This window comes from Protopterus annectens, chromosome 9.part0 (genome assembly GCF_019279795.1).
Source record: "Protopterus annectens isolate FY-2018-M chromosome 9.part0, PAN1.0, whole genome shotgun sequence".
In the NCBI taxonomy this organism is placed as follows: Eukaryota; Metazoa; Chordata; order Ceratodontiformes; family Protopteridae; genus Protopterus; species Protopterus annectens.
The window spans coordinates 293,639,344-293,711,432 of record NC_056743.1 but is presented as its reverse complement, the minus strand read 5'-3'; positions in this window follow the sequence as shown (position 1 = coordinate 293,711,432).

The window sequence follows — 72,089 nt, the reverse complement described above, 5'->3', positions numbered from 1 at the left end:
AGTAAAATACTCCAAAAGTTATTAACCATATATCTAAATTGGGAATTATTAGCTCCAGATATGGCTACGTAATTTAACTAATAACTAGATCCTTGGGCATGTGTGATATAATTAATAAGGCAGTGCAATTCCCAAGATCAGCAGTGTACTTGTCATGTAAACTATTCCTGTGTTGATACCCCCAGCCTTAAACTTTAACAAATCTGAGGCACGTGCTTGATATTCAACAAGTTCAAAACACATGCATTTATTTCTCAAAAAAATTAGATTTTAGGAATATTTTAAGTCATACAGGCTAGATGGCAGTTGTTGGTCACCAACAAATGTTTTTTTTTATTGAAAACTTTACAAAACATAGACCTGCAAGTGGCATGAAGAATTTTGATAATTATGATATCCAGGCAATAGATTGCCTTTTAACTATAAGGACAAACTCGAGATCTCATTTGTTCTGATTTAAAGTACTAATTACTGTAAATTGGGAATATTGGATTTCCAAACCAGCCAACAATCCTTTAGATATTTATATCACATTTTTATGGCTCAGATGAATAGAAAGACTCTCATCGTTAACCATATGAGCCTCCAGAAAACCCATAAAAAGATCAGCATACATGAATGCAAATTAAGTACCCTTGGCTGGTAACATGGACTGAACTGTGACCATTCAGAACTTTGACTTCTTCACATATTGGTTCAGGTTGTTTAAATCCAAAAACAGTCTCAGATCCCATGTCTTTTTTGGCACTAAAAAGAACCTCAAGTAAGTTCTGAATCTGCTTTGGTCCAGTGGGACCTCCTGGAAGACTCTTGTCTAGCAGCTACTATTTTTTTTTCAGCTGCAGTTTCTCTCGGACTGTGTGGAACTTTGGGAGCCTTGTTTCTCCTGGGAGTGGTGTCTGGAAAAATGGTATAAAGTAGCCTCTGGATATTATGTTTAGCACCCAAGAATCTTTTGTTATAGTAGCCAAGGTGTCTGTGTGCAAGAACAAATGCTCCCTGTCTGCCTTCAGAGGTGGGAAGTCAGGCAGCACTTTGGGATCACTGAAAAGGTCTATCCAGAAAAGAATATTGGAAGCCCTGATTTTTCAGACTTCTCCTACTACCTGGATGGCATCTTCCATTCGAACTCCCTTCTCTGCCTCTGAGGGAGTTATTTCAGTGTGAATCCTGTAAAGTATCCTGGGATTTGCAGAACCACATTTTCTTGCCTCCTCAAAAGCGAATCCCTGTGGCAGACATGGACTTTCCTTCCTGTTCAGTGCAGAAAATGTTTCTTTCACAGATGGACCAAACAAGGAAGCTATACCAAAGGGAGTACTGATGAAAGAAGACTTGAAGGGCTCCACAAAGTCACATAGCCACATCCAGGCATGTCTCCTTATTGCATTGCCTGAATCAGTGGCCTGTGAGGTACCTTCTGCAGCATGCCAAATTAGCCTAATGAACACATTTGATATACATAAAAGAGTAGCCACCTGTTAGGATGAGGTCTTTTAACCCTCTGGAGACATGGACTCTGACAGAGACTTTGAGAGTTCCTTAGTCAATCCTTCTGTAATCTAGTAAAGTGTACCAAATAGTTCAGTGACTACAATGCAAAGGTTGCTGATGCAAGTACACACTTTCCAAACATGTCCAATGCCCTAGACTCTCAGTGGGGGGGGGGGGTGGACAGAGGAGCTCTGTTCCACAAGCTCCTTTTTGGTGGCTGATGCCACAATCATCACATCGACAGGGATACCTTTTCTCCAATGTGGTCCATCTTTTGGAAGGACAAAAATTCTGTCAGGTCAAACAGGGATAGCTTCAACAGAGTCTGGTTCCTTCCATGCCCAGTGAGAGACTAGGTCAATAAGCTCATCATCCAGAAGAGTGATCCAAGATGTAGATAAGACAGAACCAAATGCTTCCAAGAATACTCAGTCCTCTGGGCAAGGGTTATCTGAGGACCAACCGCCTTTTTGCTTAACAGTTTTCAAAATGTTTCCAAAGGAGATATCATTTGGTGGTGATCTGGGGGACCCTTCCCCTATAAAATCAGCATCTTTGGTGAGGGATTCCATAGGAGAATCTGTGTGCCTACTTTTACATGTTCTCTTCAGTGAACCTCTTCAGTGGTATGTTCTAGAGAGGTGTCTGAAGAGACAGACAGTTCCTCTATTGCAACCTTCTGGACACTACTTTGTACTGGCTGTTCCTGTGGAGTAGGTCTGATGGGCTCAGAGCTTGGTACCAAAGTGGGATGGGGTGTAGGATTGGAGCAAGATGAGAACTCAGGCCTACTGAATGAGAGAAAACCCTCTCCACAACCTTAAAGTCCGACATACCCGGGGAAGCCATGGATGGCTGCACAAAAGCTAAGATCTCTGAAGCAGGCAAGCAACAACTTTGACTGGATCCATGTCTTGAGGAGGGAGCCAGACCTGAGATATCTAACACTGAGGCTCCAAGGGGCAAGGAAGGCTCTGACAACATTGGAGTTTATCCCGGCCTCATGGATCTGACACCGATGCTTCAGCTCCAGGATTCATCCTGATCTGAGAGAACAGGAGAAGAATTGGTCAGGCATATGGTCAGGGTTGAAGAAGTGACTCTCTTCAGCTTTGACACTAGTACTCTTGGAACTATCAGATCCTGGGGTTCCAAAACTGAAGGACAAATCAGAGGATGAGATACAATAGTATGTGAGGTAGAAGGAAGGCTCATAGAGTCAATGGGAGGTGGAGCCAAAGTAACCCCCATCTGGGTCTGAGCTCTGAAAAACTTCCCCATCATCCTATCCACTTCTGCTTTAGAGATACTCCTGGAGGACTTGATGGATGACGTACTGGACTGAGGTCTGGAATGCTTCCTCGGGGTCTGCATAAGAGGGGAGTGGAACTGAGGAGATATCAGATCTATAACAAACGTGGGTGAATGAATTCTGAGTCTGAGATACACCCGAGGTTGGATCCAATGATTTTGGATCCATGTGTTGCACTGGAGGAGTAGAAGTGATGATTACCAGATCTGAAGTCTTAGGATCTGTAGTTTTTCTTTGATCCAAAGCCCTCTATATTTTCTGTGGAGGATGAGAAAGTCTTTGGTGGAGATCTTTTTCTTTGCTCCAAAGGAGCCTTTGAAAATTTTCTTGGGGGTTGAACCCCTGAGGAAGACAAAGAAGGTGAAAGTAACACCTTAAGAACTACCTCGTTACACCTGTCCGCTGCAGACCTGGAGTTAAATCCTGAACAGATGGTACAGTTTATAATCAGGTCGGCTGCTCCTAAACAATAAATGCACACCCTGTGAGCATTAGAATTTGGAATTTTGTGCCCACAGGAAGCACATTTCTTAAAATCTGTTGGGTTTTGAGCCATAATGGACACTGTATGAAACAAAGAAAAGAAAGAATTGGAAAAAAAAAGTTTTTTTTTTTTTTTAAAGTAAGTTATGGGTAGGCAAAAAACTACCAACAATGGTAGAAAATACTCAGAGGAAGAATACCCTGTTAAAAAGGGTAGGAAAAAAGAGTATCAACAATGGTACTTATGAGATATGTTTATTTTAAGTAAAAACAGAGCTGATGGAGAAATCTCAAAAAATATAGGGAGAGAAAATGTTATTATAAAACAAAGAGGAGAAATACAGTTACTGCTAAAACGCTACCTAAAAACACCTATCAGATGCTGTGAGAGTAGATACAAGTCTGTGTGACATGGCGGCAAATGAGATCTCAGGTACTGGGGATGGAGTAGGACATTATGGGTAAAGGGAGGAGCTCAAGAGTTGGATACGATGTCTGTAGAATGCGGCTGAGGCAGATCTGAAAATTGGATCTGTAACCCATACGCTGAGGAAGGTTGAAAAGGACATCATCAGATTTATGATTATCATTCATAATGCAAATAGGCAGCAGGTCACATATAATGTCACGGTGTGTTGCAAGTGATGCAGATAGACATGGATGATGACTTCTTTTTACGACTCCCAGACCATGGCAGACATAGAATATAACACTGTGCATACAGAAATGCTGAATGTGATGGAAGGCATTTTGGACACTAAGAGAAAATTCAACTGACCTAATGCATTTGGTGGGGCACTGTATTATGCATAAAAAACCTGCAGCTAAATGTTTAACTTTGCCAAGTTACATAGTGGAAGAAAACACTGCATTAGGTAAACATCTCAGCATGGATCATCACAGATGTAGAAATATTAGAAAAGGCACACGATGGACATTTGGGAAATGAGAAGGGTGTAGCAGTATCACTTGTGAAGCAGAAACAAGGTACAATACATTGTGTCACTGGCAGACAGGTGCATCTGTCCCACAACTATGGGCCAAGATACAAACAATGTAATGCAAGCATTATGACACCCAAGTTATGCAAGCGAGTACATGAACTGGGCACAATGTGTAGACAGCCATATCTAGACATACTGGGGTTGTGGCAAGTAGCATTATCTGCTCGGGTGGGAGAAGTCAGATGTGTAATAGCAACAGTATGGCATAGGCTTGGGTCATATGAGGTACATACCTTTCAAACTCCTAAAGCAAGAAATCTGGACAAAGCCTAAAATAATTGGGGGGGGGGGGCAAAGGCCAAAAATAGGGTCAGACTTTAAACATTGTTTTTATAAACTTAAAAAGTTGTAATATGATTTGTGTTTGCATGCATTTTCTGAAGGATATGCAGTCTGAAACTGAATTGTCTGACATTATTTAGTGACTTTAATCTACAGTGGTTTTCCAGAAAGCCACAAATTTGAGGAAAAGATCAAAAATATGAAGCAAAAACCTGGACACTCTGTAAAAATCTGGACAGTTGACAGGTACGGTGGTCACAAACTCAGGAATCAGGTTGTGGGGAGCCATGGATTACATCCTCCACTGGCAGTTTGGAGATGTAGTGTACCAGATGCCAGTGAAGTGCCTCACAGTGTTCTGTGATCTCTGTGGTTGATGGGGTCCATAGTAGGGTTTATTTAGAATAATTCAGGAGCATGTGCTTACACCCTGACAGTTTGTCCCATATCCAGAGCCAGCAGGTGTATGGCATCCATGACTCCGGTGATGGCCACAAATAGGCATGTCTCTCAGTCTGGCCAAAGGTAATATTGAAGAAGGTGTATAACTAGGAGAGCAAGAACAAGTGGCTCATGAGGTATCCCAGGTCTGTAGCCTGATGTGAACATGAATGTGAGAGAGAGAGACAGACCACACCCAGTAATTTTGAGCTTTGTGACCACAGCACACAGTGTTACTGTCTCAGGAATGGTTTGTGTCAACTGGGTATGCTTAGAATGTGACAGGTCACTTTATATCCTGACCTTCCCATGACCATACACAACACAGCCTGCAGAGGCAGACAGATGTGCAGTTACATGACTTATTTAGGAGATGAGAATAGCAGGGTTTGTGTCTGAACAAGAAAATCTTCCTTTTCCTTAGTATTCATAGGGCCCATTGCAGAAGACAGACACCTGGCTTGAGCTTGCCAGGATGGTGTACAATGCCACTGGCATCACTCATTCTGGTAAACAGTGCAGAAATCATGACAGTGACTTGCAACTTTGCCACCCTGGTCTAAGTGTCAGACGGAGACGCTGGGTAGAGAGAAAAAAGTTGTGCACTTACTATAACGTTCCATCTCTGTTGCACATTCTCATTCTTCCTCAGCTCATGGGTTCAGATCCAATCCTTGAATCTGACTCAGCTGTTGCTAAAGCTTGTGATCAACTCTAAGTTACCCCAGATCTTGTTTTCTGATTTATACCAGAAAGGAAATATTTACTATGCATAAACAAAGGAGGTGTAAAAATACATGCACTCAATACAGGAAAATATTATATCTGGGAGCTCAATATAGAGGACAGTGATGCCCCTTAAAGAACCCCATTCTTCCAGAAGTTTGCAAATAGAAATGATGGGGGTTAGTGGGCAGGAAGCTGAAGAAGAATGAAAATGGACAACACAGCTGGAACGTTATGGTAAGTACATAACTTCTTTATCTGATGATGTTAATTTTCATTCTCTCCTCATCTGATGGGACAGAGTCTCCAGCTACCTAAAATCCCAGGTAGACTCTAAGGAAGAATATTCCTGAGCAAAGTTGTACCAAATGATGCTCTACCTCTGGAGACCAGATCCAATTTGCAATGAGTAACAAAGGTATGGGGAGTAGCCCAAGCAGCTGCTGCACATATGTTGTCCACGGATGTTCTGAAAAGGAAAACAGAAGTTGCCATAGATCTAGCTGAATGAGCTTGAACCAGTTGTGGTAAGGTAATATACACTTTTTTTTATAAATAAATGAGATACAATCAGTTAACCATGTGGCTAAAGTTATTTTGTCAACTGGATTAACCAATTTCAAATCTGCAAAGGAGACAAACAACTGGTCTGTTTTCCTTATGTCTTTTGTTCTATGCAGGTAAAACATAATTGTCTGTGAACATACAATAAATATAACATGTATTTGCCTTTGTTAGCAAAACTGGGGAAGAATACTGGCAAATTAATGGACTGATTGATATTAGATTCAAACACCACCTTGGGAAGAAAGGTTGCATTGGGTCGTAAAGTAACTATCTTTGTGAAAAATGATGTATGGGGGTTTTGAAGATAATGCTTGAATTTCTGAAATTTGTCTAGCAGTTGTAATGGCTACTAGAAAAACATTTTCCAAGTAAGATATTTAAGGACATATTTAGCTGCTTGTTCAAAGGGGAAATGAATGAGTACCTGCAGTACCAGACTGAGGTCCCATGGGGGAGTAGAGTACTTAATTGGAGGTCTTAAAAGTAAGGGGCCTCGTATGAAAGCTTTGCACAAATTATGAGAGGCTACTGATGAACCCTCAAATCCAATGTGAAAGTTTGATATTGCTGCTAACTGAATTTTAATACTTGAGGAACTACCTCCTTCTTTAAAAAGTAGGGCCAAAAACTCAAAGATGTTTTGAGTCAGAGCTGAGAAAGGTTCAACATGATTTTGATATGCCCAGTACAAAAATCTTTTCCATTTCCTGGAATAGAGTTTATGTACTGAAGGTTTCCTGGATTCGCTCCCATGCATTCACCACAATCGGGCAATGAGCACCCTTCAGCACTTATTGTTTCCATAGCAGGTATGGGTTTTATAGGATCAGACTGCTAGCCCAATGCCCAACCCTCCACAGAGGGTGCACCACACACTCACATGCAGACTCTCACACCTAGGGCCAATTTAGAGTGTCCAGTCCACATACTGCATGTCTTTGGAATGTGGGAGGAAACCGGAACACCCACAGGAAACCCACGTGAGCACAGGGAGGACATGCAGATTCCACACAGAAGGCACCCCAGCTGAGAATCAAACAGAAGAACCTCTTGCTATGAGGCAACAGCATTAAATGCTACACCATCCTTCAACTGTCCATTGAAGGTTTATGGGAAGATAAAAGTATAAGAGAGCATAGATTGTCTGACTATTAATAGAAGTGCAGAAGCCAGGCTCTCGGCCTGATGTTTAGTATGTCTGGATGGCTTGTGCCTGTCAGGTGAGACAGGAGGTCTAAAGTCGGATCCAGCATCCAAGGCTTGTGAAGTAAGTGAGGCCAAAGGAAGCGGAACCAAATCTCTCAATGCTAGTAAGGTGTAATGAGGATGACTTTGCTCTTCAGCACAGCAGCTTTCTGTAGGAATTTCAGAATTAATGGGATTGGTGGATAGCCATAAAGTAGACTGGGGACCAATAGTGAAGTAGAGCATCACTCAGTGATTCCCCCTGTGGGGGGATTAGGGGAAAGTAACTGCTGCATTTGTTGTTTAGGGGAGAAGCAAAATGATCACAGCAAGCTGGCCTCATCAATAAAAAATCATTTCAGGCATATTTTTGTTGAGAGACCACTTGTGAGGTACAAGAATGCATCTACTCCGCTTGTTTGCTCTCACACTGGACTTCCCAAGAATGTTCATTGCTATGAGAAAGCAGTTGGATGAGATTGCCCATTGCTACACTCTGAGCTCTTATCGACACAAGGGGTAAGATCTGGTCCCTCCTTGTTGGTTCATGTACCAAACTACTGACATTGTCCATTTGAATTGCAATTGTCCCCAAAGGGAGAGCATCTTGAAGGGCCTGCATCACTAAAATCACCATTCTCCTCTCTAGGACATTGAAATGCAAGTTGGCCTCCTCAAAGAACCAAGTGCCTTGACTGTTTTCCCCAGAAAATCCCCCCCCCTCCACCCCAAAATGGGAAGTGTCCATGGTCACTATGGCCTTTGGCTGAGAGGGAATGAATGGACAGCTTGTAGAACCTGATCTGACTGGATCTACCACCTGAGATCTCTCTTGCATATGTGAGTCATTCACATCAGAGTTCACTTGGGTTGGTAAAGCATTGACCATTGTGTTGCTAGCATCCACTGTTGAATCCTCATGTAATATCTGGTTAAAGATACTAGTGTTATTGCCACTGACATTGATCCTAGAGCTTGAAGAACCAAGTGGGCTGAAATCTTGGTACTGCATATTATTTTTCTGACCTGTGATTTTAGAGTTTGAACCCTTGAAGAAGACAGTGAAGCTGTCATAGACTTCATGTTGAACAGTGCTCCTATGAATTCCAAATTCTGAGTCAGATCCAACTGAGACTTGTAGTTTATGGTTATCCCCAGATGAGAACATGTCTGGAGAACCTGATCTCTTGTCCTTATTAATTGATGCTTGGTCAGGGCAGTAATGTGCCAGTCTTCTACATATGGAAACACCCAAAATCCTTGTAGTCTCACTCGAGCTGCTACTACTGCCATACATTTGGTGAACACCCTTGGGTTTGTGGTGAGACCAAAGGGCAGAACTCTGAACTGGTAATAACTGCCACCCAGCTGGAAGCATGAGTACCTTCTGGATCATCTGTTCATATGATAGTATGCATCCTGAAGGTCTGTTGAGCCCAGTCATCCATGCCCAGAACAGGAAGAATGGACTGAATTCTGACCATCTGAAACTTGGTGTGTCAAACTGACTTGTTCAAGTTGCTGAGATCCAAAATTGGTCTCCAGTCCTCTGTTTTCTTTGGCACTAAAAATAATCTTGAGTAAGTTCCACATTCTACCTGGTCTGGTGGGACCTCTTGCATGCTTCTTTTTTCCAGCATATTTCATATTTAAATTGCTGCTTCTTCCCTCTGATTGAGTGGAACATCAGGGATTTTTCTTGAGATTGGAGGTGGAAGAAAAAAAGGTATTATATAATATCTGGAAATAATCCTCTGCACCCAAGTATATTTTGTTATTTCTAGCCAGGCTGCATGGTGCAGGGACAATTGACCCCCAGTTGCCTCCAAAGGCGGTCAATTGGGCCTCCTTTCAGGAGTGCTGGTAAGGTCTCTCAAAGAAAGACTCTCTGAACCCCTGGATTTGTGGGCTACCTCTGCCATGAGAGCATCATCTACCATTGGAGTTCCCCTCTCTGTCCCTGAGGGAATTTCCTCAACATGCATCCCGGAAAGGACCCTGAGATTTCTTGAACTAAATCTTCTGACCACCTCATTGATTCCTAGAAAAGGATCTCTGAGGGGTTGAAAAATGTATGGCCATCGCAGATAGGGTTTTCCCATCCTGTCACACCTGGATAATGTGTACTTCACTTTGGGATCAAACAAAGATGTAACATCAAAAGGAGCACAGACAAAGACTCGAAGGGTTCCACAAAATCACATAAGCGCATCCAGGCATTCCTTCTGATGGAAATGACTGAACCTGCTGCCCTTGAGGTTCTTCAGCTACATGCAATATGAGCCTCATGGACGAATTCAAAATAGGTTGCAGGGTAGCCATCTGAGAAGTCATGGATGATTGGACCCATACACAAACAGATCCAGAGAGGGTGTTAGAGAGTTCCATAATCATATCCCTCTGTAATCTTGTAAAATGTGCCAAATAATTCAGCAATCTTAAGGCAAAGGTATCTGAAGCATAGACATGCTTCCCAAACCTGTCTGTTTCCCTAGACTCCCTGTTAGGAGGACGAGCAGTGTAACTCTCCTCAGCGAGCTCCTTTTTGGTGGCCACCACCATGACCATGGCATCAATGGGCACCCCTCTACTTCAAAACTGCTTATCCAAAGGTGGTGCCATAATGCTGTCTGGTCTCCTGGGTATGGGTTCAACTGAGTCAGGTTCCTTTCAGGTCCACTGAAAGACCAAATCAATAAGCTCATCAGTGAGTGGAGTTACCCAGGAAGCCTCCAGGAATACCAACTGCTCGGATGAAGGGTTGCTGGGCATCCAACCACCTGTTTTAGGATCTCATATTGTCTCCAAATGAGACTTCTTCAGGAGGTGATCATGGGGACCCTTCACCTTCATTGAAGTCTGTATCATCCATGACAGTCTCCTCTGGGGAGTCCAAGTGCTTCCTCTTACACATTTTCTTCCTAGGGAAATCTTCATTGGGATGCCCTGGGAAGGTATTGGAAGAAACTGAAGTACCCTGTTGGGAATCCTGGGGGTCTCTTACTGGCTGTCTTCATGGCAAAGAGTGATGTGGCTCCGAGCGGTGACACATCAAGGTAGACGACCGGAAATCTGAGGAGGTTGGATGCATCTGTTCTGCCTGGGCAGAAAAATCCTTCTTCACAGCCTTGAAGGAAGACTGTCCTGGAGAAAGAGACCTTCACTCCAAAAAAAAAAACAAGCTTTTGGATCTCCATTCTCTCCTTTTCTGAAAGCAATCTCCCTGAGGTGGAAACCAGAGCCAAGCTATCCAGTGCCAAGGCTCCAAAGTGCAGAGACAGCTCAGACAACTTTGGAGTCGACTCAGTCAACTCAAACACTCCAGATCTAACAGGGAATCTTTGGCACTGAGAGCCCTCCAGATCTGACTGATATTGCTGTATTCGTATCTAAGCCAGACGGAGCCAGAATGCATGGATCCAGGGACTATGAAACAGATGAAGGAATCAGAGGAGGAACTTGTAGTAGGTGTGTAGTTGAAGAATGGACATCCTGACTTGAAGATGTAGGAGCCAGTAAAACACCAATCTGACTTTGTGCCAAGAGGATCTTCCGCACCACTCTTTACACATCTTCCTCTGTCAAATTTCTGGAAGAGTAAGTGGAAACAATAGAAGTGGACCTGGGTCTGTGGTGTTCCAAAAAAAGGTGAGGGCATCCTTAAGGGCACCGTATCCACAGATCTGCAGGTGGCGAGTATCTTGTCCTAGGTAAACAAAGAAAGACTAGAGGCAGTAAGGTTGGAGGTAGTCAGATCTGATACCTTTTTTGTTGGATGTGAGAAAGTCGGGTCCATCAAATTTTTCTTTTTTGGATCTGAGGGTGAAGTCAGATCCATCTTGACTCTTTTCTTGGATGGCTCTGAAAACATGGAAAATGTAGAAGGTTTCAGAGAAAATGTTTTCAATTAAATTTTAGATTTGGGAGATGTATCTCCAGATATAGCGTCTCCAAAGGCAGAAGGAAGTAAGGCCTTTAAACTAAGCCTGTTTTTCCTTTCTACAAGTGACCTAGGGTTGAATCCATGGCATACAGAATAATCTTCCTGAAGATGTAATGGTCCAGACAGTACACACACATAGTGTGTGCATAAAACATAGAAAGCTTGTTCCCACACTTAATTTTTTAAACCCAGTGGGGTCTTTTTCCACCATAATCAAAACTATAAAAAGGCAAAGGTAAGTAAGAACAGATTTTCTTTTTTTTTATATCAGGACAGAAAAAGGAAAAAGAAAAACTGCCAGCAATGGTAATAAAAGGGCTACACCAAATGTAAAAAGAAGGAAAATACTAACTATAGGTATGCACTATACGAAAGTTCAAAAGAGGAAAGAGAAATACTAACAATAGTATTTAAAGAAGTACAACACTGTACAACATGGTAATGCAAGGGATATAAACTTTATAGAAATGAGAATATAGAGATTTTAATAACAATAGCAACACTTTTCTGACAAACACTCGAAAGCTATGGTCAACCACATCTTTCAAGAAAAGCAGCAAATGAGATCTGAGGTAACTAAGGGTTGGTGCTTTATTGGTAAGGGAGACTCTCAAGAGTTTTTTGGTTGCCATGAGCTTTAGCAATGGCTGAGTCAGCTCCAAGGATTGGATCTGAACCCATCAGTTGAGAAGAGAATGAAAACTAACATCAGATCACAAAGTTTTACTGCAACCTCAACTCTTTTCTTCCCACTCTTAACAGGCCAAACAATGTACTTAGTTCTTCCTGCATTGTTTTACAGTGCTCAAGTATTAACATGCCAAATTTGAGGAACACCTCAGGTGGCAAGAACACATTTTCTGACAGTGGGGTGGATACTCTGCATGCACTTCAGCAACGTAGAGTTTCATATTTATGGTTAACTTAGATGTACTAACATGTTTTCTCTTCTTTCTGAAGGTTTCAGTTGTGTTTGTGGAAGAGGAATGGTAGTAGTCACTTTGGCCTATGCTAGCGAATGCTTCTGGCACTGTGACATCAGTGCTCATCAGGCCTATTTTTCTATAAGATGACAGAGATTACCCTAATAAAACCACCATGTACACTCAGTCGTGGCTTCTGTGGCCATGAGTAAGAAGAGTGGTAGAGGCTGCTCTTCTCAAACTGACTTTGATTGGTCCACTGATGCTTTATGGTGGAAGCTGGAGGGTGATATCACTTCACTATGGAGCATCCATCTGGCATTGCTGGTTGACTTGTTGATCAACACACCCTGACTATCTGGCCAGCGGACACAAGTTGGCCTCTACTCCATACCATACTTTAACATTCCACCCTACCCTATTCCCGATCCAGGTGCTCCCCTTACCTCGATTATCATTACTTCTATCTTGTTAGTTGTCAAACCCTCCTAAACATCAGGTGTTGGCCCTCTGTCTTTCTTTGACTTCCCACTATGGTTCATGTACTAGTTGCCAATGCTACCCATCTAAATGGCCCTGATTTTTATTTTTGTCTGCCCCTGCTATTTTACTCACTACCTTTCTCCCTACACTTCATCATCTTATATTATAAATGAGAGTTTTTCCCACAAAAAAAAAAAAAAAACAGTTTTTCTCCTGTCATTCCTTATGTTTAACCCTTGTGTTTTCCTTTGCTCGTTTTCTCATTTTCTAACTTTCCTATCTCCCCTCCCCCATTTATATGATAAACTGAGTTGGCATTTTCTTATTCTGGACCATCTGGCACAATCTTGGAACAGCAATGTTGTGTTTCATTGTACCTGTGAGCATGCATAGCCTTGGGTATGACACTGGGCAGTCTGATCACATGCATATTGTCAGTGTGACAACTCAGGTGAACCTGTCTAATATGATGAATCCTTGTATCCCTACTTGAATATCTTACTATGCTGTCTTTTTCTAAAAGTACCAGCACTATGCCAGCCATGGTACAATACTGATTTTCTACTGGTAACACTGTGATATAGAGTAGGCCACAGGATGCTCATCTATCAATCCCAACCTGTATTGTTTCAGATTTGTCAGTGATTCTACTCACAATAAACAATAAATCTGATTTTTGGATATTAAACTTCCAATTTTGTGCTAAATTACCTTGCATTGAAGATTTTCTGGTGTTTTCTAACACTTTACACTAAAGATTATATGTTAACATTTGGATACATATATTGTCTTAAAAGCAAATATATTTCTTAACTTATTCAAATACATTTCTCCCCTTTGACACAACATTAAAATAAGTTATGTACTTACCATAATGTTCTGTGTTGTCCATTTTCATTCTTCCTGAACAGATTGGTTCAGATCCGACATTCACATCCGATTCAGATGTTACACTAGCTTGTCACCTCTGACAAACTCTCAAGCTCCTTTCCTACCCAGAATGCACTATCCCTAATGTCCCTCAGATACTATTTACAGCTTGAGAGAGATAGAAACTATAAAAGAATTGCCATAAGTGGAGTTCAATAAAATGGACATACAGTGTACTTAACAGACTCACTCCTCCAGAAGTCATTTGTGAGAAAAGGAGGAGGATGGAGGGTGGGAAGTTGAGGAAGAATAAAAATGGACAACACAGATGGAATGTTATGGTAAATACACAACGTCTTTATCTGATTTCAATTCTCATTCATTCCCCAATGGATGGGACAGACTCCTCAGCTACCTGAATTCCTGGGTGGACTCTAACAAAGGGTAATCCTGAGTATGGTTGAGCCAAAGGCTGCCCCCCCCCCCAGACCAGGGGCCAGATTCAATAAAGCCTACACTAAGTGTACTCTAATTAAACATGATATTATTCAATAAAATTATCATATTTTTTGTGTTTTCTAGTCACTCGGAAAGATTACACTAAGTGTACATGTAGTCTGCACTTTGTGGAAAGCTTTATGAAGCCCTGTTAATATTTAAAGCTGCAAGATCATCAGTAGGAAAACTAAAATTAGGAGGAAGAATGTGTGCATTATGTCTTTGTTGTCTGGTCACTCAGAACAGTGCACACTTGGTGTAGGCTTTATTGAATCTGGCCCCAGATCTCATTTGTAATGAGTGATAAAGGTATGCAGATCTGACCAAGTTGCAGACACACAAATATTGTCTATGGATGCTCGAAACTGGAATACAGTAGAAGTTGCCACAGATCTGGTTGAATGAGCTTTTAGTGGTTTAGGTAAGGATAGATTGCATTTTATTTGTCTATAGCAAATTGAATCTGTCAGCCATCTAGCAAGTTACTTTTGTAACTGTTTCACCCAACTTATGTGCAAAGGAAATACACAGCTGGTCTGTCTAATTTCTTTTGTTCTGTGCAGATAGAAACTATGTCTATGAATATGCAGCATATATTCTTCTTTATTTGTAAAGTTTGAGAAGAATACCAGCAGGTTAATGGCCTGGTTAATGTTGGATTCTGACCCCACCTTGGGTAGGAAGGAAGCACTGGTACATAATGTGACTCTATACTTGTGGAAAATCAAGTATGGGGGCTTAGAAGATAATGCTTGAAGTTCTGAAATTCTTCTAGCAGATGTAAATGCAACTAAAATAACAGTTTTCTAGGTGAAAGATTTTAAACCACATTTAGATCTTTAGTTGGCAGAAGTCTAACCCTGTTCCACCACCTCACTCCACATAAAATACTACTACTCTCTCTCTACCAAACTTTTCTTTCACCCCCATACCTACTGCTACTATAACAAAACTACTTCTCAAGCTAAACCTGGCTCTAATGCTCTGACAACCTACCCCTGGAATACCTACAAATGTCAACTATAGCCATTGCTTACCCAATCAGTATACTTCTTAACAGAGCCATCCAAGAGTCCGATGTACCTGCTATCTGGAAAAAAGCATATGTTATCTCCCTTCACAAAGGTGGCAACAGTACAGAAATTTCCAACTTTTGCCTAACTGCTATTCTCTCCCCCATTTCAAAAATCCTAAAAAAGTGCATTCATACTCAATTTCTACATCCCCTACTCAGCATGGTTTCAGGCCAGGCCATAATACTACAACTCCTCTTATATCCTTCATAGATGCTGTTAACCAAGCTTGAGATGCTGGCAAAATTGTATCGTCGCTGTTCCTTGACCACTCTAAAGCCTTCAACACTGTCTCCCACCCTTTACTTCTCAGAAAACTTTCTAAACTAGGTATCTCCCCACAACCCTACATTGGTTCACTAACTCCCTCACAAACAGACAACAGTCTACCAAATTGCAGCACTCTTACTCTCCATTCCTCGACACATTCACAGGCATTTCCCAAAGCTCCATACTAGAGTCCCTTCTTTTCAGCATTTTCATCAGACTTTCACTCCACTTCTAGTCACAGATCTTTAATACATTATACAGATGCCTCAACTATCATCTGCACTGCAAACTCTGCATTTGAACTTCAACAATTTACCCATAAGCCCTTACATCTACCGAAACTTAGATGACCAACAACCATCTTGCTCTAAAGCCCAATAAAACTAAACTCCTGTTATTTACCCCTATGAATCCAACCCTCATAAACAAGACTGATTTCTTTATACATTCCCAAAACAAAACTATTATTGAGGTTGTGTCCCATACAAAACTACTCTGCATCATCTTATATGAAAACCTAACTTTTGGCCTGCATGTGCACAATAGTATCAAAAAACACATCAGAAATTGGGTATCCTCTACAGACATAAGCAATTTCTTATCCGCTCTACAAAATAAACTCTTGCCTCAACCTTTCTCCTACCTTCTCTCCTATATGGTCTCCCCTCCTCACCAACATCCAATCCTCCCTAAAAACAATTTTGAGAACTGCTATAATAAAATCTCCAAGTTTGCAACTAATACTAAATATTCCTTTCATCATTGCTCCTCCTTACACTTACTGAATCAGCTCAAACTCTCACACTACCTAACATACCCACAATTAACTACAGCACACAAAATCATCTACAAACCATCTGACTGCCCAGCCCTTGCCTTTATACTTGCTCACTATCACCCAAATAGACCTCTCAGATCTGAGAACCAACTTCAGCTGCAAGTAGAAAAAACAAACCTTCCTGCTGGTCAAATGCTCTTCTACTTCTTGATTGCCAAACAGTGGAATACACTCCCATTAACAATGAGGAACATCAGCACAACCTCTTCATTCAAAACGTCTCTACGACAACACTCCTCCCCTCTATGGCACTCTACATTCTCCAATGTGGCACTTCCCATAACCTGACTCCCCAGACCCTCTACTACTATCCTCTTAGCAACATTCCCCTTGTAAGCTATACTTTACTACATACTAACATGACTATCATTTTGATTCTATGTATATGATATGCAATCCTTACTTGTACTTCTGACTTATATGATTGAAATTTACTCTCAAGCCTTAACCTTACAATAAATCCAGCAATACATATATTTATAAGTATAAAAGTTAAATTATCAATATGTTTCAAATTATACCTAACTGTGACATCTTACAGGTCATTCAAGACAATCTAATTTATGTTGTAACCAATGTAGTTGATAAGTTGTAGTATACTGTAACTTATGTAGTTGCTAATAACTAGCTGCTACCCTTATTCAACTGTGACTGCCTAACCTTTACTATATTGCAATTAATGTTGTTAGCTTTTGCTGTGTTTAATTGTTAAGTAAAACTCTCTAATATAATAGCTATGCATGTCTTAAACTGCTACTCAATTGTTTATATTGTATGATGGCCCAGTGGACCATCCCAGTAAACAAATGCAAATTCATAAAACAAATAATAGATAGTTGTAGGTTCAAATGGAGAATGTGTTAAGACTTGCAGTTCCAAATTTAAATCCCATGGTGGTATAGGATCTTTATAAGGAAGTCTAATTAGAAGGGTACCTTTCAAAAAGCCTTTGCACAGTTTAGAGGAAGCCAGGGATGAATTATGAAACTCCACATGAAAGTTATAGATGGCTGGGAGTTCAACTTTAACAGTTGATGAACAAGCACCCTCATTAAATAAACTCACTAGAAATTTAAGAACAGAATGTAGTGGGCTGAGAAGGGGTCTACCTGATTCTGATCTGCCCAATAAACAAATCTTCCCCATTTACTTCTATAGAGTTTCCTCATAGAGGGTTTATAGGAAGATAACAGTGTAGAACAGACAGGTGATGAGAGCATAGGTTGCCAGGCTATTAATAGAATTGGAGAAACCATGCAGTCAGTTTGAGATTTGAGATGTTCAGGTGAAGCATGCCTGTCGGGTGAGACAGAAGGTCTGGAGTTGGATCCAGAATCCAAGGTGGGTACAGAACATGAGGCCAAAGGAAAGGGAAACAAATCTGTCAAGGCCAGTAAGGTGCAATGAAAATGACTTTGCTCTTCAACCCGGCTGCTTTCTGAAGGAATTTGGGAATTAAAGGAGTTTGGGGGATAAGAGTGCAGAAGACTGAGGGGACAATACTGGACTAGAGTATCCCTTGGTGACCCCACAATGGGGAGATTAGGCCTAAGAAGCTGCTTCCCTTTTTGTTTAGGGGTGATACAAAAATAACATAGCAAGGCGCCCCACAGACAAAATTCATGTTCATCATTCTGTTGCTGAAAGACCACTTGTGAGGCAGTGAAATGGACCTGCTCAGTTTTGTCTGCTATCATGTTAGACTTCCACAGAATATGCATTGCAGTTAGAAGAAATTGCCCATTGCCACACCGTTAGGGCTTTTCAACAAAGGGACTAAGATCTAGTTCCCCCCTTGTTTGTTGATGTACCAAGCTACTGACATGCTGTCAATTTGGATTGCAATTGTTCTGAGAGGGAGAGAGTTTTGGAATGCTTGCAACACCAAAACACTGCTCTCATTTCCAGAACACTGATATGCAAGTTGGCCTCTTCAGGGGATCATGTGCCTTGGACTGTCTTACCAAGAAAATACCCCCCCCCCCACCCCACCCAACTTGGGAAGAGTTTGTGGTCACTATGGCCTTGGGCTGAAGGAGAATGAAATGACAACCTTGCAACAGTTGCTATGACTGCATCCACCAGGAAAGATACTGTTTAAATATCTGTTTATTTCATATCTTTGTTGAGATGGGTTGAGAGAGAATTGACCATTCAGTTTGTAGCATCCATTGCCAAATTCTCATGTGATGTCTTGCTAAGGGAACTAAAATTACTACCGCTGAGATTGATACCAAGGTTTGCAGAATCAACGGGGATGAAATTCTGGTACTGCAAATTATTTTCCTGACCTGATTCATTATTGTTTGTACTTCTGAAAGAGGAAAAGATGCTATCATAGATACTGTGTTGAACATTGCTCCTATGAATTCAATGTCTGGGTTGGTTGTAGGTGTGACTTGTTGTAACTGGTGGTTATTCCAAGATTTGAACAAGTCTGCAACACTTGCTCTCATGCTTGTACCAGTTGATGCCTGGTCAGAGCAGTAATTGAGCCAGTCATCTAAGTACTGAAACACCCAGAATCCCTGCAGTCATAGGTGAGCTGTTACTACTGCCATACCACTTGATGAACACCCTGGGGGCTGTAATGAGGCCTAAGGTCAGTGCTCTGAACCAGTAATGACCGTCTCCCAGTCAGAAGTGTAAGTACCTTCTGGATCACCTGTTCACTTTTATGTGATAGTAAGCATCATGAAGGGCTATCGAGTGCATCCAGTTGTCCTTGCTCAGAAATGGCAGAATGGATTGAACTGTGACCATTTTGAACTTGCTTTGTTGAACTTATTTGCTCAACACACCGAGATAAAAAAACAGGTCTCTAGTCCCCTGTCTTCTTTGGCACTAAAAAGAATCATAAGCAAGTTCCAGATTCTATTTGGACTGGAGGGACCTCTTGGATGACTCTTTTTTGTAGCAACTTTTGGATTTCTATTGTTGCTACTTACCTCTAATTGGATGGAACATTGGGGATGTTCCTGGACAACAGAAGTGCTAGGAAAAAGGGAATAATATAACCTCTGAAAATGATTCTGTGCACTCTAGTGTCCTTTGTTATGTTTAGCCAGGTTTCCTGGTACAGAGATAAATGACCCTCAAATGCCTCCAGAGGAAGACAATTGGGCCTCCTTTCTGGAGGGGTGAAAGTGTCTGTCAGAAAATGTATCTCTAGACCCTCAGTTTTGCAGGCATTCTATACCATGGGGTCGTCATCTGCCATTATCACTCCACCCTCTGCCTCTGGAGTAACTACCTCCATTATGTGTCCTGGAAAGAACTCAGACTTCCTGAACCACATCTTTTGACCTCCCAATTGATTCCGGGAAAAGGTCCATTGAGGGGTTGAAAAATGTACGCCCACTGCAGATAGGGCCTTTCCATCTTTCTCTCACCTGGAGAGTGTCTTTTACTGTGAGGCCAAACAAAGAAGAAGCACTTACAAAAGATGCCTTGAAGGGCTCTACAGAATCACACAGGCATGCCTCCAGATGGAAACACCTGAACCCACAGCCCTTGAGGCGCCTTCTGCAGCATGTGAGATGAGCCTCAGGGACGAAATTGCAATGGATTGAAGGGGAGCCAACTGTGAGTTCACAGAAGTTTGAGCGTCCACAGTAGTGGCCCCTGAAATGGATTTTGAAAGTGAAGTGTGCCAAGTTATTCATAGATCATAGAGCAAATGTTGCTGAAGCATAAACTCACTTCCCAAATCTGTCAAGTGCCCTAGATTCCCTATTAGGGGGATGGACATTGGAACTTTATTCCATGAGCTCCTGCTTTGTAGCTGCCGCTTTGAAGATTACATCAACTAGTACCCCTTTACTCAAATGTTCTCTACCTACCAATGGAGCCAGAATCCTGTCTGGTGTTTTGGGAATCAGCTCAATCATATCAGGTTCTTTCCACGTCTGCTTAGAAACCAAATCAATATGTTCATCAGTGGGCAGAGTAATCCAGGAGGTAAATGGACCAGTCCCAGAAGATTCCAGACAAAACTGACTACCCAAGAGTTGGGTTTTGGGCAGACCAACCAGCCTTCTGTTTAAAGATTTCAAGGCTATTTCCAGGTTGACATCATCAGTTGGTGATTTGGAAGACCCTTCTCCTTCATCAAAGTCAGTATCCTTAGTGACAGACTCCTGGGGAGAGTCCAAGTGCCTCCTCTTGCATGTCCTATTCCTAGAGACAACATCAGTTGGATGATCCGGGGAGGTATCAGAAGAGATGACAATACTCAGCTGGGTGGTCTGGAAGCTTTGGCCAGGTTGTCCCTGTGAAGTAGAATGCTGAGGATCATGGTGCAAAGTCAGCTTGAGATGTTGAGGGTTGATCCAAGGGGAAAGGACCCATTTGACCTGCTGAAGCAGATAAAACCCTCTTCACAACCACAAAAGCAAACTGGTCAAGAGAAAAGGAAGTCAACAGAGCCAAGAAAGCAAGTTCCTTGTCCACCACTGCCCTCTGTTCCGAGAGCAATCTGCCTGAGGTGGAAGCCACAGCCGAGCTATCCAAAGCTAATGCTCTGAGAGAAGAGGCAGCTAAAGAAAGCTTGGAGTAGATTCTATTCACTCAGATTTGACCTGGAATCTTCAGCTCCAGCAGTCATCCAGATCCCACAATGTCAAGGCTGGTGCACGCAGAATAACAGTCAGATCTGAAGACAAAGCTCTCTGACCCAGAAGGGCCTGAAAAGCTCAGAGCCTAGATTCTAACAACAAAGGTTGGGTAAGAGAAGGGGCTGTTATCAGTGGAGTGGTAGACTGCCAGTGCTCTTGATCTGAAGGGGTAGGAACTGTGAGGACTCCCTTCTGAATTTGCGCCGCAAAGAATTTCTACATCATCCTTTTCAGATTTGACTCCATGAGACTTCTGGAGGAATGAAAGGACACCACCGAAGGAGACAGAATGCCACTCCAAAAAAGGAGGAAGGCACCTTGGAAGTGACCGGATCCATGCTAGGCAAATACACAGTACATGGCAATGGTTTAGGATCTGGAGTACTTTTTATCGGATCTGAGATTTTTGTACTGGAAAGATATATGGTTGGATCAAAGGAGCAGATCCCAGGAGACCTTGGATCCAATTATTCCCCAATTTTTCTTCGACTCCATGAACATAAATGCAGAAGAATCCAATGATGTGGACCTTTTTGAAAGGTCCTTTGTTCTAATGTTAGGAAATTAAACTCAATATATGGCTTCAGGGAATGGAATTGGCAACAAACCCCTTAAGGTTAATTTATTCTTTCTCTTAGATAAAGCTTGTGGTTTGAAACCACGGCAAATGTCGCAATCTTGGTTAAAATGCAATGGCCTTAAGCAATAAACACACACAGAGTGTGGGCATCTGAAAAAGGCATTTTATGCCCACATCTCTCACATTTTTTTAAATCCTTTCTTAGACATAGGGAAGGGAAGACTTATAACCAACAACAGTAACTGGAAGGAAAACCAGTGAAAAACTTATAACCAGCAACAGCAATAACCAGAAGAAAAAAAAATCAGCAAGGAAAAAGGTAATAGAACTTTATATATATATATATATATATATATATATATATATATATATATATCAAGAGGAGGAGGAGGATACTAGAGGACTGGAATACCCTAAAAGCGGAAGGATAAATGCAGTAGCCAAGGCCTACCAACAATGGTAAGTGTAAAAAATAAAATAAAGGTGAATAAAGATAGCAAAACACCCAATATGTAGATTAACCTATCTAACAGAAATAGAGCAACTAGAAAACTAGCGTTGAAGAAAAAAGGTTTTTTTTTTGGAGAAAATTCACTTATCTTAATGAATTAGCCCAAGAGCTACAGTTGACAATGTCTCATCATGAAAGCAGCAAACAAGAACTGAGGGTCATTAGGGATAGTGCACTGTGGGTAGGAAAGGAGCTTGAGAGTTTTTCAGAGGCCTCGAGCTAGTGTAATGGCCGAATCAGATCAGAGTGTCAGATCAGGATCCATCCATTGAGGAATGAATGAAAATTGACATCAGATCACATGAATTATTTTTGTCTAAATCATCAACAGGCAACTCAGTAACTGTGGTTGGGCTTCTAGCCTCCAAACACTATTTATGCAGACAGTCTTCTAGAAGGAATGTGCACCACTTGGCATAAGTTGCCCTATAATTAAGTATTAGCATCTTTAAATCTATATACCCCATATACTATACTGGACATTATGGTGGAGTTTTACCTCCCTACATGCATCTATGAGCTGAAATATTAGTGCAGAAGTCACACAACATTAGCAAAAATGAGAATACCTATTAACAAATAAAAGGCATCTTCTGTGTTCGGTGATGGTGTGCATCCCAGTGGAGAATCATCTTTTCATGTAACTGCCACATTGAAACCTTTACCTTTATATATCATCATCAACCCCCTTTTACCCATTTTCTATACAGGGTTGGTGTGTCATGTTAACTTTAGCCATCTTGCTCAATTCAATGCTACACTCCTGCCTTCTTCAACAATCATGTCTGACTGTCACAGATCTTTTCGCACACAATCCATCCACCTCTTTGCTGGTTGTCCTTGTTTCCTCTTACCCTTCTTTCTGTCTGTCCCAATTCTTCTTTACCTGATAGTCTTCTACTTTTCTGCACATGTCTGAACTACTGTAATCTATTCTCTTTGATCTTTTCTGCAATTGGAGTTACTTTGGCTTCTGCTCTTATGTCCTCATGTCTTCATCTGTCTCAAAGTGTGCATCCTTCCACCATTCTCAGGCACTTAAATTCCATCACCTCTAGCTTCCTCATCTGCCCTGCCTTTACTGCCCAGGTTTCTGTACCATACAGTTGTACTGGTTGCACCACCATCTTGTACACCTTACTTTTCAGCTTCTTAAGCATTCTTCTGTCATTCACTACAACTGAGAGTCTATGCCAGTTGGCTGCAGTCCCTCTGATCCTAGCTTTGACCTCTTCAGACTTCCCTTCTCCTTCAACCACCCCTTCCACATACTTGACGCTATTAACCTGTTCCAACCCTTCCAGATACTTGAAGCTATTAACCTGTTCCACTATCTTCCCTTCTATCTCAATTCTCAGCTTATTCTTATTTCCCCAATTTGCTGACATTACCACTGGTTTTCTGTGCTTAGTTTCATCCATTGTACCTTCAGTTCTGCATTTCATTCCCTTATCGTTTGCTGAAGTTCTTGCTTAGAGTCTGCTGTAATGCCACATCATCTACATATAGCAACTTAGTTGATCTTTCCACTCTGACCTATCTGCTAATTTAGTCCATCACCAGTATGAACAGCAGTTGGTTAGAGCTGAACCCTGGTGCACACCCACTGCCACTGGGATCCCATCTGTGAGATCGAACACTGTTCATACTTGAGTCATTGGGTCCTTGTACATAGCCTGCACTAATTCTACCGATTTTTCTGGGACTTCGAACCAAAGCAGTACTTCCCAGATCACCTTTCTTGGGACCTTGTCATATATTTTCTCCAAGTCTAGGAATGCCCAGTTGGACTCTTTCCTCATATCTAGCTTCTTCTCAACTATCTGTCTCACTGCAAACATTGGGTCAGTTGTGCTGCATCCTAATCTGAATCTGAACTGCTCATCTCCCATTTTACTTTCTACTACTCTGCCTATGCTTTTATCAATCACCCTCGCTAGAAATTTTTTGTAATGTGACAGGAGATTGATGCCTCTGTACTGCCCACAGTTGTGGATGTCCCCTTTGTTCTTGTACAATGGCAGCAGAATGCTTATTCTCCGGTCATCTAGAAAACTGCTATGAGTACCCTTAGGAGCCATTTCTCCTCTATTTCACCCAGCATCTTTATCATATCTGCTGTCACCTCATCTGAGCCTGCTGCTTTCCCTATATTTCCTTAGTGCTGTTCTTACTTCTTCTAGAGAAGTCTGATATATAGAAGTACATTATGATACAGTCCAACAACTGACACATACATGAATTATGAAGAAATGGGTATATCATTTCTGATCAAATTTCATACTACAGGAATAAAACTATTAGTTGACACTACAGGTATTAGTCCTGAAATCATAAGATAATTTACCTAATTATGGAGTAGACTGCAACAATAGCATAGTAAAAACATGTTGGAGTATAGGTTGGGTACCGTAAGTCAATAGCAATAAATATCTTCTACAAGTTATAGAATAAGAGCTGCTGGGATAGCATCACTGTGAACTCACTTTCATTGCTTTCATTTTGTGCATATTAAATATGGTTCTAATGTTTTATGATGTGTTGACATTTTATAAGTGATCAAGCAATACAAGCTAAACTGTTTCAATAAATAAAATGACTTGCATACATGTTGCCTTATCCATATAAAGACTTTAATTTAAGAAGGTTTCATTGTGTTATAAAATTCAATGATGAAACAGGTTACACGTGGCTGCATGGCATAGTTCAAATGCCTTTGTGCATAATGATAGCATAGCAATTCCTAAAGAAGAAGACAATAGTTTCTAGTCTGGGTAGTAACTGAGGATGCACACAAAAAAGTCACATCTGAGTGTTGAAGAACAGGGCTGGTGTATTGGTAGGATGCAATATCTTTAAACTGAAACAAAGTGCTCTTTTACAAAAGCTGATACTCAAGTTACCTCAGTGGGAGTCTAAGTAAAAACAAAACACAGGGAGACAGATAGTGGTAAAATACAATATTTTAACCATATGAAGCTAAAGAATGGGAGGTAAAGGAATGGATAAGATCTTTGGACAGAAAAGGGAATGTTTGTATTGATGGCAGACTTAGCTATACCAAATAAAGACTGGTAGATACCTTCAATCCAAATGAAGGATAGAGATGGAATATGACTGTTGTGTAAGTACACTTACCATAACAGTATAAGTTTGAGTACTCACTTCTGCAGTAGTTTTAGCTGTATCCCTACCAGGACAGAACCCATATAGCTAAGACTACTGCAGCAGTGATCATAATGATCACAGGATGCACTAGACTAAGAGTTCATTCACCAAGTCCATGGAAGAGCAATGTAGAATAAAATGTGAGCTGTTGTACTTAGCAAAGATGAGGGAATTCAAGACATAAAAGAAGTGTCTCTAGCCAACAGTGACAGTATAACAGGTAGCTTCTTCATAGGTAGAGGACTGCAGGCAAGCAAACAAAACTAAACAGTGTGACTAAACAAAGTCAGATTGTATTAACACTGGGAACTTTTTAAGACTAAAATGGAAGTTTGGAGACAAGTACAAGGGAAAATCTGTGGAGAAAGATGAGAGAATCATACAATCATCTGTGCAAAATACAGTAGGCAAAAGAGAGAGAGAGCAAGTCAGGTAGAAAACAGATACTAATATAACTCAAAGAGGCTAAAGAGGCCCTTATTGCAAAGGATAGGGCATGGTATAAGTTAATGAAAAGATAGAAGTGTAGGCATGAGTATGAGGACACCAGGAAAAAGGGACAACAGAGGTAGTAAGAAATGTAAATGCATATATGGTGAAAGATGCAGAAAGAATAATGAAATGGAAAAAGCAAAGAAGGAAAATCAACATGGAGAACTTGATCAAAGAGGGGAAGGAATGCAGTGAAAACAAGGAAAAGCAAGAAACTTTCAATGAATTATTCTTTACCATCTTCACAAAACAAAATGAAAGAAATAAAAGAATGAATAGTACCAGCTTGAGAGTGAAAAGAGGTATGAAATCCGATAAGACTGCTATATATGCCAACAATGACAATTTATGTACTCACCATAACTAGGTATCTGTGTTGTCAATTTTTCATTTCTCCTCACAAATCGGTCTCAGATCTGACACTGGATCCCACTCAGCCGCTTTACCAGACTTAAGAGGAGAGTATTGAACTCCTTCCCTACCCATAATGCTCCATGCCTTCCTCAACTCCCCAGATCGAGTTATATGCCCTAAAACTAACAGAAGTTACTATGATTATAAAGAAAGTAATTCGTGAGGCTCAAACATGGAACCCAAGGAGTCCAAAGTCTTCCAAGTATTTCCCAAAGGCACCAGCCTGGGGGGTGGATGGGAGGGACTTGAGGAGGAATAAAAATGGACAACACAGATACCTAGTTATGGTGAGTACATAACTTTTAAATCTGATGTTGTCCTTTTTCATTCCTCCTCATGGGTCAGAGTCCTCAGCTATGTAATGTCTGGGTAGTCCTTAAGAAAGGATATACCAGAGCATGGTCAAGCCAAAGGATGCCCTGCTCCTGGAGATAATGTCCAGCTTATAATGAGTAACAAAGGTATGAGACTTAGACCAGGTTGTTGCAGCACAAACCATCAATGGAAACTTTGGATGACAAGGCAGATGAAGTAGCCATAGCCCTAGTGGAATGAGCCCTGGGAGGTCAGGGCAAGTCTATACCTCTCTCTGAGTAAATAAATGAAACACAGTCTGTTATCCATTTTGCTGAAGAGATTTTGGAAACTGCCTGTCCTGATCTGTTTGCAGAGAAGGAGACATACAGCTGATCAAATTTTCCATCTTTCTTTGTTCTGAATAGGTAGAAATGTAATTGTCTATGAACATCCAGGAGATGTAATAGATATTCACCTTGATCGAAAAACTGGGAAAGAAAACTGGCAACTGAACTGAACTGACTGATTAATGTTAGACTCATGGCCACCTTAGGCATAAAGGAATGATTTGTTCTCAAAGAAGCTATATTTTTGAAAAGTGATTTAAAGAGGTTTGGCTGACAAAGCTTGAAGCTCTAAAATTCTCTTAGCGGAACTGCTAGCTACTAAGAAGAATGTTTTCCATGAAAGAAAGTTTATATCACACAAACTTGCAGGTTTAATGGGCTTCTGGGTGAGGGCTTGCAGTACCATCATGAGATCCCAAGGAAGAGAGGGGTCTTTAATTGGAGGTCTAAGATGAAACACCCCCTTCATGAAAGTCTTACATAGTTTGGAAGAAAAAAAGAATGATTTTTTTCTTCCCAGCATGGAAACTGGATATGGCAGCCACTTGGGAGTTTGATGGTGGTGAAGCGAGATCTTTCTTGAAAAAGAGTAGTAAGGGAAAGTAGAACTTGTGATATGGGTACTGAAAAAGTGTCCATATTTTCCTTAGATGCCCAAACAGAAAACCTTTTCCACTTGCTATTGTAGGCTTTTTTGGTGGAAGCTCTCTGAGAGACCAGAACAATTTCGCAAACAGAGTGGGCTAGCCTAGACTTTCTTATAATTACTGGAATTGGAGAAACTATGCGGTCAGTTTGAGTGTGTGGAGATTAGGAATCTGACTCTCTGACGAATGAGATAGGAGATTCTGTATGGGATCCAGAATTCAAGATGGAAACTTGAGGTGAGACCACAGACAGGGGAATCACACCTGGTGAGGCCTGTAAGGGGTAATGAGTATTAAGGAAGTCTTCGACCTGGTGGCTTTCTGCAGAACTTTTGAGATCAATGGTAACAGGGGGTAAGCATAAAGGAGATGTGGGGGCTAATCATGAACTAGAGCATCCCTCAGTGACTCCCCCTCCAGGGAGATCAGAGCAAAATACTTCTTGCACTTGGCATTCAGGGGAGAGGCAAAGTGATTGCAACAAAGTTGGCCCCAATGGCTGAAAATCAAGTCAGCTACTGACTGCTTGAGGGACTACTCATAAGGGGTCCAATATTTTAACCATATGAAGCTAAAGAATGGGAGGTAAAGGAATGGATAAGATCTTTGGACAGAAAAGGGAATGTTTGTATTGATGGCAGACTTAGCTATACCAAATAAAGACTGGTAGATACCTTCAATCCAAATGAAGGATAGAGATGGAATATGACTGTTGTGTAAGTACACTTACCATAACAGTATAAGTTTGAGTACTCACTTCTGCAGTAGTTTTAGCTGTATCCCTACCAGGACAGAACCCATATAGCTAAGACTACTGCAGCAGTGATCATAATGATCACAGGATGCACTAGACTAAGAGTTCATTCACCAAGTCCATGGAAGAGCAATGTAGAATAAAATGTGAGCTGTTGTACTTAGCAAAGATGAGGGAATTCAAGACATAAAAGAAGTGTCTCTAGCCAACAGTGACAGTATAACAGGTAGCTTCTTCATAGGTAGAGGACTGCAGGCAAGCAAACAAAACTAAACAGTGTGACTAAACAAAGTCAGATTGTATTAACACTGGGAACTTTTTAAGACTAAAATGGAAGTTTGGAGACAAGTACAAGGGAAAATCTGTGGAGAAAGATGAGAGAATCATACAATCATCTGTGCAAAATACAGTAGGCAAAAGAGAGAGAGAGCAAGTCAGGTAGAAAACAGATACTAATATAACTCAAAGAGGCTAAAGAGGCCCTTATTGCAAAGGATAGGGCATGGTATAAGTTAATGAAAAGATAGAAGTGTAGGCATGAGTATGAGGACACCAGGAAAAAGGGACAACAGAGGTAGTAAGAAATGTAAATGCATATATGGTGAAAGATGCAGAAAGAATAATGAAATGGAAAAAAAGCAAAGAAGGAAAATCAACATGGAGAACTTGATCAAAGAGGGGAAGGAATGCAGTGAAAACAAGGAAAAGCAAGAAACTTTCAATGAATTATTCTTTACCATCTTCACAAAACAAAATGAAAGAAATAAAAGAATGAATAGTACCAGCTTGAGAGTGAAAAGAGGTATGAAATCCGATAAGACTGCTATATATGCCAACAATGACAATTTATGTACTCACCATAACTAGGTATCTGTGTTGTCAATTTTTCATTTCTCCTCACAAATCGGTCTCAGATCTGACACTGGATCCCACTCAGCCGCTTTACCAGACTTAAGAGGAGAGTATTGAACTCCTTCCCTACCCATAATGCTCCATGCCTTCCTCAACTCCCCAGATCGAGTTATATGCCCTAAAACTAACAGAAGTTACTATGATTATAAAGAAAGTAATTCGTGAGGCTCAAACATGGAACCCAAGGAGTCCAAAGTCTTCCAAGTATTTCCCAAAGGCACCAGCCTGGGGGGTGGATGGGAGGGACTTGAGGAGGAATAAAAATGGACAACACAGATACCTAGTTATGGTGAGTACATAACTTTTAAATCTGATGTTGTCCTTTTTCATTCCTCCTCATGGGTCAGAGTCCTCAGCTATGTAATGTCTGGGTAGTCCTTAAGAAAGGATATACCAGAGCATGGTCAAGCCAAAGGATGCCCTGCTCCTGGAGATAATGTCCAGCTTATAATGAGTAACAAAGGTATGAGACTTAGACCAGGTTGTTGCAGCACAAACCATCAATGGAAACTTTGGATGACAAGGCAGATGAAGTAGCCATAGCCCTAGTGGAATGAGCCCTGGGAGGTCAGGGCAAGTCTATACCTCTCTCTGAGTAAATAAATGAAACACAGTCTGTTATCCATTTTGCTGAAGAGATTTTGGAAACTGCCTGTCCTGATCTGTTTGCAGAGAAGGAGACATACAGCTGATCAAATTTTCCATCTTTCTTTGTTCTGAATAGGTAGAAATGTAATTGTCTATGAACATCCAGGAGATGTAATAGATATTCACCTTGATCGAAAAACTGGGAAAGAAAACTGGCAACTGAACTGAACTGACTGATTAATGTTAGACTCCATGGCCACCTTAGGCATAAAGGAATGATTTGTTCTCAAAGAAGCTATATTTTTGAAAAGTGATTTAAAGAGGTTTGGCTGACAAAGCTTGAAGCTCTAAAATTCTCTTAGCGGAACTGCTAGCTACTAAGAAGAATGTTTTCCATGAAAGAAAGTTTATATCACACAAACTTGCAGGTTTAATGGGCTTCTGGGTGAGGGCTTGCAGTACCATCATGAGATCCCAAGGAAGAGAGGGGTCTTTAATTGGAGGTCTAAGATGAAACACCCCCTTCATGAAAGTCTTACATAGTTTGGAAGAAAAAGAATGATTTTTTTCTTCCCAGCATGGAAACTGGATATGGCAGCCACTTGGGAGTTTGATGGTGGTGAAGCGAGATCTTTCTTGAAAAAGAGTAGTAAGGGAAAGTAGAACTTGTGATATGGGTACTGAAAAAGTGTCCATATTTTCCTTAGATGCCCAAACAGAAAACCTTTTCCACTTGCTATTGTAGGCTTTTTGGTGGAAGCTCTCTGAGAGACCAGAACAATTTCGCAAACAGAGTGGGCTAGCCTAGACTTTCTTATAATTACTGGAATTGGAGAAACTATGCGGTCAGTTTGAGTGTGTGGAGATTAGGAATCTGACTCTCTGACGAATGAGATAGGAGATTCTGTATGGGATCCAGAATTCAAGATGGAAACTTGAGGTGAGACCACAGACAGGGGAATCACACCTGGTGAGGCCTGTAAGGGGTAATGAGTATTAAGGAAGTCTTCGACCTGGTGGCTTTCTGCAGAACTTTTGAGATCAATGGTAACAGGGGGTAAGCATAAAGGAGATGTGGGGGCTAATCATGAACTAGAGCATCCCTCAGTGACTCCCCCTCCAGGGAGATCAGAGCAAAATACTTCTTGCACTTGGCATTCAGGGGAGAGGCAAAGTGATTGCAACAAAGTTGGCCCCAATGGCTGAAAATCAAGTCAGCTACTGACTGCTTGAGGGACTACTCATAAGGGGTCAAAACTGACCTGCTGAGTCGGTCTGCTTGCACACTGGATATTGCTGGCATGTGTCTTGCAATGAGAAAACAGTCTGAAGATATCAACCACTCAGAAACTCTCATGGTCTCTCAAAGGGTAGAAATAGGTTCTTCCCTGTTTGTTGATATACCAGACTACAGACATGTTTTCTACGTGGATCACAATCATCCCCGGAGGGAGAATGTCCTAAAAGGCTTGCAATGAAAGGAGGACTGCTGTCCTCTCTAAGACACTGATATGCAAACTGGTCTCTGTGATCAACCTCTTGTCTTGGACGATCTTCCCTAGGAAGTACTCCCCCCACTCAGACCAGGAAGTGTCCATGGTCACTGTGTGTACATGTACAGCTGGCAGAAAAGAGAAGGGTCTGCCCAGAAGAAGGTTGTATGATTCCATCAACACCAGAATTGGTTCCTACAGGTCTGAAATAACTTTATGGGAGCAGACAAAAGATGGTAAAGGATAGACCAATGAACTGCTGTGGTCCACTGTAGATCTCTCATGAAGAATCTTGCCAGAGGAACTAGGACAATTGCAGCTGCCACTGACCCTAGAGCCCATATAACCAGCTTGGCCAGTGTCTGAAAATGCTACAGCACATCTTGCACATGTTGTCTGAGAAGTAAAATGTGATGTTTTGGCAAGCAAGCTACCTGTGTTCTTGAAACCAGTTGCATCCCTATGAATTATAGGTTTTGCACGGGTGTCAGTTTGAGTTTGCTAGATTTTTTGTGATCCCCAGGTGGTTGAAGATTCTCTCACTAAATAGTCCCTTGATTGTTGTAATAGATGGCTTGATGCAGTTAGCAGCCAATTGTCTAGGTATGGAAACACCTGGAATCCTTTTAGCCTCAGGTGAGCAGCTATGACTGCCAGACATTTAGTAAACACCCAGGGGGGCAGTGTTGAGTGCAAAAGGCAGTACCCCAAACTGGTAATGATTGCCTCCCAGTTAAAAGTGCAAATGACTTCTGGATCACCTGTCAGTTTTGATATGATAGTACATGTCCTGAAGATCTATGGAGCATAGCCAATCATCCTTGCATAACAGTAGCAAAATGGACTGAAACTGAACCATAACCATTTGGAACTTTGACTTCTTGATGAACTGATTCAGACTGCTGACATCCAGAATAGGTCTCAGGTCCCCTGTCTTTTTTGCACCAAAAAGAAGTGAGAATAAGTTCCAAATCCTCTTTGTTTGGTACAGACATCTTGGGTGACTTTCTTTGCAGAAGTTTTTGAACTTCTTGCAAGGTGTACTCCCTTTGACTGGGTAACAAGTCAGGGAGTCTCCTCCTTGGGCCTGAAGTAGTTAGGGAAAAGGCAAATGTAATAACCTATGTAATGTTTAGCACCCAGGAATTGCTCCTATACTTATCCAAGTATCCAGATGCAGGGATAGATGACCCTCAACTGCCTCCAAAGATGGACAGTCAGGCAGTGCTTCAGGTGTGCTGGAAGGGCCTATCAGGAAATGGTTCCCTGGAGCTCTGGTTCTGCAGACCCCCTCTGCCTCTGGGATGGTGTCTACCACTGAAACCTCCCAGTCTGCCTCAGGAGGAGGTATCTCCACATGGGTTCTGAAAAGTGCCTTGAAACTTGCGGAACCAAGTCTTTTTTCCTTCTCGCTGGTTCCTGGAGAAGGTCCTCTGAGGAGTAAAAAACTTGCTCCCACTGCAGGCAAGGTCTTTCCTTCTTGCTTGCTACGGGTTCATGTGTCTTTCACAGATAGTCCAAATAAGGAGGACCCATTGAAGGAGGCATTAATGAAAGCTGCCTTAAAGGGTTACGCAAAGTCACATAGCCGAATCCAGGCATGCCCCCTAATGGCTATACCTGTACCAGTTGCCTTCCACCACATGTGAAATCAACCTCATTGAGGAATTAGTGAGGGATGGAAATGTAAGTAGGGGAGAGACCTTTTTGAAGTAATTCTCCTACATGGTCTTGGCAAGAGAGTTGGATAATTCTTTAACCAGGTCTCTGCAAATGGCTGAAGTGCACCAAATAGTTCAATGACCTCAGTGCGAAGGTAACCGAGGCATAAATGTGCTTTCCAGTGCTCTAGACTCCTTGTTAGGCAGATGGACAGTGTTGCTTTGCTCTGTTAGCTTCTTCTTGGTGGCTGCTGCAATGACAATGACATCTAAGTGGACACCTTTACTCCAGTATGTGTGATCTGATGGTGGACCCAGGAAACTATTGGGGCATTTGGGATTAGGCTAGACTATGTCCAGCTCCTTTCAGGCCCAGCAGGAGAGTAGGTCAATCAGCTCATCCACTGGGGAGTCACCCAGGATATAGATAGGCCTGTCGCAAAAGCCTCTATGAACAGACCATCCAACTTTCTGCTGGAGGGGTTCTAGGATATCACCAAGGGATACAATCTCAGGTGGTGATTGGATAGATCCTTCATCATTGAAACTGGTGTCCTTAGTAAGGGACTCCAAAGGGGAATCTATGTGCCTCCTTTTACACTTTTTCTTCTGAGGGACCTCCTCCGTGGGGTGTTTTGGGGAGGTATTGCAAGAACAGGGGACTCCCTGGGGGAAAGCAGTCTAGAGGCTTCTTGAGACAGGCTGACCTAGGACAGGAACCACCATCTCAGTACTCAGATCTGATGAAGGACAGGATAGAACCTGAGTGTGAGGAGAAAATTCTGTAAAGGTAGAGAAAGCCTGTTCTGTTATTCGGAAGGCTGACGGACCCAGGGAAGCCCCGTCTCTTCCTCAGAACCAATGCTACTCACTGGGAAATGCCAGAGCCACCCATGTATCCAAGACCTCTCAACAGAACTGGCCCCAAGCTGTTGTAGGCTGAAGCTCCAAGTGGAAGTGACTGCTCCAACAAGGTCAGAGCTGAAGTCAACCCCCTAGAGTTGGCGCCAATGTCTCAGGTCTGGGACCTATTCTGATCCAACAGAAATGGAGCAGTGCCAGTCAGGAAAACTGTCAGAGTCAAAGGAGGAGGCTTCCTCAGATCCTGCATTGACTCACTCTGGTATCCAGATTCTTGGGGTTCTGAAACCAAAGGTCAGGTTGGAAAAGGAGTCTGACTATATGGAGGAGGAACACTCATAGACCAGAGATGGGATGGAGATGGCAGCACTCCCATCTGGATCTGTGCCCAGAGGAACTTCCTTATCATCCTGTCCATGTCGGCCTTGGTGAAGCTTCTGGAAGACCTGGAAGATGCAGAGGAAGCATATCTCAATTTGGTAGGGGTTTGTAGGACCTTTGAAGGAACAGCATGGTACACGGGTTCAACCTGGAAGGTCTAAATCAGGCTCCTAACCACTGGATCCAAAATTCTGGGATCCAAAAAGGAGGTACCAGGCACAGGGGATCCTGAAATAATAGGATCTGATGTCTTGGAAGGGCTCGGCCCTGAAGAATATGGATCCACTAACCCTTTTGGATCTGAAGCTGGCCTCGAGACCTTCAAATTTGACACAGTCTGATCAAAGAACTCATTGGATCCAGACCATTGTGGGAGGTACTTGGATCAGCAGGCAACTGATACGAGACCTTTGTCTTTTTTCTGGCTTGCTCTAACTCACCCGAAGAAGCAGAGAATGAGTGTTTCTAGCTAGCATACTTTATGGAGGTTTGAGCCCCAGAAGAGATAGACGCAGGCAACAAGCCCCTCAGAATGAGCTTGTCACAGAAATCAACCAGAGCACGAGGGTTGAACCTTGCACACACCTCACATTCAATATCTAAATACTCTGAACCCAGACAATAGATGCATTTCTTGTGGGCATCTGAGTTGGGGATCTTGTGCCCACAAGACGTGCATCTCTTGAACCTCGTAAGCTTCTCTGCCATAGTAGGACACTAATCAAACAGCAACATTAACTATTACACTAAAACATAAAATCTAAGCTTCTAAACCTGTAACACTATAAAAAAAAGAAGTTGTGTCTTATAACGTTCCATCTGTGTTGTTTATCTTCACCAATCTTTGACAATGGGTTTGGATCCGAACCCTCGGAACCGAATCAGCCATAATTTTCAACTCGCACTCTTCCAAACTCTCGATCCAGGCTCTACCCATAATGCTCCTCACAGAGATTACCTCAGATCGAGCTTGCTAGATGACAGTATATAGCAGAAAATACAGTGGTTTAATATAGATAAAAAATACAGACGAGGCCATATATGAGTCATCCAGTGGAGCTCAGGAAGTTTGCACTGTAACTTTCAATGGGCGGAGCCTAAGCCTTTTGATGGAATCAAATTATGTTCTCACATTTCAAACAAATATTCATATCTCTGGAACCATAGAGATTATGAAAGAAGTATAAATGTCAAATTCTTCAGCACAAACTATTTTTACAGTGGTGATATTCTTTACGTTCTAGGTCTTTAACTGAATTTTATAAGACACAATAAACATGGTAACTATTACATTTATAATATTTTGTAAAAAACTTACAATATTTCAGCAACCACTCAAGTTACATACTGTTAGGAGCATTTTATTCATCTAACTGAGAGCTTTCATATGAGGCTAAGGAGGTCTGTCTGTGTTACTTGGTTGTTGAGATATTTAGAAAACTGTGAAAAGTATATCTATATACATTAATATCATAAAAGCAACAGTTAATATCTATTTATCTGCTCTAGACAGAGGTAAAATATTAATGCAGCTGAGTTTGGCATTGTGTAAGCTTTAACATTACATCTTTTAAAACCTTATACATACCATGTTTTTGAAAATATTGATGCAAATATGAGCAAGCAATATTTGACGCCTAGAGACTTCTGTAGGAGTTAACTGCAGATGTAATGAGAAATTAGATCAGGACTAAAGAGATCCACTAAGAGTTTTAGGATGGGGGAAGGCGAGTGAGTATGTCAAGGACTGAAGATAAACAACATAGATGGAACATTATGGTATGACAAACTTCTTTATCTAATGTTGTTAATTTTCACCTAATCCTTGACAGTGGGACAGAATCTCCAGCTACTTTAGCCTTGGGATGTCTCATGGAAGAATATTCTGAGGCACCACGGAGCCAAAGGATGCTCAACTCCTTGAGACCTGGTCTAATTTATAATAGGCGATGAAGGTATGATGAGAAGACCATGTGGCAAAGGGATCAAGCACTTTATTCAAAGCCCAATTGGTACATTTTTTCCATTTGCAAAGGTACAGTTTTATAGTAGTAGGTTTGTGGTATGCACTAATACGTTGGACAGGAGAAGAAATAGACGGATGCCTGGTAATCATGGGAATTGGAGAAACCATACAGTGAGCTTCATGTGTCAAAGACTGGGGTGAACCATGTCATCTGGGTGTGTAAACAGATCTGGAACTGGGTCCAGGATCCATGGTTTCTGTAGCAGATGAGGCCAAAGGAAGGAAACCAAACTTGTTGAGGCCAGAATGGGGCAATGAGGATTACTGAATTCTTCATCCTTTTGGCTTTCTTTAGGAATTGTGAGATTAGACGAATGGGGAGAAGACATATAGTGACCGGGAGGCCAACTGTGGAGAAGAGCCTGGGTGACTCCCCTGGAGGGGGGATTAGGGCAAAGTAACTTCTGCACTTGTTGTTCAGGGGAGAAGCAAATAGGTTGCAGTAAGGTTGGCCCCAATGGCGCAAGATCATGTCTGCCACTACAAGGTTCAGAGACCACTTGTGAGGCATAATAATTGTCCTGCTTAATTTGTTCACTATCACACTGAAACTTCCCGGAATGTGCATTGCTATCAGAAAGCGGTTGGAAGAAATCATCCATTACCAAACTCTGAGTGCCTCTCAACAAAGTGGGTAAGATTTGGTTCCCCCTTCTTCGTTGATGTACCAGACTACTGACATGCTGTCTGTCTGAATAGCAACTGTCCCCAAAGGAAGGTTATCCTGGAATGCTTTCAACGCTAATAGCACTGCCTTCAGTCTCTAGAACACTCATGTGCAAATTGGCCTCCAATTGGGACCATGTCTTGAACTGTCTTTCCCAGATAATGCCCCCCCCCACACCCTATCTGCGAAGCATCCGTGGTCACTATGGCTTTGGGCTGGGGAAGGGTAAATGGTCAGTGCAAGAGAATTTCATCAGAGTGAATCCACCATCTGAGGTCTTGTTTGCAATGGTTGGTGATCAAGACTAAATAAGACATTGTTTGGCGAATCAGAGACCAATGTGTTGCTAGTAGCTACTGTAGTGTTCGCATATGAAACCTTGCTAGAGGAACCAGAGTGACTAATGCTGCCATTGAACCTATGGTTTGAAGGATGTCTTGCTGGAACTCTGTTGCTTTAGAGAATTTGTCTGACTAGGGCTCTGATACTTTGTAGTCTCTCTGGAGGAAGAGAAGCTATTCCTGAGATGGTGTTTAAACAAGCACCTATGAAATCCAATTGCTGAAAAGGCTGCAGGTTGGGTTTTTTGAGATTTTTTGAAATGCCTGAAGATGTGCAAACATTCATGGTGTACTCTCTTGCCTGTTTTAAGTGACGCCTGGTGGTAGCAATGAGGAGCCAGTCATCGAGGTATGGAAAGACTCAAATACCTTGCAGTCTGAGGTGAGCTGCAACCACTGCCGTGCATTTGGTAAACTCCCTGGAGGCTGTAGTGAGTCCAAAGGGCAGTGCACTGAACTGGTAATGACTGGCTCCCAGCTGGAAGTGTAAAACCCTCCTGGAGCTTTTTTCCTTTTTTATATGGTAATAAACATCCTTGAGGTCTATAAAGCACACCCGATTGCCTTTTTCCAAAAAAGGAAGAATGGCTTGTACTGTGACCATCCAGAATTTGGTTTCTTGAACTGCCTTGTTTTATTGGCTGAGATTCAAAATGGGTCTCCAGTCCCCTGTTTTTTGGACACTAAAAAGGATCTTGAGTAAACCCTGGATCCTCTTTAATCTGGTGGGAATTTTTGGATGACTCTTTTTTCAAGCAGTTTTTGAATTTCTAAGACTGCTGATTCCCTTTGATTGGGTGGAACATCTGGGAGTTTTCTCTGGGCTCTGGGAGTTATAGATAGTGGAATCTGTCAGCCTCTGGATATTATTCCCTGCACTCATTTGTCCAAACTTATTGATTGCCAGGCTGGTAGGTGCAGAGATAATCATCCTCAGACTGCCTCCAGAGGAAGGCAACCAGCATCCTTTCAGTGATGCTGGTAGGAAGTGCCAGCGAAGGATTCTGGACCCCTGATTCTGCAGTCCATTTTTGCCGCTAAGGAGGCATCTTCCATTTCTTCCCCCTTTGCCCCGGGGGAAGTCCTTGGCTCGTAAGTCATGGAAAAGCCCCTTGAATTTTCTAAACCATAGTCTCCCACTCCTTTGGTTCCTTGAGTAAGGAGTGGAGAAATGTACACCTACGGCAGATATGGTCTTACCATCTTGCTCACTTCTGGCTAGAGTATCTTTAACTTTTGGGCCAAAAAGGGTAGAACCATCAAAAGGAGCACTGACGAATGACATTTTAAATAGCTCTGCAAAGTCACACAAACACATCCAAAAGTGCCTTTTAATGGTTATAACTGAACCTGTTCCCCTGATCGTCCCTTCAGCTGCATGTGCTATGAGCCTCATGGACAAGTTGGAAATAGATGCTAGGGTTGCAAGCTGAGAGGAAACTTTGTTGCGGACCTCTTCAGTTACTGCTCCTGAGAGAGTATTTGAAAGTTCTTTAATCAAATCTCTCTGTAATCTGGTAAAATGTGCTATATAATTCAAGGACCTCAGAGTGAAAGTTGAAGCATAAACTTGCTTCCCTCCCAATCTATCCAACATCCTAGACTACTTGTTAGGAGGATGGATAGTAGGACTCTATTCCGCGAGTTCTCGGTGACCGCTGCTACTATCATGGGGTCAACAGGAATTTCCTTAGACCAATGTGGCTCCTCTTTTGGTGCTGATATTACATGGTCAGGTTTCTTGGGGATTGGCTCTATGGCATCGGGCATCGTCCACGCCTGCTGAGCAATTAGTTTTATAAGATCTTCAGCAGGCGGAGAGATCCAAGTAGTGGAGGGTTGGGCATGAAAATCCTCCAGGTATACGGATTCCTCCAAAGAAGGCTGGGTGGATGACCAGCCACCCCTCTGCTTCAAGATTTTTAGGATGTCCCCAAAGGAAACATCAGGGGGTGACCTGGGGGAACCTTCCCCTTCATTGAAGTCAGTATCTTTGGTATAAGACTATTCTGGGAAGTCTAGGTGCTTCCTCTTGCACTTCTGTGCAGGGACTTCCTCGAGGGGATGCTCCAGGGAAGTTTCTGAAGAGGAGACTACTAAAGTGGGAGTCACCTGGAATGTTTGTGCCCTCTGTCCAGGGAGTGAGACCAATGGTAGCTCTGGTCAAGAGGAAGAAGAAATATGTCCCGACAGGGATGGCAAGGACTGAGAATCTCCAATGGATAATGCCTTCTCCATAATCCAGAAGGCAGGTCCTTCCAAAAAAGGATGGGAGTGTGGAACCACAAAAGACTGCTTTGGAACCAGGGTCACACCCTGTATGGAAGAGACTGCCCCCAGGCCAGGAGCCTGGGTCAGCACTACAAGGGCCGAGGCACCAAGAGGCATAGATGGCTCAGAAGAAACCGAAAGGGTAACATGCATCTCAGAACCAACCAGAGAGTCCCGAACCTGGGAGGCCTCCTGTGTCGAAGGCTTAGAGACCCTCAAGATGGTTGTTGGTACTGAAGACGAAAAAGCTATAGGAACAGAGTCAGTCTGAGCCAGAAGTGTCAGGATCGAAGGCTCCAAAGACTCATGTAGAGTTGGAGGAAGAGGAGGGTATGAGGCAGTCATAGAACGTACAGTTTCAATGCCAGATTGGCTCACAACTGAAGGTAATCCTCGCACCACAAGTAGCTGATGCACTAGCCTCATAATATCAGCTTCTGATAAACCCTTAGTAGACCTCACCGATGCCATGGAGGGAGATCTAGATGATCTCACTTCCACAAATGGAGTATTTCTGAAAGGGTCAACAGAAAGAAAATAAGAAATTCTTGGTAGGATAGGCAGCTGCAGTATCTTAGGTACCAGTTGATCCATTGGTACCAATGTAGACATGGCTGTCTGCTCCAAAGTCAATTTTTTTGGTGTAGACAGGTCCTCTGGCGCCAACGAACTCTTCGGTACTGAGGAAATTTCTGAGTGTTTTTTTGTCGGTTCCAAAACACTCGAAACTGAGGAAGATCTTTTCTTCGAACCGTGAGAGGAAGAAGTTCCTGTATCACTAGTTTTCTCCAGAATGGCCTCATCAAAAAGAGATTTCAAAAGTCCTTTTAAAATAAGTGTGTTCTTCCTTTGTCAACTTACGGAAAGACAGCCCATGATAAATCGCGCAATTTTCTTGCAGGTGAATCTTGTCCAGACAAAAAACACAAAGTGTGCCCGTCTGAATTGGGCATTTTACCCTCACATTTTCTATACATCTTGAATCCCGAGGTGCCCTTTGACGGTTTTCAGGGAGATTCTTTTTGGTTTTCTTTTTTGTCTACCATTATCGTCGATGAAAAATACGGTCGAGTTGGTTCCAAGGGTTCGGAAATTAACCCACTGTCAAGGATTAGGTGAAGATTAACATAAGATCTAACATTTTATAACTTTGCTGCTTGTTAGTCAAGTTAGCTTGACTAACAAACAGCAAAACTATATAACTACATCTTAGGCTCTAAACTTTTAAACTTTAAACACAATAAAATTTTAGAGGAAGGAGCAAGAAGAAAGGAGGCCTAAATTCCCTGATGCTTGCTAACTAGGAGGAGCTAAAGATACAGAAAAAATAACTGATTTTAAGCACAACAGAAGTTATCTAAAAAAAAAAAATCTTAAGTCTAAGATTTACACTTATTTCCAACACTAGCCCAAAACTGGAACCATGTCTCATTGCAATGCATGGCAAATGTGATCTGGGGAGCTGAGGAAAGCATGGAGCATTTTGGCTAGGGGAGTAGCTTAGGACTTGAATCGTAAGTCTGGAAAAGTGGCCAAGTTGGATCCGATGTCAGATCCAAGATCCATTTTTGAGGAGGAATGAAAAAAGACATCAAATAGTAATAGACAGCAAAGCTAAATTAAGGGAAAATTAGATATATGCCTTGACAGCATAACCTAGACAAAAGGATCACATCCCCTGACAGAACTCTTCAACCTGCCACTCAACAGAAGTGAGATCCCAAAGGATTGAATGAAGCACCTAGATCTGATAAGCCTACTAATGCAGCAGGAAAAGTCTTGGACAAGATACTGACGAATAGGTAATTTAGTTTCCTGGACAACAGATGGGAGTTCAAGTCATAAATCTGTGGAATGAAAATAATAATAATCCAACACAATTTAAGTATATGACTGAGATATGCTAGAACTTGACAAAAGAATCATGGTTAGTGTTATATATTTTGACTTCTAGCCAATAACTCACTCCATCACAGAAGACAAATATACTGAAGGGCTTTGAGGTGGTGAAATTTGACTAAGGGGGTATTATGGTTGGGCTGCAGAAGCCAAAAATAGCAACTGCAACCCTCTAAAAGGAGAAATAAAATGATTAATGAGGTTTCAGAGGGGCCGCTCTTGGACTATTCCCTTTTTAGAATTTTTTGTATTAGACATCTAGGAAGGCACTTTGCAGACAACACTAAGATAGAAGGTGTGACGTCCCTGAACTGGAAACAGTGAGGTATGTACACAATGGGAAAATGACAAGAACACACACAGTAATGTGCAATTTACCTTAAGAGCACACAGATATCACAGTCACTCTGGGGCTGGTTTCTTCCTCTTTCCCCAGATCCCCAATATGACTCCCCACTGGCACAGCTATAGGGTTACGATCTCAGCTGAGGGGGGTCAAGCCAAGACCTCCAGCACCCTCTCTGTCCAACTAGTGCTTTGTGTCCCTGCCCAAGTAACTGACACACACACTTTGAGATTTGATTTATGTACAAACACACACACACACACACCTGTAGAAGGCTGGCAAAGGTTTACTAGCTATGACCCATCTGCCCAAACTATAAGATAGTGATCATTGCCACCATCACCTCCTTATCAGCTACTATAATGCCCTTACAAAGGGTGACCAATCCTACTGTGTGATGTTATTATTATTATCCAAATGGTAGTGGTGACCAAGAGCAAGGCTATTTAGGAGTGGCGTGTACAGTGTCACCAAATACATATGCAAGTACTGTAAGAGCTTAAATATGTCTCACAAACATCAGCCAGAAAGATAGGTTTAAATATATTTAATAATAAATAATAAAAGGACAAAATAATATTCAATAACAAACACAGTTACTTCCGAGTTCAGAATCACAGGACATATTTTAAAACAACATTGCAGGACAGTCTCAAATAAATACAGAAAACATCTAAACTAATCTTTACTATATTCTGATCTCTATCTAAAAGATACTGTGCCCTAAATAACTTACTTACAGGGCAACACAGGCAGAAATGCTGAGTGGATGTTTCTAGGTCCAAGACAAGATAGTAAATGCAAAGTCTCTCTGAGAGAGTTCTTAAATCAGTATCAAATATTACTGCTGGGTTAGCTTGGATGACACTCTGTCACCTGACTTCAGTTCCCAGGCTAAGCAGAAACTTGATATCTCTGTGTTAAAAATACATACCTCTCAGATGTGCAGCTGCTAGGAAGTCATAAAGCAATAAAACACTTCATATTTTAAACCTAGTAATTACTTCTCTCTAAGACAATAGAAAAAACTTCTAGTTCTACATCCTGTCTTCCTGCTGCTATGAAACTAACTTTTATAGCACATTGTAAAGCACTTAATTTCAACTTATTTTCTTGAAGCTTTGTGAGTTAATCTATGTTCCAGCAGGGTATGTGTGGTCACATTCTTGAACCTCAGTACATAACATGCAGTTATTTATAAACCATACCAAGATTCAAAAATGACAGAATTATTTACAAAATTCCAGATAGCTGGGCTGGCAGTGTCACAACCCCCCCCCCCAATAAAAAACAAAACTCAAGCTAGTTTTTCAAGTGACCCTTGAGAAATGTTACTTGAGGAGGTTGAGCCTATCTGGGAATACTTTCCCCATTCCCTGTCTTGAGAGCCCATCTGCATTGGCATTGCGAACCACACTGCGGTGCTGCACTGTCATAGCATATGCTTGCAACCCTAGGACCCACCTTAGTAACTTGGCATTGTGCTGGATGACTTGATGTAGCCATGTTAATGGATTGTGGTCTGTAACTCCAGTGAATTTCCTTTCATACGGATAAGGCTAAAATTTCTGCAGTGCCCACAGTATGGCTAGGCATTCCTTTTCAACTGCTGCATATCATTCCTCCCTGGGTTGGAGCCTACAACTGAGATATACCACTGGGTGCTCTTCTCCCTCTGAGGAAACCTGGTTAGGTACAGCACCTACACCATGGTTTGAATCATCCATCTGCACAACAAATTCTTTGCTGTAATCTGGACTGGCTAACACAGGGGGTCCTCCCAAAGCTCCTTTAAGCTTTCTGGTATCCCTGCTCACATGCTGGGGCTCACGCTATCTTATCTGGCCTGTTTTTCTTTGTCATGTCTGTGAGAGGAGCAGCTATGGTACTTCAATTGGGGACAACCTTTCTGTAGTACCCTCCTGTCCCTAAGAATGCCCTCACCTGCTTTTTGGTAACAGGGGCAAGCCGTGCCTGAATGGCTTCCACTTTGGCAGGTTATGGCATAATCTTACCACTCCCCTCTCTATGTACCAAGTAGACGACCTCTGACATACCCTCCTGACATTTCCTGGGCTTAATGGTCAAACCGGCCCTCTGTAGTCTGACCAGCACCTCTCTGACATGCTGAAAGTGGTATTGCCAAGTATGGCTGTAGATAGCAATATCATTTAGATAAGCAAGGGCAAAACATCCTGCTCAGATACAATCTGCCAGCCTCTGGAAAGTCACTGTGGCATTTTTCATCCAAAATGGCATCTTCATGAACTCATACAAGCCAAAAGGAGTCACAAAGGCTGACCTATCTCTGGCACTGGGAGTCTAAGGCAGCTGCCAGTAACCCTTGGTAAGATCAATAGTGGTAAGATACTCAGCACCACCCAGCTCCTCTAGGGCTTCATCTGTCCTAGGCATGGGGTAAGCATCTGACTCTGTGTGACTATTTAATTTCCTGTAGTCCACACAGATCCTGGTGCACCAATCCTTCTTTGGTACCAGCAGCACTGGGAGGCCCTGGGACTGTTAGACTCATGGATTACCCCTAGTTCTATCATTTCCTGCATCTCCTCCCTCAGAGTCTGTTTGACTCTCTCAGGCACACCATAAAGGGGCCTGCTTAATAGGCCTTTGGCATTCTGTATCCACATGGTGCTGCACCAGGTGGGTGCATTCTGGTTTCCCAGTGAACATGTCCCCAAACACCTGTAACACTGCTCGGATTTCTTGAGCCTGGGTAGGGGATAGCTGCTGAGACTTTGCTACCCCTTCCACTGAGGTGTCATTTTGATCCTTACTGAGGAGATCAGTCACCAGATCTCCCTCAGACTCTTCCTGCTTTCCACTGCAAATACTCAGCACAAGGGCTTCCCTATCATGGCAAGGTTTCATCATGTTAACATGGTAAAATGTGTGTTCCTGCCTCCTACCTTGCAGTTCTAGCATGCATTTAACATTACTGACATTCCTTACCACCGTATAGGGTCCCTCCCAAGCTGCCTGCAGTTTGTTGCGTCTTACAGGAATAAGCATACTCTCTAGCTCCAGCATTCCTGTCACACCAGACCTTTTCCTGCTGTTGGGCTTCTGCCAGGTTCTCCTGGCCCAAGCCCATGAGTTCCCTAAGCCCTGTCCAGAGGTTTAGAACATATGCCACAATAGACTCCTTGTGGGATTCACACACCCTCCCAATCATCTTGAGTCAAATCTAGAAGTCTCCTCACCCTATGCCCATACAACAACTCAAAGGGTGAAAAACCTGTGGATTTCTTGGGCAACTCTCTGTAAGCAAACAACAGATGAGGCAAATATTTGTCCCACTCCCTCTTAAACTAGTCTGCAAATGCCTGTAGCATCATGAGTGTAGAGTTTAACTTCTCAACAAGACCATTAGTCTGGGTGGGGATAGTAGGGGGTGGTCTTTAGTTGCTTCATCCCACAGTACTTCCACAGACAAGCCAGCAGGTCTGACATGAAATTGGCACCTCTGTCAGTCAGTATTTCTTTTGGGAAACCTACCCTTATGAAAATCTCTAACAAAGCATTTGCCACATTTTCTGCCACAGTGGAGGACAGAGCCAAAACCTCGGGGTATCTGGTAGTATAATCTGCTACCACAAGGATAGCCGATAAAGGGGGGTCAATAGTTATTATGAATAGGGCCTATTATTTTGATACTATCAGGGATATGTTGAGTGATTCTAACACCTATAAGAAAATTGAGGTGGTTGCAATAGAAGCAATGAAATCAAGAGTACAGAGAGCACTTATGGAAACACTGCAGATGGGTATCATTTCCAAGGAAATGTTTCAGTATTTTATTATTGAACAACCACTGGTTCCATATTTACATGGGTTACCTGAAGTACATAAGGACCCACAAACCCCTAAATTTAGACCTATTATTTCGGGCACTGGCTGGTTAACAGAATCTTTTTCCATTTATATTGAAAAACAATTGAGACCTATACTGGACAAATATGACTTAGCATTAAAAGACAGTAAACAATTTCTTGAACAGCTTTATATGTACTTGAATTCTACAGAGTTTTGTGATTTTGATTTTTTTTGTTACCATGGATGTTGTATCTCTATTCACCATGATTCCCAATTTAGTAGGATTAGAAATGATGAAAGTATTTGTTTTAAGAAATAGTGAATACAGTGTACAACACTTTGACCTTATATGTTTTTTGCTGGAAATGACTCTAGAACATAATGTGTTTATTTTTGAGCACCATTATTATTTGCAACTGGCTGGCATAGCTATGGGCACTCCTTGTGCCAATAGCTACGCCAACCTTGTAATGGCAGAATGGGAATCCCAATATATTAAAGGCCTATTAGGGAAGAATATAGTATTCTTTCATCATTTTGTAGACGATCTTTTCCTTTTATGGAAAGGAACTGAGGTAGAACTTTTACAGTTCTTTGATTATGTGAACACAAGAGTCAGTTTCCTGAAGTTTACTTCTGAATACTCCTCTGAGTTTGCACATTATTTGGATGTACAAATACAGCGGGATAAAGCAGATGACAGTATTTCCACAAATGTTTATAGGAAAGAATGTTATGTACCTTCCTACCTGCATAGAGATAGTATGCATCCGGGACATATATTCCCCAATGTTATGAAGGGACAAATGTTACGTGCCTCAAGATTAACAATTAATACAGATTTTGAAGAGAGCTTGGTTAAACTCAATAAAGATTTTGAACATAGAGGTTATGATAGTAATGAGATTCAAAAAACGAGTGAAGTAATTAGGAATGAGAGGAAAAATGTTGGTAAACCTTATTTTTCCTCAGCCCAGAGAAGAAATGTCTCAAACCACAGATTTAGAGACAAAAAATTTAGTTTTAATTTAACATACAGTAGTGAAGTCAATGTTTTTAAGAATATAGTTATCAAACATTGGCATGTTTTGCAAACTGATGAAAATACTGCTGGGATCCTTGGAACTAAGCCCTCTTTTGTTTACAGGAATAAAAAATCTTTAAGAAGACAGTTATGTTACCCTAAATATGAAGGGCAAAATATGAATTATATACTTACAGGCACTAAGAGATGTGCTTGTAATTTTTGTACCAGTATAAATGAAGATCCAAGCTTTATATATCCTGACTCTGGGCATAAGTTCATGCTTAATGTTAAAGCAGATTGCAACACACAGACTTCTCCGTGAACTGATAAGAGACCATTTATATTGCATCAGTAAAAGATTAGAGTACAGTGCACTTGCTAAACATGTAGCACAGGAAGGGGATCAGCATAAATTTACCTTTCAGGTATTGAAGGTTACCAGGACTGATATGAGATTAGGTGATATTATTAATAACACTGAACACAATGAAACTAGGTGGATTCTCAGACTTAGAGCGCATAAAGGCTCTGTTTCTAAATGATGTAGTTCCCCTGAAACCAGAATTAAAGAACAGGGGTTTGAGAAAGTAATTTTATATAATATTTAGACTACATTGGTTAACATAATGTATATAAATAACATATCTAAAATATATATATATAAGTATATCTAGATTTTCAGGTTATTCAGAATGTTGTAGATTTTTAACAGTTTTTATGCATCTTGTCTATACATATGTTTTTTATGAAGGATTTTTTTTACTGTGGTTGTCTTTTTAAATAATTCTCTTCTTGAGCACATTCACTACTATTTTACATATCACGACTAAGCATTGTTAATTGATGGAGTATTTAAACCTGTGTTTTTTTTGGTCTTTTTGTGATCTGAAGAAGCAATTGTTTGAATTGTGAAAGCGCTCATCTTTTTCATTAAACTTTTTGACTACATTGGATTTGGAATTTCGTCTTATCAGCCGTGGAACTGCACTTTTTCTTTTTTTTTTTTTTACCACAAGGATATATTTTTTCCCTGTGGAATTTGAGGTACCCAGAGGCCCCACAATATCCATAGCTACCCTGTGAAATAGCTCCTCAATCACAGGCAAAGGCATCAAAGGAGCTTTCACCTTGTATCCTGCCTTGCCTACCTTTTGGCACTGCTCACAGGTCCTGCAGTACCCTATTACATCTCTGAAAATCCCAGACTAATAGAAGATCTGCGTATGCCTCTTTGTATGCTTTATGCCCATATGACCTGCAAAGGGAATATCATGGGCTATGGCTAGAAGTGCCAGATGACAGGCTCTGGGCACTACCAACTGCTGTATTCTCTCACCCTCTAGCATTTCCTCAGAGGTCCACTCTCTATACAGTAACCGTTTGTCCTAGTATACAGATCCCCTTTTCACTGAGGATCAGGTGCCTCACTAACTACCTCCCTCAGGCCTTGTAATGTAGGGTCTGAGAGAGGAGCCTGTCTCAACTCTCTCTTTGTAACCCTTCCCAGCTCCCCTTCCACATAAAATCTGGCATCCTCTGACAGTGGTGCCTCACTGTCAGCCTGGCTACTACTATTCACTGCCGCTCTTGCAGTTACTTTGTCCAAGGGAACATCAGTACCCACATACAGCTGTGGTTCACCTTCAGTCTCACTGCTACAGGGTAGGTCCCTCCCTGAAGTAACCACCTCACCAGTCCTGGCAGCAAGTGTGTGGCTTTGTCTGCGTCTCCCCCAGGATACCAGACCCACATGCTTGTCTCCAAGCCTGACTGAGTGTAACTGTATGCAGACAGGGTATTGCATTATCAGAATCATTCCCTATCAGGACAACTGCAGGGATACCCTCAAACACACCTACTTACTTGCCTCCTTTTCCACATCCCAGTCAAGGTGAACCCTAGACAAAGGTATTTGGAATGGGGTCCCTCCTAAAGCTAGACTGGAGTAGATTGCTCAAGCAAGTAGTGCTCCTCTGTAACCACTGTAGGCTTCACAATGGTTAGGTCAGAAGCTCTCTCTCTCTTAGCCATGGCCTCTTTCCCATTCACTAAGACAGGATATAACCTCTTGTGGTAGTTTGATGCGTTTGTTGCCTCGAGACAACTTACTGCTGGCATTTTGTCATTCCCACTTACTGGCTCTCCCACCTTTTGTTCCCCACCTTGCCAACGTGGACATCTATATGCTACATTGAAAGTACAGTTGTGTACACTAAATGTAGATGTTAGAGTGTATTCACTGTTGCAGCCCTAACCAATGGGTTATCCGGCTCCCGGTTGCCCTCGATCTGCCAGAATACCAAAGGTAAGTAATAATGACATTTGCTGTCGTCGGTTGTAAAGGATGTCAGGTCGTCCAATACAAAAGGAGGCAGCTGACGTCACTTCCACAGTCTTTCTTGCCATAACAGTCAGGAGCCCCCAGAAAACAAGACTTAAACCAAATTTAGCCTATACCTTAGGAAAAGAGAAAAAAGGGGGAAGGAGGGAGGGAAAGCAGGACTGCAACAGTGAATACACTCAAACATCTACATTTATGGTAAGTGTACACAACTGTACTATGTTCATTGTGTTTCACTGTTGCAGTCCTAACCAATGGGTTGATTACCAAAGCCCAGAGAAAAGGGAGGAGGAACCAACAGAATCAAGGATTGGAGATAATGCCCTGCAGAACAGCAGTGGCAAACCCTGCCCTGGCTCTAGAAAACAAAGGCAAATTATAATGCTTTGTGAAAGTGTGAACAGAAGACCATGTGGCAGCCTCCAAAATGTCTTTAGTAGGGACACCCCTTAAAAAGGCTGCAGAAGTGGAAGCTGCTCTAGTTGAGTGGGTCCTAACCCCTTGAAGAGGAACCTTGCCATGAAAGGAATAACAAAAAGTAATACAATGAGCAAGCCATTGGAAATGGTTTGCTTAGAAACAGCCTTGCCCTGGGTTCATAGGTTGGTACTAGGCTATCAGCCCTAGGGCCTATACAAGCCTAGCCATAACAATTCCCTGGTTATTTCTTCCCACATTATTTACTTTCCTGGACCCCTGTCTAGCAGGGCGACTGACATGATCCCTGGGGTGAATTTCCTTTCTCCCATCCAATCGTCAAGGTTCCTCTTGAAGAGGTCCAAAGAGGCACTCTGCTTGACATGTATGGGCAATCTATTCCAGAGTCTGGGGAGTCTCTGGGTCAGGAACCTATCCCTCCACCATGTTTTGTTTATTGTGATGACAAGGTTTAGATCCCTGGAGCGTGTAGCTCTGAGGGATTGGGATTTCTTTAAGTGTAGCATGTCCAACAGCTCTGGGTTTGACATGGCCTTGTATGTTAAGCAGAGATCGCCTCTGAGTAGACGATATGCGACAGAGTATAGCTGAAGTTTTTTAAGGCGGTCAGCGTAGGGCATCTGCTTTAGGCCTGCGATTCTTTTAGTGAGGTATTTCTGAGGCCTTTCCAGTTGTTGCAGATGTCTTGAGAGGTACATACCAAATGGGGCATTGTATTCTATAATGGGTCTAATGAGGGATGAGTACAGTGGGACAATGACCTCCTTTTTTCTGGATGAAAAGCCCTTCGTGATGAGGTGTGCCACATAGAAGGATTTCCTGACTTGTGGAGATGTGGTTATCGAAGGTGAGACCACTGTCCACCTGTGTCCCTAAGTCTCTTATCACACTTTCTGTGTTTAGTGTACTGCCACCTATATGGTAATTCATGGATACATGTTTTTTCCCAAAGGGGATAACAATACATTTCTTGGCATTGAGCTTGAGCCCATGGCTCTGGCACCAAGCATCTGTTTCTGTAAGGCCCTTTTGTAGAGTATCCACATCATTTAGGTATTCAATAATGGCTCCCAGTTTGCAGTCATCTGCAAACTTTGTTAGCCAGAGTCCCTTAGTGTTGACCTGTACTTCAGAGAAGTAGATGCCAAACAAGAGCGGCCCCAGGACTAAACCCTGAGGTACTCCACTTGTCACTTGTCTGGAGTTGGATTTGGAGTCGGCTACTTTTACAGTTTGGGTTCTATCAGTAAGCCATTTAGCAACCCATTGGGTGACATAGGGATTAATGCCCAACTTAGTAAGTTTATCTATGATTCCAGAGTGGGGGATGGTGTCAAAGGCCTTGGCAAGGTCTAGATAGGCTGTGTGGACCACCTTACCCTTGTCCATGGCTCTGGAGACTGATTCAAAGAAGTCAATCAGGTTCAGGAGACAAGATCGGCCCTTCACAAACCCAAACTGGGTGGGGTCCAGTGTTTGAAGGTTTCCAATGTCTTTGTTTATAAGTTCCATGATAATACGCTCCATGGCCTTGCAGATAAGGCTTGTCAGACTGATGGGATGGTAGTTTCCGGGATCCAAGGTGGATCCCCTTGTGGATTGGGATAACTGTAGCTCTGCGCCACTCAGTGGGCACGAAACCTGAGGTGAGGCTATGATTAAACATGACACTTAGGTGAGGTGCCAGTTCATATTGTAGTTCATGTAGTACACGGATGTCATCTGGTCCCATGGATGCTGTATTCTTGGCTTTAGAGAGTGCGTTTTGTACCTGTGTGGCCGTTATTACTGGAATTTGGCAATCTTCCGGTATTGAGATGGGCCATTTAGGGGTGAGAGGGGTGAAGTTGGCACTGAATTGATCTGCCAGGATATTGGCAATATCCTTCAGATCAGTATATTTAATGCCATTCTGTTTTAGCTCAGAGCAGATCTGAGCATTGCCATTTAGATTCTTGACATAGTTATAGAATGCTTTGTGGTTGTCTTTGGAATCTTTGGCAATTTTATTTTCGTAACTAGCTTTGGAGGATTTTATGAGGCATCTCAGTTTCTTACTGAGGCTAGTAAGGGAGTTTTTTGCATCCTGGGATTTTTCTCTTTTCTGCAAAAGTTTCTTCCTTTTGTTGTAAAGTTTGTTTATGTCAGGGGACCACCAGATTGGCTTCCTTTTTCTGGATGAGAGCATTTTGGTTCTATTTGGGATGGCACGATTCATGCATGAGTGGATGTGCTCGTACAGTGCCTTAGTGTAGGATTCAGCAGTTGAACTTTCAGTTCCCGTCTGCATGGGTGTCATGAAGTTTGTCACTTCTGACTTGAGTAGCATGAAGTTGGCTTTGGAGAAGTTTTTTATGGTGGTTTCTTTACTGGGGGTGGGGTGGGATGTGGATGTTAAGGGTGATTAGCTTATGGTCAGACCTGACTAACGAGGGGTGACCATAGGTATGGAGCATTGATTTCCCATGTTGGTAATGACCAGGTCTAGGATATTGGAGCCCTGGTGGGACTATGGATTAGTTGATCCAGGGCGTTGGAATTTATGAATTCCAAGAACCGTTCTTAACGGTGTTGGGACATGAGTAGTTTTCCCAGTTAATGGCAGGGTAGTTAAAATCACCCAGTATTAGGGTGTTTGGTTCTATCTTAATATTTTCCAGTATGTTTAGAAAGGTGTAGTGAGAATCTTGGGGTATGGTGGGGATCTGTAGCAAGCTACAATTTGGATTGCAGTCTTACCTAGTGTTAGTTGCACTTGGAGAATTTCAGACACATTGTGTTGGCCAACTAGCCTGGTGGTGTGAATATCCTTGGTGAATATTGACACTCCTCCACCTTTAGTGTTTCGGTCCTGGTTTGGTGGCCAAAAAGTGTGGTAAGAGTTGTAGCCTGGTATTGCAGGGGTGTTCTCTGGAGCCTTGAACCAGGTCTCAGTTACTGCACAGATATCGATGTTCTCCATTTTTAGGAGTGCCTCGAGAGAGTGCATTTTGAGGTTTACACTTCTAGCATTACCTTCAGATTTTGCATGCTTGTACCTGTTACGGTGGTGGTTTTGTCCTTTGAAGTTTGCCTAAAAAAGGCACTATAGGAGTGGCAAGAGCCTTAGCCAGTAACCTGAATCCCAGGGGCGACAGGTACAGACCATCTCTGGCAAAGCATCGTGGTCTGTCAATCATGTCGTCCCAGGCAGATAGATACTGGATCCCCTTTGAATGACACCATAAGCTTAGCCAATTGTTGAAGTCAATCATTTTATCCTTATATTGTGGTGTCATTCTGGGCGAAGGCAGGATGCTACTCAGGGCTAGGGTCATACCTGCCTGGGCCACATGATCCGAGAGCTCTTCCATGTCTCTTTTCATGTAGTCCAGGGAGGTACATCTCAAGTCATTCACTCCAACATGGACAATGACAGAGTCATATTTGTACTTGTTGTGGAGTGACTTGAGTGCATGCGTTATGTGGCAGATAATGGCACCCGACAGGCAGCTGACTAATTTTCTCCTTATTCAACCTGGTGAGAGGGACATCAGTGTGCCGGACTATAGAGTCACCTATGACTAAAGTGTTAGGTACATTGTCTTGCCTTAGGGGCTGTTGCTGGGTGGCACACTGGTTGTGATTGGTGTTTGTTTGCGTTTCAGCTTCAGAGGTCTTTGTTGCTTGGGCAGGTTACAGTTAAGGGCCTCTGCATATGTGGATTTAGTGTTGCTATATGTGGGTGTTGGTGGTGCGCGTTTAGAAGGGCTATGTGTTGCTTGAGGTGTAGTGTGGGTGTTAACCTTCTCCTCTTGACTGTTTAGCACAATCTTGGGTGGAGAGAGCTTTGCTTCCATTTTGGCTATGTAAGTGCATCTCTCATAGGTTGTAGTATTGGGTGGTAGGAGGAGAGGGTTGTCTGTGTACATGAGGCAATTGCTGCATTGCCCCAGTATGCCCAGATTCACCAGGTGGACAGGAGAAATCACCGGAAGCTAAGCTGACCCTTGGACATGCCTGGTTTGGGGCTTTTTTTTTTTTTGTAAAGTATAGGAGCTGTTTCCTTAGCAAGGTACTTTGCAATTATAGGCTGTTTAGTGCCTACTATTAATTTCTCCTTGTTAACAGGGAGAGTTCAGTGTTTGTATGAGTTTAAGGCTTCCTAGTGCTTTCCAGCAGGTATTAGAGAAAGTGCTAGTCACAGGGATGCTTAAAGGTAAGATTGAAAAGAATGCACTCTGCAGTGTGCACTAGAGAAGTTAGATGTGAAAGTAGGTAACTTGAGTTTTACCTGTTTAAAAAGTTAAGGTTTAGTGGAGAGTTACTATTTTTAAAACAGCAAGATGGATTGAAAGGGGTGGTCACTTTTGTATTTTGGTACTATGAAATACTGTAGGATGGCCAATAAATTTAAATAATTGAAGGGTGGGATTTCAAAATGATGATTTTGTGATTACTCACATAAGCCAGTGAAAGTAGAGAGAAATGAGATATATGGTCAGATTAACATAAGAGGCGGGCAACTAGAAAGACAGTGCCTGACTCAGAACAGAGAGAGCTGTGGTCTCTTTTGAAGTTTTAATATGCTGTTAAAACTGAATGCAAGCAAAACACAAGGTAAAGAAAACAAACTACAGTATTCAAAATATAGAAAGGCAATACAGTAATACAAAAAATAAAAGCAAACTAACCTTTCCTTCACAGCAAAGTGCAGCAGAGTCTGGATGAGCCTTTCTGGTAAAGCTCTAAAATGTTTTAGTTTACTCCTTAAATAGAAATTTTAGTTCCTAGCTCCTCCCCCTCTGTTAACAAGTGATTAACCTAGGGTTCCAGGGGCTAAGCTGACCAATAACTGTGCTGATTTCTGAAGGTCTTTAGTCCTGTCCAGGTAAAACCTGAGCTGCCTATGCACATCAAGAGAATGTAGGATTCTTTCACCTCTATTTCGAGGATTAGGAAAAAAGGTAGGAAGGTGTATGGACTGATTTAAGAGTCAGGCTAGAAACCACCTTAGGCATAAAGGAGGGGTTGGTTCTCAGAGAGACCCTGTCTGCATGGAAAATGTGAAAAGGCTCCACAGCCATCAAAGCATGCAGCTCCGAAACCCTCCTTGCTGAAGTTATAGCCAAGAGGAAGGCAGTCCTCCACGAGAGAAACTTTAAATCTGCAGTGGCAGCTGGCTCAAAAGGAGGCAGAGTGAGTTTCTCTAGAACAAAATTAAGATCACAGGCTGGAGTAGGCACCTGTATGGGAGGTTTTAAGTTGCAAGCACCTCTGAGAAACATTTTCTTTTGAGGATGAGAGAAAATGGGTTGTTCAAAAGAACAATGAGCAGAAATGGCTAAAGCATGGATCTTGATAGAGGAAAAAGAAAGACCACACTGAAGCAAATCAGCCAGGTATTCCAGGATCAGAGGAAAGGTAGGCTGAGAAGAAGATTCCCCTCTAGCCTGCATCCAGTGAGAGAACCTTTCACATTTGCTAGCATAGGACTTCCTAGTGCTAGGCCTCCTGGCCTCCCTCAGCACACCAACCACCTTCTGGGAAAGGGAGGAAGAAAAGGATGGAGTCATACAATGAGCCACGCTGCCAAATGGAGAGACTGAAGATAAGGGATGTAGAATGTTTCCCCCCTTCCTGAACCAAAAGATCTGGCTTCAGAGGAAGATGCCAAGAAGGAAATTGTGAGAGACTGCGAAGCAGTGGGTACCAATACTACCTGGGCCAGTCCGGAGCTATGAGAATAGTCCTTGGTTGCTCATCCCTGATCTTCACTAATACTCTGGGAAGAGGAGAGAAGGCATACAACTGGCAGCCACATCCAAGGGAAGGACAGAGCATCCACTTTCCAGGCTCTGCTGTGATGCTGTCAGGTGCAAGAAAGAGGTAGAAGATGGTTGTCTGGAGAGGAGAAAAGATCCACTTGAGGAGTGCCCCAACGGTGAATGATGCTTGGGGATATCCAAAGCCTGAAGACCAGTGGATGCCATACTGACAAACTTAGGCCAAACTCCAAAATGCTTAGCTAAAAGCTTAGCCTGATGACAAATAGTACGTGGATTAAAGGAAGCACAGTGATCACAATTAGGAACGTTATGCTCAAGCCCTAAACAAATACAATAGGAATGAAAATCTCTATGGAGAATCTGTTTTCCACAGGTAAGACAATTATTAACCTTTTCTGACATTCATTAAGGCAAGAAAAGAGGATCCCCAATGGGGTACTTAGCTGTAGTTGACTTTAACTGTGTAGTCGGAAACAAAAAAGGTAAACTGTTGACTGGCACTCATGGAAGAAATGCTTCTGCTTCGGGCTTCACGGCAAGGAAGACTGAGGAAGTGATGTCAGCTGCCTCCTTTTGCATCGGATGCCCTGATGTCCTTTACAATCGATGACAGCCGACATCATTATTACTTATCTTTGGTATTCTGGCTGATCAAGGCTACCAAGAGCCAGATAACCCATTGGTTAGGACTGCAACAGTGAAACACGAACATCCACTGGTTGCATTATAAACATTTATCCCTTGGCCCTGGACATGTACCTGGATCAGTGGCTTCCCCTGTTACTGGCGGACTCTGTTAGAACAGTCTGCGCTGCCCTCCCTGTGTTCCCTTAGACCCATGAGCAGCACTGGGTGTCTTTTACCTGTGCAGTGATGTCCTGCTTGCTAGGTATAGGTCTCCCTTCTTCTCCAACTCATCTGCATTAGTGCATTGTCTATCAGCTAGGCAGATTCTAATGTCCTCAAAGTGCTAAGGGCTTGTTCCTTCACCAAACGTTCTGCCAGCCCTTCATAAGTGGTGACCCGATATCCACTTACCCACCTATGAAAATAAGTGCTTAGTTCAGCAATAGATTCACACACACCTTCATCTGCCTTGCATCTATGCTCATGAAACTTTTTTCTATAAACTTCAGGCATTAACTTAAAACATTCTAAAAGACAGTTCTTTACAAAATTATAATTTAAACAATCAGTATCAGACAGTTTAGAAATAGTGGTTACAGCTTTACCATGGAGTAAGGGGGTTAGGAACCCTACCCAGAGCCCTTGGTCAACATTATACTGTTAATATATCCTCTCAAACATATGAATGAAACTATCAAAATGATCCCCCCCTCTGTAAATTATGGAAGAAATTTACCTTTGTTACTTCTGGGGTCCATTTACTACCTTCTCCATTACCTCCAAGACTCTGGCAAAGAGTCAACATCTCCTTTTCATGTTGCCTCTGCCTCCAGCCATCACATTTCCTCATTTTCGTCAGCCTACAGATGTTGCAGTTTCTCTGCTGCTTCTATTTCCAAATGCTTGGCCTCCAGCTCAAGTCTCTAACTCCAGATGGATTTTTAACTCTTCTGTGGAAAGGTTGAGCTGTCCATTTTCTGAGAGCTGTACATCTCCAAGCCAGTCTGATTGTCCTCCTGGTTGCTTTTCTGTAATGCATATGTGACTAAAGCTGCAATCATGTCTGATTTAGTCAGGTTGGCATGCACCAATCCTTTAGCCTACCACATTTCAGCCAACTGGTTCCTTGTCAGCTTGTCATACCCCTCTGCTGACATGCATGCCTGTTCTCCCTGACTAACTAAGCTAACAAAACAATATAAAACAATTGTAATATAAACTCTGAATGTTCACTGCATGGCTGATTGAGAGTACAAACACCTTCAGTGACCACTGTACACAAGCTACAGGAATTCAATATCCACACCACTACAAGCCAATTAATGTGTGATATGGCTATCTCACCACTGTCAACCAATTAATATTTTATATAGATACCCCACCACTGACAGCCAATTAATATTTGACACCCCTGCACTAGCCCCATAATCATGGAGCCTCAATCCTCACCACTGGGAACAGTGAGGGACATACACAATGGGAGAATGACAAGTACACACACAGTAAAGTGCAATTTCTCTTAAGAGCACACAGAGATCACAGTCAGTCTGGGGCTGGTTTCTCTCTCTTTCTCCAGATCCCCAATAAGACTACCCACTGGCACAGCTATAAGGTTAAGATCTCAGCTGAGGGGTCAAGACAAGACCTCCAGCACCCTCTCTATCCAACCAGTGCTTCGTGTCCCTGCCCAAGTAGCTGACTGGCACACACACGCACTTTGAGATCTCATTTATATTCAAACACACGCACACACACACACACCTGTGAAAGGCTGGCACAGGTTTACTAGCTATGACCCTTTCTGCCCATACTCTAAGGCAGTTATCACTGCCACCAATCCCTCCTTATCAGCTACTATAAGGCCCTTACAAAGTGTGACCAATCCTACTGTGTAATGTTATTATCCAAACTGTAGTTGTAACAAAGGGCAAGGCTATTTAGGAGTGGCCTGTACAGTGCCAACAAATACATATGCAAGTATTCTAAGAGCTTAAATATGTCTCACAAATATCAGCCACAAAGATAGGTTTAAATATATTTAATAATAAATAATAAAAGGACAAATCAATACTCAATAACAAACACAGTTACTTCAGAGTTCAAATCACAGGAAATATTTTAAAACATTGAAAAGTCTCAAATACAGAAAACATCTAAACTAATCTTTACTATATTCCTATGTCTAAAAGACACTATGCCCTAAATAACTTACTTAGAGAGCAACACGCAGGCAGAAGTGCTGAGTAGATGTTTACATGTCCAAGACAAGATAGCAAATGGAAAGTCTCTCCCTGAGAGAGTTCTTAAATCAATATCAAATATTACTGCTGGGTTAGCTTGAATGACATCATTCCTTGTCACCCGAGTTCAGTTCCCAGGCTAAACAGAAACTTAAAATCTCTGTGTTAAAAATACATATCTCTCAGATGAGCAGCTGTTGGGAAGTCATAAAGCAATAAATCACTTTACATTTTAAAATTAGTAATTATTTCTCTCCAACACAATAGAAAAAACTTCTTGCTCTACATCCTCTCTTCTTGCTGCATTGAAACTAACTTTTATAGCACAACATAAGGCACTTAATTTCAACTTATTTTCTTGAAGTTTTGTAAGCTAATCTTCTATGTTCCACCAGGGTTTGCTGTGGTTACATTTTTGAACCTCAGTACATAACATACAGTTCTGTATAAATCATATCAATATTCACAAATGAGGCAGTATTATTTACAAAATTCCAGATAGCTGGGCTGGCAGTGTCATAGAAGGGTTAGTGCAGGACATGGGAAAAAGCCTTAAGGGATCTCATGAGACAGGCAGAGTGGACTGAGAAGTGACTTGTAAGGTTTAATGCAGGAAACTGTAAAAGTACAGTTTTGTACCTACCATAAATGTAGATGTTCGAGGATCCACATTGCTGCAGTCCTAACTATTGGGTAGTCCGCTGTCCAGTCGGCCCGAATACCAAAGTATATGGCTGACGTCGGTCAGGGCGCATTAGACTGACGTCAGTACGTCAGGGTACTAATGCGCATGACCGACGTCATATCCTCAGTCTTTTCTTGCCCCAGATGTCAGAAGACCCTAAAAAGACAAGGCCCAATATACCTGCACCAAAAATATGTACAATATATACAAAAATATCAGCATATAACCTCACCTACACAACCACCCCTAAACACAGAGGGGAAGGAGGGAGGGTAAATTGGACTGCAGCAATGTGGATCCTCGAACATCTACATTTATGGTAGGTACAAAACTGTACTATGTTCTTCATTCCACATTGCTGCAGTCCTAACTATTGGGTAGAATCCCAAAGCAGAGGTAAGGGAGGCTGGCAAATCATAAAGAAGCAGGAGCTGACAACATGCCTTGCAAAATAGCTGTGGCAAAACCAGCCCTAGACTTAGAGTAGAGAGGAAGGTGATAATGCTTAGAGAAAGTATGTACTGAACTCCAAGTAGCTGCCTCCAAAATATCCTTAGTTGCCACCCCCCTTAGAAATGCTGTTGAAGTGGCAGTAGCCCTAGTGGAATGAGGCCTAATCCCAGCTGGAATCTCCTTGCCATGATGGGAATAACAAAATGCAATGCAAAACCCAATCCACCTAGAAATAGTTTGTTTTGACACAGGCTTGCCCTGCGAACTCAAAGTAAAAGAAACAAACAACTGCTGAGAATGCCTAAAATCCTTAGTCCTGCTTAAATAATAACGCAATTGCCTGTGTACATCTAAAGTGCGCAAAATCTTTTCCCCTTTATTTTGGGGGTCTGCATAAAAAGTAGGCAAATGAATAGTTTGGTTTAAAGCCACACTAGAAACCACCTTAGGCATAAAGGAAGGATTAGTACGTAATGATACCCTATCCTTATGGAAAATCAAAAAGGGCTCTACTGCCATAAGGGCCTGCAACTCAGACACCCTTCTTGCAGAAGTAATAGCCAACAGAAAAGCAGTCTTCCATGACAAGTATTTCAATTCAGCAGTAGCCGCAGGCTCAAAAGGTTGTAGAGTAAGTTTTTCCAACACAAAATTGAGATCCCAAGCAGGAGTAGGAGCTCTACGTGGGGTCTTATATTCTTTGCCCCTCTAAGAAACTGCTTGAACAAAGGATGCGAAAACAATGGTGGGTCACAATCATAGTGAGCTGAAATTGCTGCAGCATGAATCTTAATGGAAGAGAAGGACAAACCTTTGTCCAATAACTCAGTAAGATATTGAAGAGCCACACTCAAATTAGGCTCAGAAATCTCCAAATTCTTTGCTGTACTCCAAAATAAAAATCTCTTCCATTTTTCTGCGTACACTTTCCTTGTACTAGGTCTTCTAGCTTCCATAATCACATTTAAAACTTGTTGAGGAAGTTGAGACCTGCTGTGTTTCAACACAGAATATGCCAGGCTGTCAGATGAAGAGAGTGAAGCTTGACATTGAGCAGATGACCGTCCTTCTGAGATAACAGATGTGGAATCAAAGGTAAAGGCCATGGAGGCTTCCTTACCAGACTCCTTAGTAGTGGGTACCAGTGTTGCCGAGGCCAATCTGGAGCTATTAAAATCATCCTTGGCTTGTCTTGTCTGACCTTTAAGAGCACCTTTGGAAGAAGAGGCAGAGGTGGAAAGGCATACACATGAAGATTTTTCCAACTGAAAGAAAGAGCATCCACTTTCCAAGCTGTGTGATGAAACCCCTTTGTGCAAAACTTTGGCAGCTGGTGGTTTAGTGGAGAAGCGAACAGATCTATGTCTGGAGTTCCCCATGACACTGTCAATTTCTGAAATACATGAAGATCCAGTTTCCACTCGTGGGGATCCATGATTTGTCTGCTTAACACATCTGCTAAGGAGTTCTGTGCTCGGCAGAAACCTTGCCTGAAGAGTTAGTTGCAAGCTGAGCGCAGTCTCCCATAAAATCATTGCTTGCCTGCATAGAGGATAAGAATGTGTTCCCCTTGTTTGTTGATGTACCACATGACAGTTGTGTTGTCTGTTAGAATCAACACCTGCCCTGGAAGAAGTAACTCCTTGAAAGCCATTAATGCAAACTGGACTGCTAACATCTCCTTCATGTTGATATGTAGATGCTGTAGTCTGGCAGGCCACTTGTCTTGTATCCATTTTCCATTTAGATGAGCTCCCCAAGCAATGTCCGAGGCATCTGTCGTTAAAATCTGACTCGCCTCTGGCCGGGTCACAGAGAGTCCCTTGTTTAGGTGACATTCCTGAGCCCACCACAAAAATTCTTTTGAAGGCAAGGTATTATTTGAATGACAGTGTCCAAATCCTGGCAGTGCTGTGTCCATACATTTTTGAGATACCATTGCAGCTTCCTCATATGCAGTTTGGCATTGGGAAGCACCAGAATACAAGATGCCATGAACCCTAATGCTTGAAGGACTGTCCTTGCAGTCAGCACGGACTGATGAGATAGCTGATGGAAGTAAAGGGATAGACTCTTTTGTTTGTCCGGGGTTAAAAAGGCCATCTGGGCTGCTGTATTCAGTCTCACACCCAGAAAGCACATGTCTTGAGAGGGTACTAGACTGGACTTTATTTCGTTCACAGAATACCCTAGGCATCTTAGCACTGCTATAACATATTCCAGATGCTGTAGAAGGTCTTCCTTTTCTTGAGCCAGAATCAGGCAGTCGTCCAAGTAAGGATAGATTTGAATTCCTTTTAGCCTGAAGTAAGCTATCACTGGAGCCAGAACCTTTGTGAATACTCTGGGCAGTAGATAAGCCAAAGGGCAATGCAGAGAACTGATAATGAGAATTTCCAGCTCGAAAATGCAGATACTTCCTGCAACTTAGTCTTATAGGCACATGAAGGTAAGCTTCCTTGAGATCTAAAGTTACCATCCAGTGATCTTTGCCCAGCAGAGGTAAAAGCTGTTGTAACGTCAACATCTTGAACTTGGGAATGTCCAGATAAGTGTTGAGGATAGATAAATCCAAAATTGGTCTCCACGTGTTCCCCTTCTTTGGTACTAGGAACAGGCGAGAATAAAATCCTAGGCCCCTTTCTGATACAGGGACTGGCTGAATGGCCCCTATTTGGAGTAACAGAGAAATTTGCTTGTGAGCCTCTTTCCTTTGTGGAGGAGGAACGTCTGGCATGCCTTTGAAAGGGGGCAATGTATGGAAATAAAACCTGTAACCGTGGTGAATGATATCCAACACCCATCTGTCTTGAGTAATTAAATCCCAATTTTCTTTGAAAAGAGACAGTCTTCCTCCCAAAGGAGCTGCCAGATGAGAATCTACTGGCAGCTGAAAAGGCAGGTCATTGGGTCTGTTTACGAAAGGACTGACCCCTGCCCTCACCAGAAGTCTGAGCAGGTGAACTCCCTGTTCTAGGCCTAAAAGAACCTTGAGCTCTGCCCCTACCACGTCTAGACCTACCCCTAGACTGGGAATCATAAGCAGGATATGTCCATCCCTTAGTAGGCCAATTTCTACTAAACTTCGGTGGCTGCACCTGCAAAAATCTTTAACAGTTTGCATAGACTTAGCCTTGTCCTCCATTTTCTTTAAAACTGCTTCCACAGGCGAACCAAACAACACATCAGACTGTAAAGGAGCATCCAAAATCCTTGTCTTAACATGCTCAGCTAAATTCTGATCCCTCAACCAGGCATGCCTGCGAAGAACAGAACTAGTGGCAGCCACCCTCGAGGAGGCCTGTACAGCATCAAAACCACATTGCAAAGAATGCTTACCCACTTGTTCAGACACATGAACTAAATCCAGCAACTCTTTACACTCAATACCTTCCGCCAAAGCATCCACCTTAGATTTCAATTGTGAAAGGAGATAATTTTGATATTTTAGCATGTGGAACTGACAATTCAACGCCCTCATGGCTAAAGTGGAAGAAGTATACACTTTCTTTCCCCATCTATCCAAAGCCCTTGCCTCTTTGTCAGTGGGAACAGGGTTTTTAACAACAGAGGCCTTAACACCTTTAGGTCCCTGAGAAACAGTTTCCGGGTCTGCCCTAGGACTCTTAAAAAGATACTTATGAGCTTCAGGCACCCTATAGTACCTATCAGGTTTAACAGGAGCAGGAGGCAAAGAATCAGGGTTCAGGGAAGCCTCTGCAAAAACATCTTCCACCACATTCAACACAGGAGGTATAGCTAAGGGCCTATGCTGGGGTAAAACAAGAATTCCCTAAGCCTTTTCCTGGAATCAGAGTAATCTTGGCCTTCCCATTTAAAGTGCTCCCTCATGGAATGCAGAGTCTCTGAAAATGAGAAATCCTCAGGAGGAGAAGCTGTAGGAGTGGAATCATCCACATCAGAATCAGAATAAGGAGGAAACTCCTGCAAGTCTTCGCAGAAGACTCAGAAGCCTCTGAACACTGTTCAAAACCCTCAAACTCAGGTTCCACCCTAGGCCTCTTATCAGGAGGGGGCATAGAACCTCTAATCATAGTAATCAAATCTTCTGCCATTTTAAGCACATGTTTCTTAGGCACAGAACCTGAAGTGCTAGGAGAAACCCCCACTGAAGCTAAACTTGGCCTACCTCTCAAAGAAGTTTTGGAAACAGAAGGAGAGGCTCTAACTACCTTGGGAAGAGAGGGAAGAACAGTTACCTGAGAAGCCCCCTCAGCCTGGCCTACCTCCTGAGAAGGCACATCCTGTAACAGTAAAGTCTCTGCCTGAGACTCCAAAGAAACTCCTGGCAAAACCTCTGGCTCCACTGAGCCTTCTAAAGAACCGACGTCCGGGACTGCCGGTTCATCAACCCTAGGCTTCGCCGTTTTGTCCTTGCGGTTTTTGGACGAAGCGGGCGTCGGAGCATCCGACGGCATTTTATAATTACAACGCTTCCCAAACACTAACCTGGCACAGTCTAACCTTCTCTTAATAGTGCGTTTGTTAAATCTAGCACAAGAGCGGCATCCAACAACGTCGTGCTCAGGCCCTAAACAAGGTATACACAAGGTATGGTAATCCCTATGAGGTATCTGTTTCCCACAAGAAATACAGTTATTCACTTTTTCTGACATCCGGTTAAATACTGAGGCAAGAAAAAACTAAAATGTTCCCCAACGGGGTACTTAGCCAACTTTGATTTGGTCTGAAACTCCGACTTCAGAAAATTTCAGAACGCCAACCTGCACTCGCAAAACTGCTTCTGCATCGGACCATGCGGCAAAAAAGACTGGGGATATGACGTCGGTCATGCGCATTAGTACCCTGACGTACTGACGTCAGTCTAATGCGCCCTGACCGACGTCAGCCATATACTTTGGTATTCGGGCCGACTGGACAGCGGACTACCCAATAGTTAGGACTGCAGCAATGTGGAATGAAGAACATCATCTTTATTTGGTCTCTAATAATCCAAAAAAACAGAATACTAGCTTGGAAAAGAGATCCTAGAAAGAAAAGCAATCAGGAAGTGATCCTAGAAAAAGCAGCAATCAGGAAAAAGGCCATCGCTTATTAAAAAAAGAAATAAAATGGGTACAAATTGAGACAGTAGTAATGACCTGGGTTGTGTATATAGGCATTTAGATTACTGTCACAAACAGTCACTGGAGTAGTTTCTTCATTTCTACTCCTCATGCAGAATAAGGATATCAGAATAGTTGAGGGTTAATAAAAGGAATGGGAGAAAAGAGGCATAAGAAGTTGTTACTAGAGCCAAAAAATCTGTTACCTGAGAGCATGCATAAAAGAGGAGACAATATGGTTGGACAACACACACAGGGAACAGCTCAAGAAGAAAGCAAAGGTCAGAAAGAGAGCATTTCCTTTAGAATTAAGGGTACAGTGTTCAGCCTGAACATTAACTATTATTTTTCACAGAACAAATACTGAATAAATAGAATTTGACACTTGAAACCTTAGTGGGCTACACGACTGTGGAGTTATTTGGGAAAGTTTGGAACAGGTAAATGTCTAAGATAACAGGACATGATAGTGCAACTGAAGAATACCAGCTATGCAAAACAAGCAAATGATATGGACAATTTTTCTGATAGTTAATCTAATATAACCAAATTCTCTGTTCACTAAAACTGAAAGTATCTCCAAGAGTTGGCCTCATACCTCTTCTCCTTAAGTCGATAACATATTTTCTGCAAGCTGTATGAGGATACTGCTGTGTATACTGGCTGCTGACAAAGATTCCATCATTTCAATACTAGTCTATAAAACTATACAGGCAAAACGTCAGGGATAAGAAACCTGCTATATAGACAGAATTGCTAGATAGCGTATATATTTTTTTTCACTTGAAGCACTAACATTATTGATTTTCTAGATATTCTGTTACTCTTACAAACAAGTTCTGCATTTTATACATGAAAATTTATATCCAAACAACTTGTTCCCCTTGCAAACAAGTCCCAACACTGTTTTGTGCATGATATTATTTCTACTTGCAGAGGGAGTATGGACAGCAAATCTGACTGACCTAACTGTACTGCTTATTATTACACTGCTGCCTAGTGTATATTAGCAGTCCTTCAGTATTAATAATTAACCACTTCCTACACTAGTCTGATTCCAAATCTCAACAGACATTTAACAGTTCAGAATTGCTCGACAGTAGTTGATGCACAACAATGGTGAAACCATACCCTTCTTCCTCTTTTGGCTGCTCCCATTAGGGGTCGCCACAGCAGATCATCAGTTTCCATTTTTTCCTGTCCTCTGCATCTTGCTCTGTTACACCAACCCTGCATGTCCTCTCTCACGACATCCGTATACCTCATCTTAGGCCTTCTTTTCCTGTTACCTGGCAGCTTCATCCTTAGCATCTTTTTCCCAATTTACAATGCATTCCTCCTCAGCACATGTCCAAACCAACATAATCTTGCCTCTCTGGCTTTGTCTGCCATACCCTAATAGGCTTAATAATGAGCAGTATAGTTATAACTGGAAAAAAACAGTCTTGTAATCTTTCACAAACGTATCATTACATAACAACAAATGTAGATGTCAATTTATAAATGAGGGAGTTGTACTATGTATATTTTCACTAAAGTTTTAAGCAACGTTTTTTGTTACAATAAAGTCCAGCAAAGTCTTGCTTAAGCCTCAAATCATTTTGAGTATTACTCTGGCACCTGATTTTTCCTACAGTTGTAGCCATAGTGTACAAAACCTAAAAAAATGGAAAATATAGCTTTCTTTCTTGAACATGTGTAGTGCAGATTAGAATGTGGCATATAAAGAATCTGACACAAGTAGAACAGGACACCAAAGAATGGAAGCAAAACAGCTGTATGAAATAAGCCTTTGGAAATTTGCAGATAAAATTGTGCTCATAACAGCTAAGATGTATGCCTTGGTAGTATATATGTGTATGCAGTAGTTCAGAAAATATACAGAATGCAGATATGTTTACATATCAGTATAACCATGCAGTTAAATAAAATGTTTTGCATGAAATCAGTAAAAAAAAAAAAGAAAAAGAAACATTGGGAAAAAAAGAGAATGTTAGGTAATTTAGGAGACTTGTTTTACAAGACCTGTTCATCTTTAAGTCAAAACAGTACCATGTTCAGTCATGCCTCCAAACCGTGACAGATTACTCAGTTTTTACCGAGTTTTGGGGTTCAAATGAAGGACTACCTCTATTCCCAAGTGGCACCCCTTCATTTCTGATTTTTTTTCTTTTGTTTTTAATTTTTCATGCGATGACTCAGTTCCGTAAGGGCTACCAGATTGTCAGAATTGAGCTCAATTTCTGGCTGTCCAGGCTGCTCAAATGCGAGCAGGAATGGCAATGAATTGCTGGTTGCTGTTGCAGGATCGAATCAATCGCAATTGCTGGTACAGGATGCGAGCAGGAATGGCAACTGGAATGAAGACTTCAAGTAAGGAATCTGACTTTGTGTGTGTGTGTGTGTGTGTGTGTGTGTGTGTGTGTGTGTGTGTGTGTGTGTGTGTGTGTGTGTGTGTGTGCAAGCGCGTGTGTGTGAATGCCCCCCATTTAATACACCTGGTGGCTAGAGGTACTCAGGCTCAAACCCTGTACCTTGGGTACAGGGTAAAAAGAGCCTACAGTCTTTAGCCACCACCACTTGTGAGCTTTGCCCAGGTTTTTTATGCTAAGAGGTTGAGAGATGTGGTGAGACATGAATTCACTAAATGATAGCCATTAAGTTTCAAAGCTTTGCCCAGGTTTTTTGTGCTAAGAAGTTGAGAACTGTGGTGAAAAACAAATTCACTAAATGATAGCCATTAAGTTTCAGTCTTCCTTCAGTCTTCCTATTTTGCAGGAAGCTGCTGATTTGGCATAGTAGTATGTTGCTCTGAGTGTAGGGAATAGGTTCCTGGGTTCAAGTCTTCTAGTGAAATGCATGGTGGCAACAACAATTTATTCTAGCAACTTTACAAAATTATACAAGCAATGTTTAATATGCATCTCTGGTAAGTCCCTAGCCACCACCACTTGTGAGCTTTGTCCAGGTTTTTTGTGCTAAGAGTTGAGAGCTATGGTGAGAAGTGAGAAATTATTTCACTAAATGATAGCCATTGAGTTTCAGTCTTCCTATTTTTCAGGAAGCTGCTGATATGGCATAGTGGTATGTTGCTCTGACTGTAGTGCATAGGGTGCTGGGTTCAAGATTTGCCAGTGAAATGCATGGTGGTAACGCAACATTTTATTCTAGCAACTTTACAAAATTATACAAACAATTTTTAAAATGTGTCCCTGGTTTTTGACCTTCTGCCCCCCCCCCCCAAAAAAAATGAAACTGAATAAGTGCGAGAAGCTGTGCAAGATGCCTATGGTTTACACTACTGTCATTCTCTTTATAGTGTGGGTGTGGAAGTAGACTTTCATGATAGAAATGTTCTGATACTGGTTCATGCATTTTGTTTCATTACCTACAGTACAGCCTACCGGACAAATGTTCAAACAATAAATTAAAAGTGCACTGTAACAAGTGTGTTGTATTATACAAGGTCACAAGGAATATAATTTAATAAAGTCAGGAAGTGCATCAAAGAAAAGAACATATGTATGTTTCTTGTTTTGTGTGCAAGGGGCCAATGATTTGAAAAAGGCCCAAACGTAATCTTTATCCACCACTGGCCAGATGCATTTTTTGACTGTGGTGTGGGTTTCAATGCTGTCTCAATTAATGTGCGTTTCAATGGCAGAGAAGTCTTAATGCCAGGTCCATTTTCATTGTGAGACAGTATTGCTTTGTTTACCAGATGTCTATTAGTGTTTGTGCATTGTTGTGCTATAAAATGTAAAAATAAAATCCAAATAATCATTGTAGAAGTAAAGCAGTATACACACAGTATTTATGGTAAATGTGGCAAAATAGCAAGGTAATGGTACATTGGAATAGCTGCAGTGGGACTCTGGTGCCATATTTTGGTTGTCTGTTCTTCAGTTTGCATTTGAAAGTTGGTATCCCACAATTCCATTGGACTGGTTGGGGTTATGTAATTGTGTATGCAAATTAGATGTTTATCAGCATACAGATTTGTACCTATTTTTCATGGGCCTTGTCCAGATTTTTGATGTTTCCAGGTCGAGAGGTATGTGTACAGTTGGTCAAAAGAGTGCACCTATATTAGATGGAGAACCCAAACACAGCTAGTAACGTTTGATAATATATACCTTTTGCAGTTTACACAACCAGTAAATATAGACCACTGTCATTTGTTACATGACCAAGATGTAATACAACCCTGTGTAGAGACCAGATTATGAAATATTCTGAGAACTGTAAACATAAACCAAAACACTGATTATAATCTTTCCTTTCTCTATTAGTCATCTGATTTACCAGAATTTTCCATTACTCACACAGTACCTTTACACAGTTATCAAGGACTGCACCTATGAGCAACTTAGGCATTTCTTTATCTTCAAAAATGTTTTGAACACTTGTTTATTCTGAGTCTATGCTCCTGAAAACTGTATCCTGCATTTGCAATGACATCGTTAAACAAGCAGAGTTCATTCATATCACCTTGTTAACAGCAGACAGCCAAACATTCAACTGAAACTATTGAACAAATTGGCCATAAACTGTGTTATATGTTAGAGGCTAATATATAGCCATTTTTTAGAAAGCAGAGTAGAGAAGATGCAGACGGTATTATCTAACCATATTATGCCCAGGTTTGCATCAGACATGCTTGCTATTACTGCCGTGTCGAGATTGCTGCAAGCTGATGAACACATTTGGACTAAATTTTTGATTTCAAGAAGTATATTTATATCTGTTCATATCTTACCATTAAAATCAGTTTTGTGGTTTTGTTTTTGCTCTTTATATGAAGTTAAAGCTATTTAAGGCATTGTAACAGTCTGTATTGCTTTCCGGTTTCTCTGCTGAACATAGGTGTTTTTCTGAGTTTGCTTTCCTCCCACCCTCCCTATTCCTGTGTCAGTTTTATGCTTGGAAGCTTTTGAGCTTCCTGCCTCTGCTGTACAGCTGTCCCTAGATGCTCCTCCCAGTCTTATCCCCTCTGCTCATCCTACTGGTTACTGACAGAAGAAACTGGGAAGCCCCCCCCTTATACTGTTAGTGTACTTTAAAATTGTCTTGAAGTGTGTGTTTTCTTCATTGCTGGCTGGCTTGTCTTCAAATCACCTGTCAAATACTTGTAGCTAGTTGTTAGACTTGTTTCTAGTACCTTTTCACTTATGGCCAACTAAAGTTTGTTTTTACATTAGGAAGACTGGGGCTGCAATTCTAGTGGGAGTAGAAAGGTAGCCTGGTCTGTCTGAATTGGGAAGCACACAGGGATGCTTACAGTGACATTTATTTGTTGTAGCTAGTTGATACTTTTTCACTTTTGGCCAATAAAAAGTGTGTGTTTACATTAAGAAGACTGGAACTGCTATTTTAGTGGGGGTAGTTATGTAACCTGGTCAGGCTGAGTTGAGAAATGCACAGGGGGGGGGGGCTTAAAGTGAGATTGTTTCATCAGCCAGAGGATTTTTTTATGCATTTAGTTGGGTTTTAGTCTGCACTTGAGAGCTTCTTTTATTGTGCTTTTACATTAAGAAGTTCCAGGATCATCCATCTTGTAGCAGAAGGTGTTTACTTGGTCTGAGTTGGGAGTCACTTCAGGGAGCTTAAAGTGTAGTTTTTTTATTGGCCAGAGGGAACTGGAGTTAGGTTCCAACTTTTTATGTCTGCTATAAATTAAATGCATTTTTGCTGAGCTGTTCACTGCTCAGTGGTGGTTAGCAATACCCTGTATAGTAGCAAAAAATAAGTCATGTACTCACCATAATGTTCTATCTGCGTTCTCCATTTTCAATCTCTCTCAACCAATGGGTTCTGATCTGATCCTTAGATCTAACTCAGACACTTTCTCAAGCTTCTACGATCGAAATCTTGAGCTCCTCCCTTACCCATAATGCCCCTGACCACTGCAACACCTCAGATTCTGATTGCTATTATATACATTATATACATATAATACAATAACACTGCTATGACAGGAAAGTGATAGCTGAAAAATCAGAAGCTCAAACAGGAACTATGGTCCCTAACACTTCAATTAGGTCTCTCCCAAGGAGAAGGACAGGGGGAAGGGAGGGGAACTGAGGAAGAATGAAAATGGACAACATAACTGGAATGTTATACTGAGTAGATAACCTCCTTGTCTGATTTGTCATTTTCATTTGTTCCTCAACCAATAAGACAGAGTCCCCAGCCACAATAACATTGTGTGGCCCTCATGAAAGCATGTCCCAGAGCACCACAGAACCAAAGGCAGCTCTATTCCTGTTGATGATATCTAATTTGTAATGCACAATAAAGGTATGAGAATTTGACCAAAAGGCAGCTGCATGAGTATCATCAACAGAAGCTCTTGACCAAATGTCTGCTGAAGAAGACATTGATCTATTTGAATGTGCCTTCAATTGTTTAAGTAATGCAATACCTTTCAAAGAACAGACGTAAGAAATCCAATAAGTTATCAATTTAGCCAAGGTAACCTTTGAAACTGATCTTCCCATTTTCATTTTAGAAAGGGAAACCAACAGTTGTTCAGATTTTCTGAATATTTTTATTCTATCCAGGTACAAATGCAATTGTCTATTTATGTCAAGAAGATGAAGGGTATATTCTCCTGTATTTTCAAATTTAGGGAAGAAAACAGTTAAATTAATGACCTGATTGATATTATTTTCAGGGGCAATGTTTGGTAAAAAAGGAGGATTTGTGCTTAAGGTAACTATCCTTGTGAAAGATCAAATATAGTGGTTTGGAAGATGGTGTTTGTAGTTCCGATACTTGTCTTGTAGAGGGTATAGCTACCAAAAACAAAGTTTTCCAAGAAAGAAATTTGAGATCTACCTTGGTTGATGGTTCATAAGGGGAATGTACTAAGGCTAGGAAATCCATGGTGAGATCCCAAGGTGGACTGGGGTCCTTTATGTAAGTCTCAGTAAGAAAGTACCCCTAAGAAATACTTTACACAATTTAGATGATGTAAATATGAAGCATTATCCTCCATTATGGTAGTTGAGGATGGCTGCCAACTGAACTTTAATTATAGAAAATCTTGCTCCAGCCTTGAAAATTGAGGAAAGGGAATCTAGTACTGCTGGGACTGGAGCACTGAGAGGGTCTAATTGCTTCTGATGAGCCCAAATACTAAATCTTTTCCATTTACTCTTGTAAATTTTCCTAGTGGAGAATTTATGGGAAGATACTAAAATTTTTCGACCTGAAGAGGAATGCCTGGAATGTCTAGCCATCATCAGAATTGGAGAAATTATGCGGTCAGTTTGAGGACTACAGAATCTGTGTGAATCTGTCTTGATGAATGAGATAGGAGGATCTGGACTGGGATCAAGTGTCCAAGGAGGATGTATTAAGTGAGACCAAAGAAAGGGATAGCGTACCTATCAGACCAAAAGGGAGCAATGAGGATAACTCTGATCTTCAACTGTTGTGCATTCTGAAGAAATTTTGAGATGAGATGTAGGGGAGGATAAGCGTATAGAAAACCAAAGGGACAAACATGAACTAGAGCATCTCTCTGTGACTGTCCCTGAGGAGGGATCAGGGCACAGAACCTGCTGCATTTGTTTTTGGAAGGGGACACAAATAGGTCACAGCAAGGTTGAACCCACTTGTGGGTGGGTATGTCTGCCACTGATTGTTTATGTGACCACTCATGAAGCAGGAGGATGGTCCTGATGAGCCTTGTCTGCTAGAATGTTGGAATTCCCCAGTATGTGTGTTGCTACTAGGAAATGGTTAAAATAGATCACCCATTACCAAACCCTGATTGCTTCTTGACAAAGGGGATAAGATTTGGTTCCCCACTTTTGAGGTATCAGACTACTGATATGTTGTCTGTTTTATTGCAATAATCCTTAAAGGGAGAAAGCTCTAAAAGGCCTTCAATACTAGAAGTACAGCTCTCATCTCTA